The following is a 72,089-nucleotide window of genomic DNA, read 5'->3' as shown; positions in this document are numbered from 1 at the left end:
GATCCACAGCATTTACACAGTGTTTTAAAGTTTGCAAAATGCCTTATCTCATTGGATCCTTACAACCCCAATTTGCAGATGAGGAAATGAGAATGGTTAAATGACTTGCCCGTGGGTTCAGATCGTTAGGGCTAGGGAAAGGAAATCCGATCAAGATTAGTTTAATTCCATGGTCCCACTTCGGAGGCAATTCAGTCAGAAATCCAAGTTATTCAAGTTTCTGAGGCTAAATTCTATATATAAAACTTATGACCCATGGCATACTGACTACTCTCCTTTGAGTCAGTCCGCCATTGGCATTCTGCCTTATGTTGCCTTTTCCCTTACTCTTACCCCATGCCACATGCTATCTCTCTTAACACTTTTAGAATGTTAAATCCATTTCAGGATTTAGCCTGCAAGCTAAGGGAATGCCCCAGCTTCATGGGACATCCTCTTCTACTGGGTAATTGTGAGTTCCCCTGAGGAACTTCATTTTTACCATTCCTGGTGTCTATTGTACCTCTTATTTTACCTGTAATCTTGTCTCCTAAAAAATCTACTTTTTATATTTGTGGCAGCCCTTTTTGCAAGAAACTGGAAACTGAATGGATGCCCACCAATTGGAGAATGGTTGGGTAAATTGTGGTATATGAATGTTATGGAATATTATTTTTCTGTAAGAAATGATCAGGAGGATGATTTCAGAAAGGCCTGGGGAGACTTGCATCAACTGATGCTGAGTGAAGGGAGCTGAACCAAGAGATCATTATACATGGCAACAGGAAGATTATGTGATGATCAATTCTGATGGATGTGGCTCTCTTCAACAACATTTTTCTTATGCAGCAATATAATTGTATAAATATGTATGCATATATTGGATTTAACATATATTTCTACCATGTTTAGCATATATTGTATTACTTGCCATCTACGGGAGGGTGTGGGGGAAGGAGGGGGGAAATTGGAACACAAGGTGTTGCAAGGATTAATGTAGAAGAGATATGTTTTGAAAATAAAAAGCTTTAATAAAGAAAAAATAATTTTTTTAAAAATCTACTTTTTGCTAAAGCAAATGGCCATTGTGAATTCTTCCCATGATGGCACCCCAATATTTGGTGCGTACCATCACCTGATGTCTACATTAGCCACATCCCACAGATTCTCGAGACAATAAATATCTGAGGCAGTTTTTGAACTCAGGTCTTCCTGATTTCTTGTATAGATTCCTATATCACTTAGATGCTTAAATGGAAGGACAAAAAGAAGGAAGGGAGGGAAAGAAGGAAGGAAGGAAGGAAGGAAGGAAGGAAGGAAGGAAGGAAGGAAGGAAGGAAGGAAGGAAGGAAGGAAGGAAGGAAGGAAGGAAGGAAGGAAGGAAGGAAGGAAGGAAGGGGAAGGAAGGAAGGAAAAGGAAGGAAGGAAGGAAGGAAGGAAGGAAGGAAGGAAGGAAGGAAGGAAGGAAGGAAGGAAGGAAGGAAGGAAGGAAGGAAGGAAGGAAGGAAGGAAGGAAGGAAGAAAGGAAGGAAGGAAGGAAGGAAGGAAGGAAGGAAGGAAGGAAAAGGAAGGAAAAGGAAGGAAAAGGAAGAAAGGAAGGAAGGAAGGAAGGAGGAAAAGAAGGAGGGAGGGAGGGAAGGGAAGGAGGGAAGGAGGAAAAGAACGATGGAGGGAGGGAGGGAAGGGAAGGAAGGAAGGAAGGAAGGAAGGAGGAAAAGAAGGAGGGAGGGAGGGAAGGGAAGGAGGGAAGGAGGAAAAGAACGAGGGAGGGAGGGAGGGAAGGGAAGGAAGGAAGGAAGGAAGGAAGAGCAGGGCATTGACAGGAAAAGGATTTTGTTAAATTTAATGGTATTTAAGTGGGCCTTTGTTGCAGCTGAAATCCTTGTCCAATTCCTTGAACTGACAAAATTATCATGACCCCACAATTACCGTATCCAATGAGGAAACCAATATTATGAATGTCAACCCCCAAGATTATTTTTCTCTTATAAAAGAACCCACTAATACCTCACTTCTTCCTAACTCCTTTTAGGAACTTAACCCACTTACAAAGCACCGTAATGGCTAGTTCTTTGGGTAATTAGGCTGCCTTATGGCATCTTCCCCCTTGTTCTGGCCTGTCACCTCTTGTTAATGATGAGTTCTGCTAGGGAACACGGCCCAAGCCTTTCTCCTTGTTAATTGCTACACTCCCTTTTAGAACTCGGCCCACTGCCGGCAGTCTGTAAAATATTTGTCTCTTTATTTGGGGATGGTTTAAGATGGTTTAAGGAGATACCTGACACCACCAGCTCAAAACCCCAATATATTTTGGGGGTTCAACCCCATGCCCCAACATGAAGGGAGAGGGAAAAGAAGAAAGGATTTCAAACCTGAAGATATATGGTGGTAGTGTAAATGCTGATTTTGTTCTGGACAAGTTAAGTCTGAGGGGCAGCTAAGTGGCGCAGTGGAGAGAGCACCAGCCTTGAAGTCAGGAGGACCAGAGTTCAAATCTGGCCTCAGACACTTAATATTTCGTGACTATGTGACAGTGGGCAAGTCACTTAACCCCAGCCTCAGAAAATTAAATAAGTGAATAAATAAAATAAAGAGTAGTTAAAAAAAAAAGGTAGACTAAAGCATCTTAAACTACAGGAGATTTTATAACAATGTGGGGGCTATGAAAAACTTGGCAACAATAAAAAGTTTCTGAATGAACAAGGACCAAAAATTAATTCAAAACCAAACATATAAGTACCCCGAGGTGTTTCTGGCAGCAATTGCCTGTCCTGAATCACATGACTTCACTGCAGTTTTAGTTCTGAACCCTCATGCACACTTTATACTGTGCGTGCCTTCCTGACCTGCAAAGCCGATGAATGTTGCCAGAAACACTTAAGTTTAGATTCAAGACTACTGAACGTTACAAATTGCAGTTTTTACTGTGCATTTGTACTTGCCTGCCTCTTTGGTTTGGGCTTCCTACCCTGGATATTTCACAACAGGCCTGTTCTTCGTGGATCTGAGATCCCCCTCCCTATCTGGGATCAGAAGAACTACACATCTGCGGTTTGCTTCTCTACTTGCCCCTCACTCAGTATATACCCTAGAACCCATAACTAATTCTTGCCTTAGACAGGTCTCCTTTTCAGTCTGCATTAGATTTATGACTCAGCAGGGATTATGAGTGACAGAGCTGACAGCTGGCACAAGTTCCTGCCCCCATCTGACTGATCTAGGACCTCCTCTTGCCCTGGTGCACAAAGGGAAAAGTTTTTCTTAAAGACAAACGTCTTGTATTTGAGGAAGGCAGGTCCTCCTTTAGTCTCCACTACACAATGTACTCCTGACAAGACTCCATGCCCAGTGTCCACAAACCAGCCTCCCTTTGCTGACTAAAGAATAAAAAAAAAAAAAGGCTCCCTGTGATTTTTTTCCTGTTGCATTTTCTGATTAGGACTCAATCTGGTGTGTTTTGTAGATTTTTCTGGAGTTGTTGTGGGGGATAGATTAGCTATACTACCTTCTTCTTCTCTGCCACCTTGATTGGTCCTCTGCATCCTCACTTTAAGGTCGAGAAAACCACGGACTAGAGCAGTTGAGTTACTTGACCACTGTTATATAGCACAGGCAGGATGTAACTGCAGACCCTTACAGGAGATCTATTGATCTTTCCACTGTGCCAAAGTAAACCAACCCATTGGGACTACTCCGTTGCTCTGGCACCCATTCAGTCTAGCAAGCTGTCAACTCTGGAACTCCTCCTTATCCTGTTTTATATCTTACTGACTTCAAGGCCCTGTTATCTGCCCTTTCAAAGTGTTCCGGAACCTAGGGGAGAGATGAGTTGTGAGTGTCTCATTAGGACCACACTGAAATACAAACTCCATTATATTCTCAGGGGAAAAGATAGCATGGCAGAGGAAAGGGAGGATGGGGCATAAGGTATGGAGAAGCCATGGAAGTTTGTATGGAGGCCTAGTTTCCTTACAAGATAAAGTGGGGAAAAAAGGTGAGTCTCATGTAGGAAGAAAGGAGCTAAACAAGAAACCAGAAAAACACAGAGGAAAGTCAAAGTTGGAAATACAAAGTGGTAACCACACCGTGTCCAAGAGGTTGCCTCTTTATTTTCTTTTAATTAATTAATTTATTTTTGGGGGGTAAAGTCCATTATCATGGCCTGGCCTGAAGATCTTTACTCCAGAAAACTTAGCAAAATTCATGGTCATAAGTCCTCTCTAACTTTCTCCTGTCTATTTTAGATATGCCAGCTGCTACTCTATTTAGGGACAGGTGCCCCCACTTGCTTAGCCTAAGTCTCAAACAGATTGTAATACTTGAGTTGTCACTTTATCTCCACACATTATTCAAAGAATGTGGCTTTTATCCCAAGGAAATTCCTTTCTCAACATCAGCCCAGGAATACTTATAATGAAATTTAATGGCTAAGGCACTTTTTCATTCAAAAATGGACATATTGCACTTTTTCATTCAAAAATGGACTTATTACACTTTTTCTAGGGGGAAGAAATTATTTTAAAATATACAAAATGATGGATTTATTTATCTTCATCTTTTATTTCTTTAAGTGTTAAGATAATTTCTATGATGGTGATTCATCCTAAGATTACAGTTAGAAGGCATCTTAGAAGTCTGGGTTATGCCAGTTACTCCCTTTCTGATTACCATTTACTGTTAGGATTACTAGGTGAGAACTCAGGTTGTCTCCAGAGTATGGGCCTGGGATCATACAAGGGCTTCTGGGAAGAACCACTTCAACCAATGAGCTTGCTTCTTCCTATCAAGTCAACCTGAGTTCTCACCTCGTAATTGTCCAGACAACCTGAGTTCTCACCTAGTAATCCTAACAATTTACTGCTTACATTATCTATATATCTAGTTACATACATATATTGTCTATATATCTAGTTACTAGTATAGTATAGATATATGCTAGTCTATATATCTAAGTTACAAGTTCTTAAAGGCAGGAATATTTTCCCTCTCTCTCTATAATCCCAATGCTTAGCATATTAGAATATAAGTAGATATTTCAATTGCCTGGAATAACCATAGTTATTTCTGAATCACCACTATGAGACTAAGCACAAAGTGAGTTAGTGTATGATTTGAGCAATGAATCAATGAGGCAGCATCCAGAGAGCTGGATTTCAAGTCAGAAATCAAGTTTCAAATCTCATCTTTGCCATTAGCTACAACCATGAGCAAATTATTCATGTAACTTCTCAGTCAAAAAGCATTTATTAGGCTCCTACTATATGCCAGATGGACTCCATCCACTGTGCCACCTAGTGGCCCAAAATATATTTATATGAGGTCCTGGGCAAATGAATAAAATGGAAATCATAATAGCACTTATCTTACTTAGAGGGTTATCTTGAGTTAATCAGCAGTAAGAAAATATAAAAGATTTTATAAAACTTTATGTGAATGAAAGTTATTATTATTCCTGTCCTGGCAATTCTTCAATATTAGGATTGTGAGTTGCTTTTTTTTTCATTGTAAGGTTAGATTTGCACTAATCCATCTATAACCTCTATCCATCCCTCTGAAGACTAATGATAGTTATTTGCTAATAGGGTCTATTTGGCAAGAGGACAATCTATGTGTAGACCTAAAATCTAGAGCAATGAACTAGCCCAGGACGGGATACATGTCTGCCGCCTCATTGGTCCTGTGCTCTCAACGACTGAGTAAACCGTCAAGAGTGCATTAGACACTCAATTTCTATTAAAATGCTCATTGCCTAATTTATTGGTTCCACTCTTTGTTTCTCTCCCTTGGGCCCATGATCCCCTCTAATTGCCATTGCATTTGTAAAGTATTTCAATTTAGAGATTAACAGCTGTTTAAGTGTGTGGCTCAAGAGGGCCATTTGCTTCACTCCCCTATTCACAGGCTGTCCTTCTAATCCCTGTCAGTCACCTCAGAAATATGCACTGATCCCAAATCCACCCATGGTACAGACATCCCCTGCTGACAGGGGACTGACAGCAGAGTCCTCACAGAAAGCCTTCGAACCTTGGCAAAGATAAGCAACGAGCGATGGGGAAAATGAGGATGGGGAATGGTGCTAAAAGAATCTTCATGGTTAACAATGATCTTGGACACTCAGTATGTTGTGACAAGAGACTAAAAGGAACTAACAGTGAGTGGTGCCCTGGAAATGGTGCTGGATGTGGAGTTAGGTGTCCCAGGTCTGAATTCTATCCCTGGCACATACTATGAATGTGATCTCAAGAAAGTCATACAAAATAATAATAATAGCTGGTACTTAGTTCTATAAGGTACTTTTTTAGTTTTTTAGGTTATACATGTATATTTGTTTTTTACATATTTCCATGATTCATGTTGGGAGAAATCAAACAAAAGGAAAACATAAGAAATTTTAAAAAGAAAAAAAGTGAAAATACTATACTTCAGTCCACATTCAGTTTCAATAGTTCTCTCTCTAGAGGTAGATGGCATCTCATGTGACAAGAAGTCATGCACCAGCGTTCCCTCTTCCCAAAATCAGGATTTCCATCCATGTCAATCCAAGGCAGCTTCTACCTCTTACTGCCAACCCAAGCTTCCTGCCAGTATTCAGGAATAAAATACTAAGGGAACCTTTCTTTAGCCTCAGGCCTTCTGTCTCCTGTTGTACCTGTTCTTTGAGGGAAAAGGAAAGTTGATAGGAGCTTTTTCTGCAATAAAGGTTCAACTTCCATCTTCTGCTGCTCCCTTTCTTGCTTAATTTCCACCCCTCAGAAGGAAACAAAGTACTAAAACAGGGCCTCCCATCTAATGGTGTATCTTCCATCTCATACTGAAGTCTTCTTGGGGAAATGGAGTGGTACTCTCAACTCAATGAATGTTGAATGTTAAACTCTTCATGTTCCAGTAATTCTGAACGCCAATGGCCCATTATTCCAAATCCCATTCACCAACCTCAATTTCTGGATTCCTCACTTCTCATTCCAAAGTTGCAACCAACCACCCAGTCTTTTCCCTAGACGCTGTGGAATACCAGTTGCATAGTCAATAAATTTCCTTTCATCCTTAAATCTTTTCCTTTCTCACTTCATCCTTTGATTGCTTGTGTTTCCTTGACTCAGTGTCAATTGGTCAATAACAATTATTTCTATTTTGGCCAGAAATCCTGAGTCTTTCCCTCCTAAATTGATTTTTTTTTTTTTTTTTGAGGAGGTAAAAGAGTTTTTGTTTGTTTAGTTGGGGGGTTTTTTTGTTTTTTTGCTTCATTTCTTACCAATACTGAATGAGTACTGCCTCAGACTGGGAAAGATTTTAGCTAAAAAAGACCAAGGTCTCCCACCACATCCAGAGATATCTCCAGTCATTCTGATTATGTCTTGCCATTCAGCCAGACGGCTCGAGAAAACAATGAGGCTGGTGACTGTAAGGAATCCTAGTGGGGAATTGTTTACTGAAAACTTTGGAAGTGCTCCCAGTTATCTCATAGAACTTCAGGAAGTATTAGCAGGATCCTCCTGGGGACTTAATGAATATCCTTTATGGCAGGCTTTTTGTATTTACCCGGAAAAACCTGGCCAGTTTCTGGAGCAAACAATTCTCCTAGAGGATTGAACAAATGTTCTTTTTGGCAGGCCTCTTGAGATGAAAAAATTCTGTACCTGAGGGGATTACTCTATCTCAAGGGTCATTTATTAAATGAGAATATTTAATGTAGTGCCTTCTTTGTTCTCAGCCTATAAAAACCCTTTAGTGGAAAGAGACTTTAAGAATCCAGTTAGGAAGCTTGGAAGCATTTGCCTAACAGCCTCCCACTAGAGCCTGAATAGCTGTGATCTGGGTTCTCCCAGCTAAAGGAATTTGGATGTTGGGGCTTCCTCATAGTAGTGATGATGTTGCATATTATCTGTTTCTGATATTGTCTAGGTGAGCACCGTGTTTGTTAATTGGCATTACTTTTATGTTATAAGTTTCCTCTTGTTTAAATCAAGGTTATGAGCAGTAGCTATATTTCACCTTTTAAGTCTGTGCCTGTTTAATGCAAAATCCTTTGAATCTAAATTATGATGTAGTTAATGTAGACATCCAATGATGGCAGGCACCAAATGTTGGAATTCGATAATGTGGAGAGTCCACGATGGCCATTCTCTTTGGAAAAAGGTAGATTTATTTAGGGGAAGAGATCACAGACAAAATGAAAGGGATACAATAGACACCAGAAAAGGTAAATATGAAATAGAGTTGGGAGCATATGAAAGGCAAGTTCCTCAGGGGGATTCACAATTATCTAGTAGAAAGGAAACGCTCCATGAGGTTGGGGTGTACCCTTAGCTGGCAGGCTAAATCCTGAAAGGGACTCAGCACCTTAAAAGAGTTAGCTACAAGTAGGAGAAGAGGGGTTGGGAAGGATAGTAGAGAAAGGAGAGATATCATGTGACATGGAGGAGGGGTAAAGAGAAAGACATCAGAAGGCGGAGTACTATGGCAGACTGACCCAAAAAAGATAGCAGCCATGGGATGGCCCTTAAGTAATTTTATGGGGGAAATTTAACCTCAGGGACATGACTGGGATTTCTGACAGGATATGGCAAGATGAGAGTGCTGGATACCCTACAGGGGGATAGTCCCTGGAGTTTGACATAATTTGGATTTCAGACTGGACAACTTCCCCAGATGGTGGCATTAAACTGATCTCTTAGCAGTGCCTTCTCCCTGCCTACCTCAGAGATCAATTCTAGTTTTTCTGTCCAACTGCTCCTCCCAGGACCAATCAGTGACTTTGCCTGTAGTCCTGCCTCACTTAAATCTAATTCACCTAAAAGTGGAGATATCATCTATCTGATTTCATTGCAAAACAAAGGACAAATAACCATCTTCGAGTAGTAGTAGCTGCCCCACTGACGAGTAACAGGATGCAGTTGGCAGAAAGGAACTGGAGTACTGATGGAATTGCTCCCTGGGGCAAGAAGGGAAGGGCACTGATGGAGACCAGTTTGGTCCCATAATCCCACCCCCTGTCAAGGTCTTGGGCAGCCCCATTTTGCTGTGTTTGCTCAGAAACCTAAGTCAAACCCCAGAGGTTAAATTTCCCCTATAAATCTGTCTGGATCACGCTATCTTTGCTGAATCCTTTTTGGGTTATATACTGCCATGATAGTTTCATGGCATCTTTTGCCTCATCCCTTCCCCATGCCTCTCCTCTCACCCCACCATGCTTCATGTCTTTCTCCTTTTTATAGTTAACTAACTCATTTAGGGTGCTAAACTCCTCTGTAGATTTAGTCTGTCAGCCAAGAGAATACTTCAGTCTCACAGGGTATTCCATTTCTTTTGGTTAATTCAAAGTTCCACTAAGAATTGTGAATTCTTTCCATCATTAATTGTTAAAACCTCTTTCATTATATTATTGTTCTATAAGAAACAACCAACAGGATGATTTCAAAGAGGTCTGAGAGACTTACATGAACTGATGCTAAGTAAAATGGGCAGAACCAGGAGATCATTATACATGGCAACAACAAGATTATACAACAACCCATTTTGATGGACACAATGGCTCTCAACAATGAGATGACTGATGCCATTTCCAATGATTTATGATGAAGAGAGCCATCTGTACCCAGAGAGAGGACTGTGGGAACTGAGTGTGGATCACAACTAGTATTCTCACCATTTTTGTTGTTTGCTTGCATTTTTTTTCTCATTTTTTTTCCTTTTTGGTCTGATTTTTCTTGGGCAGCACAATAATTATATATATAATATATATATATATATATATATATATATATATATATATATTATATATATATATATATAATTCAATATAATAAAATTCTATACATGTATATAAGAACGTATACATGTATTGAATTATATATATATCCATTTGATATGTTTAACATATATTAAATTACTTGCCATCTAAGGGAGGGAATGGGAGGGAAAAGGGAAATTTGGAACATAAGGTTTTGCAAGGGTCAATGTTGAAAAATTATCCATGCGTATGTTTTGAAAATAAAAAGCTTTAAAAAGAAAAAAAAAACACCCTTTTCCTTGCTAACTATATAGTCTCCCAACTCTATTTCATATTTACCATCCCTAGTGTCTATTGTAGCTTATTTAATCTGTTAATGGCTTCCACTAAATAAACTTACCTTTTGCCAATGGGAATGGCCATTTTGAATTCTTCACATGACCAAACCCCAACACCTGGTACCTGATCACATTATTTGAAACCATCAATTGCTCTCCTAAACCACATCACTACTCCATTCCATCCCTTCTTCTTCCTTTTCGTTCCTTCCTTCTTTTCTTCCTCTTACTCTCTCCTTCCCCATAAGAAATCATACACTTATATGTGGATGTTCTCTCCAAAGAAATAAAAATGCCCATTCAAATTCAAAGGGATCTAATTGATTGTGCCTTACACTTAAATCACTCCAGCTATCACTGATAAACAATACTAAATCCCAGCTCAAGACTGTAGGTTGTTTGGGTTCTAAAGGCCCAGAGTAAGTATAAACAGCAATTGTTTCTGTTCCAGTCAGAAAGCCTATGAATCTTACTCTAATTGATTTTTCTTTTCTTTTTCTTTTTTTTCTTTTTTTTTGAATAGTCAAATGAGGCCATCTTTTGCTTCATTTCTCACCCAACACCTTAAATCATTAAATGGGTGTTACTTCAAACAGATCTGGTAAAGACCTTACAAGAAAGGAATATATAAATTTCTTAAAATAGAGCTCTGGAAAACTAGGCATAGATAAAGTCATGAGAATTCAAAAGGAACTATGAGACTAAATCCAAAGTACTCTAGCTCTCATTATTGATCAACAATGGGCCAAAACTTGTCTCAATTGGTTGTTTCTTGGATTTTGTTAGATCAGAATATGTATAAATAGCAATTTTTCTGTTCTGGTTAAAAACGCTAAGGGTCTTCCCCTCCCAGATGGAATTTTTCTTTTTAAAGTAGATAAAAGAGGCCATTTTTTTGCCTTATTTCTAATCTAATCTTAATCACTGAATGAATGTTGCCTCACATAAACTGATATCCAGGAAAGACCAAGCTTAAAAGGCCAAGGTCTCCAACTGCAGTCAAGTCCATCTCTAATCATACCTTACCAACAGACCCAGATGACACAGAAAAGAATGCCTCACTCACTTGCAAGTCAAGACATCCTGCTATCATTGATCCTCTTCAAAGGACAAACCTTTCATCTATGATTCCAGAAATCTGGCTACCCATGAAGCCTCCTTGATCACCCTTTCTACATGGACTAACCTTTTCCTAAGCTCCCCAGGGCTCCTTCTAGGTTCTCCCCCTACCTCCATCATTTACTAACCTCTCCCCAATATTTACATAAATCAACGGAGAGCTGTAGTCTATGGATCCCTCCAGGTCATTCCCCTTCCTCTTATGTAAACCCTAGAACAGTTTATTCTGGAAAAGTGCTAAAGTGATACTCATGGTCAAATCAGTCACCCTGACTGTCTAGTTAGCATCTTTAAAGACATTCACAGCAGCCTTTTGGGAACTTCCCAGACTATCTAGGTAAACACAGAGTGATGATAAGCTGGAGGTCATCTGGCTTTTTCATTATTACTACTTCAACCTTGATAGGAATTCTTACTTCCCAGATACTCTTTAGAAGTCTCAACATCTCAGTACACATCTGTGTTACTCCCTAAAGCTAAGCCCCAATCCTCCATCTCCCCTGAGCTATGTAAGACTGTGTTCTCCCAAACCAAATTGCTCATTCAGTATGACTGCCTTGCCTGATTGTATTTGAGCCCATGAAGCCATTTTTTTTTACATATAACAAAACAGCAAATCTTTGTGACTTGTGATGGATGTCTTGATTTCTTCAGGTTGACGGAACTGTAACTGCATCTCCATTATACTATTTTTATATAATACTCTCTTACAATTATGCTCTTCTAAATCTATTTACCACTTCTGGTAACAATTTTTACCACTTCACTTCCTCAATTAGTTCATTTTATGGCTCACAAATTGTGCCCTTTTACTAGGAGACTTCAATATATGTACTGACTCTCCTTCAAACCCCAAAACCACTCAGTTCCTCCACTTAATTGATGAGATTCTAGGTCATTGGATGGGCTTGGCAGAGAAAACCTGAAATATTGATAAAATTACTTTAAGAAAAGCATAGAAGGGCACAGATGGGGATCAGTCAACGTTACTGTCCCATCCCTGTGGAGGTGTGTTATGTAACCCACCTTACTGTATCCAATCAGAAATTCAAGTTGTCAAACCCCTAAGGTTAAATTTCTCCTATAAATCTGTTCATGGCTCATGCTATCTTTGCTGAATCTCTCTAGTGATGCCTTTTTTCTCACCCTCCTACCCCATGCCTCATGGTACTTTTTTTTTTCCCCCCCTGAGGCTGGGGTTAAGTGACTTGCCCAGGGTCACACAGCTAGGAAGTGTTGTGTCTGAGACCAGAGTTGAACTCCGGTCCCCCTGAATTCAGGGCTGGTGCTCTATCCACTGCGTCACCTAGCTGCCCCCATGGTACTTTTTTTTTTTTTTTTTTTTTTTTGCTATAGCTAAATAACTCTTTCAAGCAGCTAAACTTCTCTTTGTATTTAGCCTGACAGTTAAGGATATGCTCCCATTTTATGGAGTATTTCCTTTCTCCTCGCTTATTGTAAGTTTCACTGGGGAATGTCTTTTCCATTGTTAATTGATAAAACCACTTTCCTGCCAATTATATGCTCTCCAAATTCTATTTCTTATTTACCACTATTTTACTTTTTTTATTTTACGTAATCTCTCATAAATGTATCTTTTGCCAAAAAGAAAGGCCCTTGGGAATTCTTCATATAACTGAATCCCAATATTTGATACCAATTGCACTCCCCAATCTCATCATTTGGTGCTGAACCTCAAACACATCTTAGTCATTTCCCATAACCTACCTATTCCTCCATCCCATCTCAACTACACAGAAAGGTGTGTATACTGATGTTATCAACTCCATGTTTAAGAATTCCCTAATCACCTTATCTAATCACAATTCATTTATTTATTTTCCCTATCTCCATCACAGACTAACCTCTCCATGATATTCATATAAATCAAAACTCTGGGAGCTGTTGTCTTCAGATCTCCAGGGCACTCTCGTTGCTTCTGATGTAAACCCTAGAATAGCTTATTCTGGAAAATTGCTAAAGTGATCATCATAGTCAGGTCAGTCACCCAGACTGTTTAGTTAGCATTTTCAAAGAGTCACAGCAGCCTTTTCCGGACCGTTTACAAAGTCCTATTCCTAATCTGCACTATAACTTCCAGTCTTTTGCCCCTTGGTTCTCTCCCAGGCAATTTCCCTTGCACTAATAACTAATTTCATTTCTCCATTTTGACCCCTCGGTGAAACAATTAATCTCTGCACTATCCTCCTCTTTTGAATCTCCAGCCCCCTTATCATTTTGCCACTTATGTACTGCTTACAAAGCGCAGTCTTGGATCATTCCTACTATTCCCCACATGTGCTGCTGAACGATGATGCAAAGCATACCATTCTGACTTGGTCTACTCCAGTATTGTTACACGTGTACTGGGCCCTCACTGATACTTGGCAATCTTTCTGACGGGGGCTGAATAAGACCCAAGATCTCTGTAGTATGGAATAGCACCAACAAAGAGCCTGAATCTTACTTCCATGCTACTCCCAGGGGCAAGGAGGCAGGAATACTCAGCTCACTTCTCTAAATGGATCATTTGATTTTAAGCAGGTCTTTTGCTCCTTGTCATATTACCTTGAACTGACAAAATAATAACCCCATAGGTAAGAGTCCAATCAGAAGGCCAAGTTATTTCTCCCCTACAAATGAGCCAACCTGTGCCTTAATCCCCGCTAAACTTTCTTAGGAAGTTAGCCCACCTTGTGATATCAAGGGCTTATTAGGAGTGTGCCATGCCTTAATGGCATCTTACTCTTTGATGGTATCTTCCCCCTTCTTAATTATGAATTTGTTAATTGCTGAATTCCCATATGAAATTTAACTCACTGTTAGCAGCATAATAAAATCTTTCTCTCTTGATTGGGAGATGGTCTAGGCCTACAAATTCTTTTGTGACACAGGCCTAGAATCCCAATATACTTGTGGAATCTAACCTACCCTCACCCCATCATTTGGTGGCAAACCCCACCTCATTACCTTATGCCTAGACCATTGCAAACCAGCAGGTTTAACTGCCCATCTCCAGTCTTTCCCCATTCCTACCTATCCTTTCAGCCACCAAAGTGATTTTCCTAAAGCATGAGTCCCTTTTATCACTCCAACCTCACTCAATAAACTTCGGTGGCTCCTTTGCCTCCACAAATAAATCTCTTAATATTCAAAGCTCTTCTTTGTAGCCTGTGCCTTCACTCCTCTTCAGTTTGCTTCATCACATTCACTTCAATATGTTCTTCCAGGGGCTATGCTGGGTGTTCCACGAATAAGACAAGCGCCATTCCTCCACTCCTGGCATTTTGTCTCCCATGCCTGAAGTGCTCTCCCTCTTCATTTGTTGTTGGCTTCTGTGACTTCAAATCTCAACTAAGATCCCATCTTTCAAAGGAAGACTTCCCCAAACCCTCTTTAATCCCAGTGCCCTTCTCTCATTATTTCCTATTTATTCTATGTAGAGTTCGTATTTGTTTGGTGTCTCATTAGATTGTGAGCTCCTTGGGACAGTAGGCTTTTCTTTTTGTATCCCCAACATTTATTAGTGTGCCTGGTGCATAGGAAGTGCTTACTACTGATTGAGAACTGATCCGACTCCTCCTATAGCCTGCCAACCCAGGACCAATGTCCAAGTTAGAAGAGCTATTCTCAAAAGAACTTTTAGGTTTGTTTTATTGTTGTTAAAAAAAAGAACCTCTGCAAAGGCTAGCAAACCAACCCTATTTATACTTAACAGTATAACAAGTACTGTAACAAGAAGTTCCACGACCTATCTCCCATTCAACCTGGTAGGCAATATCTATCTACAGCCTGAAAAGGCCAATAAGGCCCTTACACTTCTGGGATACTCATGAGTGTAGCTTCCCCAAGGCCTGAAAAATGAAAGGTCACCTTTTGCTTCAAAACTCAGAGCTCATCTATCATCAGCAGCTATTCCATCTCTGCCCTGCCAAAGACCAGTCATTGATCAATTCTTCTCCAGAAATGGCTTAAGCAACTAACTGGGCTTCCTCTTGCTAGGTGGCTACCTCTAGGCTCCAGGAAAAGGGTATCCCTCCCTACGGGGTTTGACTTATAATCCATGCTAATTAAATGCTCAGACACCTCAGGAGATTAACCTGAACCCAGCTGACTACCCTTCCCCATCTGGGCTGGTGCTATGCACAGCCATCTGTCGCCACCCTGTGGTGGCTTGGTGTCGATGCCCCTCAGCAACAATTTTTGGGAAAGCAAAAACAAATAATGCATAGGCACATATACATTAGGGTGAAAGGAGGGGTGGGGAGCTTGCAAGTAATTCAGGCCAAGTCTATATTATCAAAATGATTTAACTACATCATTCCCGAGAAGGGAAAAATAAATGTATTTTTGCTCTCAAACCACTGGATTGTTTTGGAAGTATACTTGAACCAACTAACTTAGGAAACTATCTCCTGCATTATTTCAAACAAGTGAAAATCGGATCTTCAAACTGGGACAGCAACCCAAGTGTGGTGCAGAGGCAGTCAGTGCATTTAATTCAGTTGAAGTCTAAAAACCCAACCAGCAGCTCTCAACAGAAATGGATCACAACCAATGCAGGAGCTCCATCAATAAATCAAGCATCCCTAGTGACATCGTTGGCTTCCCCAGAACAAAGGCCAGAGGATTTTTTTCTCCCTCAATGAGAGGGAGTAGCTTGTTTAAGAACTCAGAGCTCCAGAGTTTTTTCTTCCACCCCTCCCCTGTTGCCCCACGGTGGCAGGAAAGGATTCCATCTTTAAAGCTTTTTCCCCTAAGTCCAGTTTTGATTTCACTGGGACCCACCAAGGCTCTCCACTTCAGCACAGCAGTCTTGGGCAATATAAGTCAATGGACAAAGAAGGGATATGCACAGAAAGATACAAATACAGGAAGTGGAAGTGAGGAAGGGATGGGAAAAACTTTTTTTGAACAAAAACAGTTTTAAAGATAAGCCCCCTTGTCAGGGAAACAGCAGACTCAGATGAGGAAAATGATGTCATCGGAGACCATGACTTGGTTATCGTCCTGCATCTTATTCAATGCAGCCTGGACCTCTGCTGGGGAAAATGGCGATTCATTGTCCTGGTTGATGGATTCTATAAGACGATTCATGCCCACAGACTGGGCGTGGGCTTCCCGGAACACTTCCAGGAGGGCAACTTTGAATGCCTTCAACCTGCCCAAGACAGAATAAACCATTATTAGCAGAATGCAAAAGGGTAGCATGGATGAATATTTAAAGTGGATAGCTAAACCTCCATTCTTTCTTAGCTGAAACGGGAGACAAAGTGTGGAAGATTACATGTACTTTCAGGCTTGGTTAATGTACTGATTATTTTTAAAGAAATGCCTTATTTTTTTCCTCCTGCATTTTTTCTTCTATTACAGGGGAGAAATGGAGTTGGACTTGGCACCAGAATGTCCTGGGTTCCACCTCTGACACTATTAGATGAATATTCTCTTAGTTCTGTAAGCAACTATAAAATGGTAATTTGGAGATAAAAGGCTAGGAATCATAGGTCAATCCCTACCCTTACAAACTTTCAAAGTTGTTGCTATTTGCCATGACCTTAGGGAAGCAAATAAACTGGATGTAAGAGAGGAAGGGCTGTGCAAAGTCACCTGCCTCACTTTTCCCTCCAGAGTTATCTGGGTCTAGTGGCCAGATATAGATCAGGACAATTAGAGATGACCCTGGATGCAATGGGAGACCTTGGCCTTTTTAAGCAGGTCTCAGTTTGCCTGAAGCATTTACTCATTCTGTTATTAAAACTAGTCAAAAAGAAATGAGGCAAAGAATGGTGGTTTTTAACCTACGTTTAAAAAAAAAAAAAAAAAAATCAATCTGGCAGGGAAAGACCCAGGCTATCTGGCCAAAACAGAAAAAACTGCTATTTATATTCACTCTAAGGTAAACAGGGTCCAAACCAAATAAGTAAGGCTGGACCTGGAAGTTTTTGTTGAGAGCCAGAGAGCATGGGAAATAGGAACAAGGCAATAAAAAATCAGCTGAAAAATATTTTAGAAATGAAGGTTATAAAAAGAAATTGAGAATGTATTTTTTAAGTGCGGAGCAGAGGCTCCTTTCATTAGACTTGTTCAACTATGGATACAGATTATTGCATAATCTGCTGGCCATAATCATCAATAGATTGGTTTTGCTTAATTATTTTTCTTTTTTAATCAAAAGTGGGCTCATCAAGGAGGTAAGAGAGGGGCTCATCATATCTATAAACGACTAATTATACATATTTATATACAAATGAAAAGAACTGATTAAAAAAAGAAAAAAAGATGTAACAATACAACTGTTCTAGTATAGTTTTCAACTCTGTCATCAAAGTCAGACGTAGATCTGAGGGCATGAAGTCTGTCTGTCTGTCTCTCTCGCCACACACACACACAGGGTTGCCCCTAATAAGTACTTCCCTAGCCAGCTTCCTCTTTTAGGGAAGTTAACTATTTTGCTCTACAGTGAGGTTGTTTTTGTCACCCAATTGAGCCAGCCCTGGCAAATCATTGGTTGCTTCCAGCAGAGAGGGAGTTCTGACCCTAAGCAAGATCTTCTCCCCACAGGATGTCCCATTATCTCACGGTTAGCACGTTTAACCTTCCAAGGGATACCAATAAATTGGGGGATCCCTGCTTTGAGTCTTTAATGATTATATATCCCCACCTCAGGATCTTTCTTGGGGCACATGAGAATTCTTCTACAGCTTACAAAGTATCCAAGGACTCAAAGTTGGAAGAGACCTTAGGGAACATCTAGACCAATTCTCATTTTACAGATGAGGAAATGGGAGGCTCAAGAGTGATCTATGCAACGTCACACTTATAATAAATGTACCTGGAAGCTCTAACACTTATCACTTAACCTTGGAAAAATTCCTTCCCCTTGATTTTATTAAATGCAAAAAGAGAGAATTGTTTCCAGCTATATAACCTTGAGCAAGCACTTAACCTTCCCATCTTCAGTAACATAACCTGAGGGTTGCTGCCTATGGTCCCCAAGGTCCCTATTCCAATTCTATGATCCTTACTATAGGATGTGTCACCTTCCTTCCAGGTATGACTTTCCAACAATCCATGATTCCAGGAAAAAAATCATCAACTCAGTGAAATAAGTAACAAGAGAATAAACAATTGATTTATTCATTGACTTATTCATAGACAACTTGGGAAGAAACAGATATGATTCCCTACAATCTCTCTCACCTGGATTCAGTTAACTCTGTCTTCTGGCCCTCTTTGGATTCTTGTGGTTCAGGCATCTTTGGAGTATGCACTGCAGGGGATCCATAATGGGGGGTGGGGGGAAGGGGTGCAGGAAAGATAATAAAGATAATAAATTGAAGCCAAATTTATAATCAATAATAAAAAAAACATTCTACAAACCCCCATTCAGTATAGAGGTTCTGCTGAATGGGCAAGAGGTCACAATACATTAGCTATTTCCATGATACAAGGTAGAACACAAAAAAGGACCAAAGGAAATTCTGCTTAAAATTAAGACAACTCTGAGACACCACTACACACTGTCAGATTGGCTAAGATGACAGGAACAAAGAATGATGAATGTTGGAGGGGCTGTGGGAAAACTGGGACACTGATACATTGTTGGTGGAGTTGTGAAAGAATCCAACCATTCTGGAGAGCAATCTGGAATTATGCCCCAAAAGTTATCAAAATGTGCATACCCTTTGACCCAGCCATACTACCACTGGGCTTCTTTCCCAAGGAAGTACTAAAGAAGGGAAAGGGACCTGTATGTACCAAAATGTTTGTGGCAGCCTTTTTTGTAGTGGCTAGAAACTAGAAAATGAATGGATGTCCATCAATTGGAGAATGGTTGGGTAAATTATGGTATATGAATGTTATGGAATATTATTGTTCTGTAAGAAATGACCAACAGGATGAATACAGAGAGGCTTGGAGAGACTTACATCAACTGATGCTGAGTGAAACGAGCAGAACTAGGAGATCATTATACACTTCAACAATGATACTGTATGAGGATGTATTCTGATGGAAGTGGATTTCTTCAACATAGAGAAGAGCTAATCCAATTCCAATTGATCAATGATGGACAGAATCAGCTACACCCAGAGAAGGAACACTGGGAAATGAGTGTAAACTGCATTTTTTTCTTCCCAGGTTATTTTTACCTTCTGAATCCAATTCTTCCTTTGCAGCAGAAACAACAACAACAAATTCAGTTCTGCACACATATTTAATATGTTTGGGAATGCCTGTCATCTAGGGGAGGGGGTGGAGGGAAGAGGGGAAAATTCGGAACAGAAGGGAGTACAAGGGATAATGTTGTAAAAAATTACCTATGCATATGTACTGTCAAAAAAAATGTTATAATTGTAAATTTAATAAAAAAAAAAAAGAAAGAAAGAAAAAGGAAATTTGCGCTTAAAGGATAAAGCAATGTTCAACATGGGAAGTGGGAAAAATTTCTGCAAGAGGAAATCAAGGTTTTTGTTTTAGACTATTTAAAACAACTAGACAGTATAAAGTTGGAATATTGCTGTGATGTAGAGAAATGAGCTGATGGATTTAAAAATATGGAAAAGGGGCAACTAGGTGGCGCAGTGGATAGAGCACTAGCCCTGAATTCAGAAGGACCCAAGTTCAAATCTGGTCTCAGACACTTAATACTTCCTAGCTGTGTGACCCTGGGCAAGTCACTTAACCCCAGCCTCAGAAAAAGAAGAAAAAAAAAAATGGAAAAACTTAGACTTATGAAGAAAGATGACATCCATCTTCAGAGAAACAGAAGATAGGAGGAAATAAGCACAATACACTCTTACATATATGCATATGAATGTATATGAGCATATGTGAATGATTACAGATATTTATGTATATGTGTGTATATATATATATATATATATATATATATATATATATATATATATACACACACACACACACACATATATATATATATGTATATATAGATGTGTATTGTAGTTGCTTTAGGGAAGAGGAGAGAGGAAGGTAAAGTAAAAAGTGCAAAGCAGAAAACAAAAGAAAACCTACAAGGAAGCAAACATAAGCTGGAGAATTCTGAACACAACATGTGGTATTATATAGACTTTTTTTTGTTAATATAGAACAGCTTTTTATTTTTCTTTTTTTTTCTTAATTTTATAATTATAATTTTTTTTGACAGTATATATGCATGGATAATTTTTTTTTTTTTTTACATTATCCTTTGTATTCACTTTTCCAAATTTTCCCCTCCCTCCCTCTACTCCCTTCCCTAGATAACAGGCAATCCCATGCATATTAAATGTGTTACAGTATATCCTAGATACAATATATGTCTATAAAACCGAATTTCTTGTTGCATGTTAAGAATTGGATTCTGAAGATATAAGTAACCTGGGTAGGAAGACAATAGTGCTAACATTTTACATTCACTTCCCAGTGTTCCTTCTCTGGCTGTAGCTGTTTCTGTCCATCATTGATCAACTGGAACTGAATTAGATCTTCTTTATGTGAAGATATCCTCTTCCATCAGAATACATCCTCATACAGTATCATTGTTGAAGCGTATAATGATCTCCTGGTTCTGCTCATTTCACTCAGCATCAGTTGATCTAAGTCTCTCCAAGCCTCTCTGTATTCCTCCTGCTGGTCGTTTCTTACAGAGTAATATAACATTCATATACCATAATTTACCCAACCATTCTCCAATTGATGGGCATCCATTCATTTTCCAGTTTCTAGCCACTACAAAAAGAGCTGCCACAAACATTTTGGCACATACAGGTCCCTTTCCCCTCTTTAGTATTTCCTTGGGATATAAGCCCAATAACAGCACTGCTGGATCAAAGGGTATGCACAGTTTGATAACTTTTGGGGCATAATTCCAGATTGCTCTCCAGAATGGTTGGATTCTTTCACAACTCCACCAACAATCCATCAGTGTCCCAGTTTTCCCACATCCTCTCCAACATTCATCGTTATTTGTTCCTGTCATCTTAGCCAATCTGACAGGTGGGTAATGATATCTCAGAGTTGTCTTAATTTGCATTTCTCTGATCAATAGTGATTTGGAACACTCTTCCATATGAGTGGAAATGGTTTCAATTTCATCATCTGAGAATTGTCACATCATATCCTTTGACCATTTATCAATTGGAAAATGGCTTAATTTCTTATACATTAGAGTCAATTCTCTGTATATTTTCGAGATGAGCCTTTATCAGAACCTTTAACTGTAAAAATGTTTTCCCAATTTGTTACTTCCCTTCTAATCTTGTTTGCATTAGTTTTGTTTGTACAAAAGCTTTTTAATTTGATGAAATCAAAACTTTCTATTTTGTGATCGATAATGATCTCTAGCTCTCCTCTGGTCATAAATTCCTTCCTCCTCCAAAAGTCTGAGAGGTAGACTATCCTCTGTTCCTCTAGTCTATTTATCATCTCATTCTTTATGCCTAAATCAGTGACCCATTTTGATCTTATCTTGGTATATGGTGTTAAGTGTGGGTCCATATCTAATTTCTGCCATACTAATTTCCAGTTTTCCCAACAGTTTTTTTCAAATAATGAATTCTTATCCAAAAGTTGATAGCTTTGGATTTGTCAAACACTAGATTGCTATAGATGTACCCTTTTTTGTCCTTTGTACCTAATCTGTTCCACTGATCGACTAGTCTATTTCTTAGCCAATACCAAATGGTTTTGGTGACTGCTGCTTTATAATATAGCTTTAGATCAGGTACACTTAGACCACCTTCCTCTGAGTTTTTTTTCATTAGTTCCCTTGCAATTCTCGACTTTTTGTTCTTCCATATGAATTTTGTTGTTATTTTTTCTAGGTCATTAAAATAGTTTCTTGGGAGTTTGATGAGTATAGCACTAAATAAATAGATTAATTTAAAGAGTATTGTCATCTTTATTATATTCGCTCGGCCTATCCAAGAGCAATTAATGTCTTTCTAATTATTTAAATCTGATTTTATTTTTGTGGCAAGTGTTTTATAGTTTTGCTCATATAATTCCTGACGTTTCTTTGGTAGATGGATTCCCAAATATTTTATACTCTCGGCAGTTGTTTTGAATGGGATTTCTCTTTGTATCTCTTGCTGTTGCATTTTGTTGGTAATATATTAAAATGCTGAGGATTTATGTGGATTTATTTTGTATCCTGCAACTTTTTCTAATAACTTTTTATTAGAATCTCTGGGGTTCTCTAAGTATACCATCATGTCATCTGCAAAGAGTGATAGTTTGATTTCCTCATTTCCTACTCTAATTCCTTGAATCTCTTTCTCGGCTCTTATTGCCAAGGCTAGCATTTCTAGTACTATATTGAATAGTAATGGTGATAGTGGGCAACCTTGTTTCACTCCTGATCTTACTGGGAAACGTTCCAGTTTATCTCCATTACATATTATGCTTACTGACGGTCGTAAATATATGCTCCTGACTATTTTAAGGAATAGTCCATTTGTTCCTATACTCTCAAGCGTTTTTAGTAGGAATGGATGTTGGATTTTATCAAATGATTTTTTTCTGCATCTATTGAGATGATATGGTTTTTGTTAATTTGATTAGTAATATGGTCAATTATACTGATAGTTTTCCTAATATTAAACCAGCCCTGCATTCCTGGAATAAATGCTACTTGATCATAATGAAGTCTTTTTGCTAATATCTTCTTTAAGATTTTAGCATCAATATTCATTAAGGAGATTGGTCTATAGTTTTCTTTCTCAGTTTTCAACCTACTTGGTTTAGGTATCAGTACCATGTCTGTGTCATAAAAGGAGTTTGGTAGGATTCCTTCATCCCCTATTTTTTCAAATAGTCTATATAACATTGGGGCTAATTGTTCTTTAAATGTTTGGTAGAATTCACATGTAAATCCATTTGGTCCTGGGGATTTTTTCTTGGGGAGTTGATTAATAGCTTGTTCTATTTCTTTTTCTGAAATGGGACTATTTAAGCAATTTATCTCCTCCTCTATTAATCTAAGAAGCCTATATTTTTGGAGGTAGTCATCCATTTCACTTAAGTTATCAAATTTATTGGCATAAAGTTGGGCAAAGTAACTCCTTATTACTGCTCTAATTTCCTCTTCATTGGTGGAAAGATCCCCCTTTTCATTTTTAAGACTAACAATTTGATTTTCCTCTTTATTTTTTCTGATCAGATTTACCAAAGGTTTATTTATTTTATTGGCTTTTTCATAAAACCAACTCTTAGTTTTATTTATCAATTCAATAGTTTTTTTACTTTCAATATTATTGATTTCTCCTTTTAATTTTAGAATTCCAAGTTTAGTATTTGGTTGGGGGGGTTTTAATTTGGTCTTTTTTCTAGCTTTTTAAATTGCAGGTCCAATTCATGATCTTCTCTTTCTCTATGTTATTCAAGTAAGCCTCTAAAGATATAAAATTTCCCCTTATTACCGTTTTAGCTGCATCCCACAAATTTTGGTATGATGTCATTATCTGGGGTGAAATTTTTAATTGTTTCTATAATTTGCTATTTCACCCAATCATTCTTTAAGATGAGATTATTTAGTTTCCAATTACTTTTTGGTCTATTTACCCCTAACTTCTTGTTAAATGTAGTTTTTATTGCATTGTGATTTGAGAAGAAAGCATTTACTATTTCTGCCTTCCTGCATTTAATTTTTTGAGATCTTTATGTCCCAATATATGGTCAATTTTTGTATAGGTTCCATGAACTGCTGAGAAGAAAGTATATTCCTTTCTGTCACCATTCAGTTTTCTCCAAAGGTCTATCATACCTAGTTTTTCTAATATTCTATTTACCTCTTTAATTTCTTTCTTATTTGTTTTGTGGTTTGATTTATCTAATTCTGAGAGTGGAAGGTTGAGATTTCCCACTATTATAGTTTTGTTGTCTATTTCTTCTTGCAACTCTCAACTTCTCCTTTAGGAAGTTAGATGCTATACCACTTAGTGCATATATGTTTAGTATTGATATGGCTTCATTATCTATGGTGCCCTTTAGCAGGATAGTTTCCTTCCTTATCTCTTTTAATTAGATCAATTTTTGATTTTGCTTGATTTGAGATAAGGATGGCCATCCCTGCTTTTTTGACTTCACTTGAAGCATAATAGATTCTGCTCCAGCCTTTTACCTTTACTCTGTATGTATCTCCCTGCTTTAAGTGTGCTTCCTGTAAACAACATATTGTAGGATTCTGACTTTTGATCCAGTCTGCTATCCGCCTCCGTTTAATGGGAGAGTTCATCCCATTCACATTTACAGTTAAAATTACTAATTCTGTATTTCCTGCCATCATATTATCCCCAGATTATGCTTTTTTTTCCTCTAGTTCCCCCTGAACCCCTTCCCCAGTTTTAAACTTATGGGCCCCACTTGTGTGACGCAGCCCTCCCTTTTTAGTATCCCTCCCCTCCCTCCTATTAAATCCCTTCCCCTTTCTTGTACTCTTCCCTTATTACTCTCTTCCTTTTACCTTTTCCTCTCCCCACTTTTAATGAGGTGAGAGAGAATTCTCTTAAAAACAAATATGCCAATTATTAACTCTTTGAGCCTACTCTGATGAGAGTAAGATTCACACAATGTTCTTCCCCCTCTCTAAATACCCTCAGATATGGTGAATTTTCTTTGCCTCTTCCTGGGATATAGTTTTCCTCTTTTTATCTCTCCTTTCCCGTTTTCTGATACTATTCCCTTTCCCTCTCTACTTCCCCCCTTTTTTTTAATGTTATATCAGTAAAATCAAATTATACATGTGGACTTTCTCTATATCCACAACAGAAATACAGTTCTCAAGAGTTCCTTTTACCTCTTTCTGCTTCTCTTGAGTCTTGTGGTTGGAGATCAAATTTTTTGTTTAGATCTGCTTTTTTCTTAGAAACAAATGGAAGTACTCTGTTTCATTAAATGTCCATCTTCTTCCATGGAAGAAAATGCTAAACTTAGCTGGGTAGTTTATTCTTGGCTGCATTCCAAGTTCTTTTGCCTTTCGGAATATCAGATTCCAGGCCCTTCAATCTTTTAATGTGGATGCAGCCAGATCTTGAGTGACGCTTATTGTGGCACCCTGATATTTGAATTATTTTTTCCTGGCTGCTTGCAATATTTTTTCCTTAGTCTGATAGTTCTGCAGCTTAGCCACAATACTCTGTGCAGTTTGTTTTTTAGGGTCTTTTTCAGAAGGGGTTCTATGAATTCTTTCAATGCCTATTTTCCCTTCTGTTTCTATTATCTCTGGACAGTTCTCTTTGATGATTTCCTGTAAAATAGAATCTAGGCTCTTTTTTTCATCATAGTTTTGGGGAAGTCCAATGATCCTCAGATTATCTCTCCTAGATCTATTTTCCAGGTCTATAGATTTTCCCAGTAAATATTTGACATTATTCTCCAGCTTTTCATTTTTTTTATTTTGTTTGACTGATTCTTGGTGTCTCAATGAATCATTCATTTCTATTTGTTCAGTCCTGATTTTTAATGAGTTATTTTCTTCATTCACATTTTGTAGTTCTTTTTGTATGTGTCCAATTGAGTTTTTAAATGAATTATTTTGCTCTGTGGAATTTTTTTCCATTTCACTATTTTTTTTTTAAGTGAGTTATTTTCTTTTTCCAATTCACAAATCTTATTTTCTTGGGAATTCTTTATCTTTTCCAATTCAGAAATGCTACTTTCCTGTGATTTTTTTTAACCTTTTCCAATTCAAATTTCAGGACGTTTTTATTCTTTATCATAGATTCTCTTTCCTTTCCCCATTTTTCTTCTAATTCTCTTAACTTTTTAATAGTTTCTTCTAGGAGAGAGTTATGTGATGGGGGGCAGGTATCATTCCCCTTTAGGATGTTATTTGGGGACTGTCTGCTGTTAGCCTCCTTGGGGTTGGATACCCACATTGAAGGTGTCAATCATTCTCTTCAGTTTTTTTACTCATTTTTAAAACCTGGGGGGTCTGCCCTTTGGGTAAGAAATTTACCAGCTTCCTCACAGAAGGGGATAAGATGGAATGCAGCAGTCTTGTGAACAGGCTAAGAGAGAGCTCTGGGAGAGAGTTGTCCCCCCCACCGGAAATGAATCAGAGGTGGTTAGCATGGCTGCACCGTGGGGGTGTGCCCAGTGAAGGACCCCCGCTGTGTGGCCTAGTGCCTGCCCTGAGGCTAGATGCTGAACAGTGAAAGTGTCACAAATCCCAGGCAAAGCCTCGGGTGGGGCCTTGGATATGAGTTTAGCTGCTGGGAATTCCACTGCCTCAGGCCGAGCCCCCCACTGTGTGGATTAGAGCCTGTCCTGTGCTGTGTCCCATACTGTGCAGGTTCTTAACTGCCCCAAGGAAAAGCCCAGGACAGCAGAAGGCAGTTGCACAGCCCTTTGGGTAGTTATAGGTTCTGGCGGGGGGGGGGGGGGGGGGGGGGTGTTTTGTTTTGTTTTTTAAAGTGGCTTTGATTTCTCTCCTGGTCTGCTGTTTTACAAGTAGAGTAGAGCTATCAGCCTATGCCAGATTCCTCTGTCTCAGTAGCTTTTCTAACCCCAGAGGCCTCCTCAGCCCATTTGGCACAATATGCTAGCCTTTAGTCTATCACTATCTGCTGCTGGTCTTTTTCTCCACCCCTCTGGACCGACCTTTTCTGACAAAATTCCAGATTCTCTTCAGCTGGTAAATTGTGCTTCTAATCTTTGTGGTTTTTACCAGTCCAGCGTTATTTTTGAGGCTGAATTAAATAGTTGGTATTGAGGGTAAAAGGGAACTTAGAAATTTGTGTGTATCTTCTCTGCCATCTTGGCTCTGCTCCAGCTTTTTATTTTTCAAAATACATACAATGATAATTTTCAACATTCACCCTCACAAAAACCTGTGTTCCAAATTTTTCTCCCTACCTCCCCCCTCTCCTAGACAGCAAATAATCCAATATAGGTTAAACATGTACAATTCTTCTAAACATATTTCCACATTTTTATATAGGCTTTCTTGAAATGGAAATTCACTGCTTTATATTTTGAATCCTTTCTTATGTTCTGCTATGCATGTGGCATTTTTTTCCCCTCTTATTTTGCATTTAAGTTTAAAATTAATTAAAAAAAAAAAAAAAAAAAGAAATCAAGGAAGATCAGCATATATCTAGGGATATTAAAAACAAAACTGGAACGTCAGAGCACACCCTGAGGTGAAAGATAGCAAAGGATTTGTCCTCCAGATGCAAGCACCTTGGTAACAAGGCCACAGCTTGACAGCCTGGCCTCCAAACTATAGGAAGGGGGATACTCACCCTGTGGCATTTCCTCTTCTGTATCACTGAAGTCATAGGGATCATAAGAGTCCCCTCCTTCTTTCCCTTCTGAGGCATCAACCTTCCTCCTAGAGTATTGACACAATTTTGTTAAAAGCATCAACCTCACTTTCCTAAATTTCCTAAATCTCCTTTTGAATTTACAGGTTTGGATCATATATTTACTCCTTGAAGCTTTTATCTTTTCAGAGAATAACAGATTCCAAAAATTCACCATTCTACTAGTACAAAAACACAGGCAGTAGGATCCTAACCTGGCCTGAGGTTGCTCCATCAAAGGAAGTCCTCCTTTTTCTTCCTTCTCTGGTAACCTCAGCCTGAAATCCTGCTAAGATCAGCTTTCTCCAAGGAAGGAGAAGGAACCAAGCACTCCTTAGCAAATAGGCATGGGAACACTCCCATTCCCCCACCCTGAGGGAAAGAAAAAAAAAAATATTTTTCTCCTCCCAAGTCCTCTGCTCCACTCACTTCTTCTTTCTCTGCTCATGGCCATCCTGCATTTGGTCCTCCTCATCCTCTGTCTCCGATTCATCCTCACTTCGTTTTTTTCGTTTCTTCTCTTTCTCTAAGACCTAGGGTCAAACCCAGGAATTAAAAAATAGATAAGATGCATGGATCCTACTTGGAGATAATGTTATTCTGATCCTTAAAAGCCAATCACTCAATCTCTCTGTTTCCCAGTATCTTTCTCCAAATATTTATAACAAGATAAAGTATACTTATGTGGCATCTAACTCAAAGCATTATTGTAAGCAAACAAAATAATGTATATAAAATGCTTGAAAGTCAGCATGGCACAGTGGATAGATATTAAGCTTTAGTGTAAAGAAGCCCTGACTTCTGGTTCACTTATAATATTTAGTGATTCTTAAACAAGAAACTTCTTACACTGATAAAATATTCCAAGAATTAATGTTTTATTTACACACACACACACGCGCGCACACACACACACACACACACACACACACACACACACAATGTATGTATAATTATAATATACATGATAGTATTTCAGGACAGCTAGGATAAAACACTGGACCTTGGATCCAGGAGACTTGAGTTCAAATCCATCCTTAGTCACTTCCTAACTATGTAACCCTGAACAAGTCACTTTGTTTGCTTCAGTAACCTTATCAAGAAAAATTGGAATAATAACACCACCTATCTCCTGAGGAGTTTGCTAGGAGGATCAAATGAGATAGAGATAGTACATACAGCACATAAGTGTTACATATTTATTGTTGTTGCTATATGCATATATATGTAATATACATACATGCATATGTATATTACACATATACACATCCATACTTGTATACACATTAGGTTTGCAAAGCACTTTACAAATATTTCATTTGATCCTCACAACTCTAGGCTATTTATTATCTCCAATTTACAGATAAGAAAACTGAAGTAACTAGAGATTAAGTGACTTGCTCAGATCACACAGCTAGTAAGTACTCCAGCTTGAACTAGAAATTCAGGTCTTAACTCTGGGTCTAAGAGGTCACAGAGGCTCTGAACTAGTGTACAAACTAGTTATTCACACATATGTACAAATGTCTACACACATATAAAAATGCATTTATGCAAATATAATGTATTTTCACATGTTTAGCATAATATGATATAAATTTGTTTGCATATGTTTGTGTATATACCTTCCAACATGTTATACATGTGTATATTATTATATATTACATGTTATGTTATGTAATATAGTTTATATACATATACATGTATGTGCACATATTTTATGTTATGTTGTATGTAATACTAGATTTCTTAGAGGTTATAAAGAATTAACCATGTGTCTGTGTATTATATATGTACTTGTGTGTGTGCGTATATATATATATAGATAGATAGATAGACATACACATATATGTGTATATATGTATTTAATATATATATACAAATATGTGTATATGCTACCAGAGATTTTTCTTGAGGCTATAAAGGATTAATTATTATAAATTATCATTACAGCAATCATTTCATAATGATCAACTTCTGATCTTTTGAGGCTGATATCATGGAGAGCACCCAGGGTCTCCCACACACTGTCCCTTCATGGTCAGAGAGAGACTATTATCCTACATGGAATCTCCATACAGAAGAAAATGAGATTTCTGTCCTGGCTTATGGTAGAAATTGAGGACTGAGAGAAAAGGGTAGACAGTCTCCCTACTAATAATAACCACATTTCCATGAACATGTTTCTTTAAGGTTTACAAAGTTCTTTCTTTCCCACCACCCTCTGAGTTTAAAGTATTGCTAATGATTGCCACCTTACAGATGAGAAACCAGATGATCAATGAGATTAAATAACTTGCTCTTGGTCACATTGTTAATGCTGGAGCTAAGATGCAAACCCAGACTTCTCACCAGTAGGTCTGAGCGTGCTCTTCCTCACAAACTAGATGTCTGACCTTGACCAAAGGACCCAATTCCTTAACTATAAAATGAAGGAAGGCTGGCTCAAGTGATCAGAGAATCAAAAACATCAGAGTCAGCAGGTCATGAAAGGAAAAAGATCAATAATCAATACCTTCCATGTTTTGCTTTGTATTGCCTGGTTGATCTTTGATCAGCTATAATTATTAAGATAATAAGTAACTGTATAACTTAAAAAAAAAAAAAAGAAAAAAAAAAGAAAAAAAGGAAAAGAAATAACTGATTTACACTAAGAACATATGGCCAGTTAAAAAAGTCCTGGGTGTTAACTAAATTACAATGCAGTTCCAGGAAACTGGATTTGTCCTCTAATTACAGATAGTATGTATCAGTTAATATATATCTTAAGTATGTGACCATAACAATCATATCTATATATTAATGTTAAAATGATAAAAGTAATGGCAGAACCTAGGCATGGACCCACATTTAACAGCACATACTAAGATAAGATCAAAATGGGTCCAAGGCATAAAGAACGAAATCATAAATAAATTGGAGGAACATGGGATGGTTTACCTCTCGGACTTGTGGAGGAGGAAGGAGTTTGTGTCCAAGGGAGAACTAGAGATCATTATTGATCACAAAATAGGAAATTTTCATTACACCAAATTAAAAAGTTTCTGCACAAACAAAACTAATGCAAACAAGATTAGAAGGGAAGTAACAAATGGGGAAAACATTTTTACAGGTAAAGGTTCTGATAAAGGCCTCATCTCCAAAATATACAGAGAATTGACTTTAATTTATAAGAAATCAAGCCATTCTCCAATTGATAAATGGTCAAAGGATATGAATAGACAATTTTCAGATGATGAAATTAAAACTATTTCCACTCATATGAAAGAGTGTTCCAAATCACTATTGATCAGAGAAATGCAAATTAAGACAACTCTGAGATACCACTACACACCTGTCAGATTGGCTAAGATGACAGGAACAAAGAATGATGAATGTTGGAGAGGCTGTGGGAAAACTGGGACACTGATACATTGTTGGTGGAGTTGTGAAAGAATCCAACCATTCTGGAGAGCAATTTGGAACTATGCCCAAAAAGTTATCAAAATGTGCATACCCTTTGACCCAGCATTGCTACTATTGGGCTTATAAATCCTAAGGAAATACTAAAGAAGGGAAAGGGACCTGTATGTGCCAAAATGTTTGTGGCAGCCCTTTTCATAGTGGCTAGAAGCTGGAAGATGAATGGATGTCCATCAATTGGAGAATGGTTGGGTAAATTATGGTATATGAATGTTATGGAATATTATTGTTCTGTAAGAAATGACCAACAGGAGAAATACAGAGAGGCTTGGAGTCAACTGATGCTGAGTGAAATGAGCAGAACTAGGAGAACATTATACACTTCAACAATGATACTGTATGAGGATGTATTCTGATGGAAGTGGATATCTTCAACATAGAGAAGAGCTAATCCAATTCCAATTGATCAATGATGGACAGAATCAGCTACGTCCAGAAAAGGAACACTGGGAATGAGTGTAAACTGTGAGCATTTTTTTGTTTGTTTGTTTGTTTTTATGTTTTTCTTCCCAGATTATTTTTACCTTCCGAATACAATTCTTCCTTTGCAACAACAACAACAACAACAAAATTTGGTTCTGCACATATATATTGTACCTAGGATATACTATAAGATATTTAATATGTATGGGAATGCCTGCCATCTAGGGGAGGGGATGGAGGGAAGGAGGGGAAAAATTCGGAACAGAAGGGAGTACAAGGGATAATGTAAAAAAAAAAAAAAAAAAAATTACCTATGCATATGTACTGTCAAAAAAATATTATAATTATAAAAATTAATAAATAAAAAAAAGAAAGAAAGAAAAAGAAAAAGTATAAAAAAAAATGATAAAAGTAAGAAAATCCTGTAAAGGACTAATTGAGACATCATGGAAAGAATAAAATTAGAATCTCAAAAAAAATTAGAATGTGATGACCTGCAAAATGTAATATTATAGGAGTCAGCATAATTGTGAATTTTTTAACTCAGCGGCCCCAGAACATACCAGGCAGACTGGAGCCCCTATTTTTGTTTTTCTTAATACAGGTCAGTTTTTTTGGCCAAAAAAGCTTCCTGATTGCTTTTTTTTCATTTTTTTTTTTTTAAACAAAATGGTACCTCATATGGAACAGAAAAGGACCCCAGCTTAGAATTCAGCTTCAAGGACCCTCCAGTGAATATTCCAGAAACTGCAGATCTGGTTCCTTCTCCAGGGGATCCTGAACAAGACTCCTCTCCCTCACTGATCCCCTATTCCCTGAACTCAGTTCAGCCTCCAATCTTAGGAATATCCAGTTTCTCTTTTCTGTTTCTCTTGATAAAATTTTCACTTTAATCTCTCTCTGGTTTCCATTTAAAGAGAAAGTTAAGTCTGGGAAAGGATTCTGTAGCATCAGAAACTAGGTAACCTCTGCAACTTCTCTTTTTTTTTTCACCAGAAATTATTCACAGAGTATGTCAATATCTGTCCCATGCTATGTTTTATGCAAACCCATAACCAAACAGGTGTTTTTCACATCTGCCTTTTCTTTTCGCTTGATCAAACAAAAAGAAACAGGCTGTAAAAAAATCTTTTTCAAAAAATCTTCATAAAAGATAAGTCTCTCTTTTCTCTATTTCCAATGCTGGCCAAATCAGAGGGTGCAGAGACAAAAAACAAATAACAAATAATGTGAGACTAAAATTTGTGATGGAAGATTCTAAAACTGTGATTTTTAAAAATTCTGTATTTTGATTTACTTATATACTTATACCTTTCTTTTGCTTTTCAAAAGGGAAAAGAAAAATTTAAAGATGAGAAACTAAAATAGAAAATGATTAGAAAGTAAATTAAAAACAACAACAACAACAATGTTTCATGCATGGTTCTGTTTATCTATGTTTCATTTGATTGTTATCAGATTTCCAGATTTCTATTTTTCAGATGAGAATTTAGATTAGGATTCCTGAATTAAAGTAGAGAAGTAAATGTGACTATGCATAAAGGGACAGATGTGGGATATACCACATTCACATAGATTGCTGAGGGCAGCTGAAGCCCAAGAAACAAGCCAATAGAATCCATATTTACAACTATAAACTTCCTGGCCACAATGCTGGTTAGACTAGCTAGTATCTTGTTACACCAAGTGTAACTTAAGTGCAACTGAGTGAAAGGGTGTAGTTAGGACTCTCTTTGCTATAGATCACAGGTGTAACAAGGAGATTAGCTTTAGCAACTAGACACTAAGTTACAGTAATAGCCAGTAATGTTGTAGCTTAAAAAGCAGTTATGATTCCACGTAAAGCAGATATTAAGGAGAAGATCCAAAGGAATAAAACTGCTAAGCATGTACTGCAGTTAGTATAGAATAAGGAACTCACTTATTCAATTTAGGTAGACAACAGCTTAGTTAGGGTATTATTTAAATAAGATTTTTTAAATGGAATTTACTTTCCCCCCTCATCCCCCCACTTAATATTCTATTTTTCCCAATTACATGTAAATATAATTTTCAACATTTGTTTTTCTTTTTCTTTATTCTTCAATATTCCTTTTTCTTTCCTCCTTCCCTCCATTTCCTTTCCCTCCCTCTCTTACTAATTATTCTGCATTTCAAATTCAGTTAGTCACAAACTAAAAGCAGTTTTGCTTTTGTTGTCTGCTGTAAATCAGTAAAAGGCAAAAAAGATTTCACATTAGGACCTCACAGATTAATTTTTTTAGACTAGGTAAGCTATAAATAGATTAGAAATAATTAATTTTTTCTTCTCAAAAAGATTTAGGTTATTCTATTTTCTTACCTCCTCAGGTGCTTTTTGATCACAACAGCCAACTCTCTGTTGTGGTATAGTCTCAGGATGTAGGATGAAACTGAACTTATCCTCTGTTTCTTTGGCTTGCATGTTAGAGAACTACTTAGACTACCCATGCAACATGAGTTACTAAAACTACTTGGAAATTTTTCTTCTCAAGGCACTGAAAGATTAAATTAGCTCTCCTTCACACCCTGAAACCACAAAACTAAGACAGGAAACAGTAAATGAAGAATAACAGCCAAATTTGGGAGGGGGAAGAAAAAGGGAGGAGAATAGGGGAGGGGAAGTACCCATAACCTTTTTTTGAATGCAATCTGACATAAACCCCTAATAAGAGGGAAATCTGGATTCCTAATCTTCCTATAGATGAGGATAGACTGCTTCAAGCAAAGGAGTATCTGAAGAGAATTTCAGCAAGTTTCAGGAAATAGACAAGAAAAAAAAAAGAAACTGAATCAGTTCTGCAAAGAAGTTAAGTTATGTGGGATTTGACCCTATTAACTCCAAGGATGTAGTGCCATTTAATAAAGCTTTAATAAATCAGCCATCCTCAGAAATCAAAAGTTTTCCACCTCTGAGTAGAATGAGAAGAATATTAGTGAACTCAAAGTCATACTTCTGTGCATTTTGAAAGGGATAAGAACAAGAAAGAAAAGAAATTAAGTAACTAGGACCCTAAGATTTTTATAACATCTGCATCTGAATCCAAGCAGACAAAAGCAAACTTTTAGATTATTTTTACTGTGGGGGAAAAGGGTCACTGTGTTAGAAACTGAAGAAAGAAATCTTAGGGAGCCAGAGCCAAAATGGTGGAGTAAAGACAAGGAACTCCCCAACCTCTCCCCCAAAGTGCTCCAAATTCCTTTAAATAATGACTCTAAACAAAGTTTAGAACATAAGAACACTCAAAAACATAGAGTGGAACATTTTCCAGCCAAAAGCAACTTAGGAACTCAACAGAAAAGGTCTGTGTCACCTCCAGTGTGCAGGCCCAGCACAGCCTGGCCCCAGCCCTGGCCTGACCTGTGAATCAGCAGCAGTACTGTGGTTTTCAGACCTCTCAGCACCGAGACACCAAAGAGGACCTGGAAGGTCAGCAGAAAAGTCTGTGGGACCAGAGTGGGGGTCTACCCTGCAATTCCAGCACAGGCTCAATCCCAGCTCCAACCCAGACCCCAGTGTCAGCAAGGTGGGATTTTTGAATGAGCAGCAGTACTGGAAGCTTCTGGATCTCTTAAGTCTGGGGACATCAGGGAGGACTAGGAAGGTTAGTGAGAGGGTCTGCAGCAATGGGGTGGGACCTGATGTGCAGTCCTAGCACAGCCTGGGTCAATGGAGCTCCAGCCCCAGCCAGGCCAGTACAGTTACAGTGGAGTGGGGACACACCTGACAATTTTAGGGCAGAAAAGTGCTTGTGGTCAGATTCTTAGAAGGATTTCTGAAAACAGCTGCACAAAAGCCTTGAAGCCTGGGCTGGTGCATCCTCCACCCTGGAAACAGAGCCCTACTCTAAAAAAGAGTTAAAAGCTGAAAAACAGGATAGGAAAATGAGCAAAAAACAAAACAGTTTCTAACTATTCAAAGTTATTATGGTAACAAGGAGGTTCAAAACATACTCTCAGAAGATAACAAAGTTGAAGATCCTACATCCAAAGCCTCCAAGAAAAAAAAGAATTGGGCTCTAGGCTATGGAAGGGGTCAAACTGGACTTCAAAAATGAAGTAACAGAGTTAGAGGAAAAATTAAGAGGTACAAAAGGAAATGCAAAAAGCTAATGAGGAAAAGAATGTCTTAAAAAAGTAAAATTACCAATTAGGAAAGAAGGTACAAAAGCTCATCAAGGAGAATAATTCCTTAACACATAGAATTGAGCAAGTGGAAGCTAATGACTTCATGAGAAATCAAGATACAATAAAGCAAAACCAAAAAAAAAAAAAAAAAAAAAAAAAGTTCTACTGGAAAAACAATTGATCTGGAAAATAGATCCAGGAGAGATCATTTAAAAATTATGGTCTACTCGAAAGTCATGAAAGTTAAATGAGCAAAGAACTGTTCATTGGGACCATGTATCATTGGTATAAGAACTCTTAAAACAGCTATGTCAGTCTCTGATGACAATCTATTTTTCTTTTGTAAGGTCTCTGTGCTATTTAATTCCTATATCATTTCTAGGTACCTATTCTGGACATCACTATCTCCATCCTTCCTAATATAGCTAAAAATTACTTTACTCTTACTAAACTATGCTCATCCTTTTTTCAGTTTTCCAGTCAATGTATGTGTCCAGTAGCTGTTCAAATTTACCTGGAAGGGATCTTAATACAGCCTGAACGAAGACAAGGAAATAATTCCACATCATACTTGGAGCCCTTCAAATTACCATGAACAGAATATTCCACCCTTTGACAAGTTGGCATAAGAAATAATAAAAGGGATAGTTTCAGAGAAACTGGGAAGAGTTAAGCAGAACCAGAAGTACAGTTTATACACTAACAACATCACTGTAAAAAGAACCTGGAAAGACATAACTTTCAGCAACAGAATGATCTATCCCAATTCCAGGGCACTAATAATGAAGCTTTCCCACCACCTGATAAGAGAGGTAACAAACAGAATAAGATATAAACTGACCACAGTCATCTTGGAAATTTGTTTTGCTTAACTGTGCTTATTTGTTAAAAGACTTGGGTTGTTTTTTTTTCCCCCTTTTTTTCAATGTAGTTTGGGAAGAAGAGAAAATAAAATTCTTGTTCATTGAAAACAAAAATATAATTTAAAGAAGAGTTCCTATAACTATATATTCAAATTCAGGTAGAGTTTTAAACCCTGAGAACTGTGCTCTTTGTTCAATTTATCTTCATCTTATCCCTGGTACTCACCTTCTTGAAATAAGCATACTGGACCAGCTCCACAGCATCTTCTGCATCCTGCAGCTCAATGGTCTTGCTCATCCGGGCCTTGGCATGAGCAGTGGCCAAACGGATGAGAGTCTCCAGTGTCCGGGCTGTGACTGGAGATGTCTGGGGGGGAAAAAGGGGAAAGGAGTCAGTTTTGGTCATTACGTTCCTAAGCTCTGGGCAGGTAGTCATCATTCCCATGTACAAATATAATAACAAAGTTAATGAATGTTTCCTTGAAATCTCATGGGAAGCCAGTAGCACATTTCAGCAGAGAATTCAGAATTTTGGATGTCTCAAAAAAGGGCACCAACACAAGAAAAAGAAAAGAATAGGAAATTGAAGTGATTCCCATCAATTTCAGAATGACGAACAAGTTGTAATATACAATTGTGATGGAATACTATTGTGCTATAAGAAATGATGAAGGAGCTGGTTTCAGAAAAACCTAAAAAGATTTTTATGATTTGATGCAAACTGAAGTGAACAAAACCAGGAGAACATTGTACACAGTAACAGTAATACTGTAACAATGATCAACTGTGAAAAATTTAGCTACTCTCATCAAGACAATGATCCAAAACAATTTTAAAGGATTTATGCTACCCACCTTCAAAGAGACAATTGGTATAAATTGAAGGGCATTTTTTTTTCTCTTTATTTATCTTACTTTTTTTTTTTTTTAACAACATGGCTAAAATGTTTTTCATGATTTCACATGCATAACTGGTACCATATTATTTTCCTTCTTAATGGTGGAGGATAGGAGAAAGAATTTGTAACTCAAAAAATTTTTATGAATGTTAAAATTAATAATAAAATTCTAGAAATAGTAATTTATTCCAATTCTATGATTTATGTCACAAAATAAAAATGTTGAGCTAGCCAGCCCTAAGTTGCTTTGGAGCTCAAAAAATCCTGGCTAGAACAGGATAAGTTCATAAAAGAAGCAAAGTATGTTTGGGAATTATCTCTAGCCTATCACAATATGTCACGGGTAACATCCCTAACCCACTCACATCCTCACATAGTTCTACCCACTACACACACCCCCCTCCAAGTAGGCTCACTCACCCTAGCAACATCAGAGCTCATGCTGTCCTGGCTGCGCAGGCGTGAATACTCATCAGCAATGTGGCTGGCTGCCTCCTGTGTCAGGACAGGCTTGATGATTTTGGCCACGTGAATGTACTTCTTCATGAATGCTGCACTCACTGTCTTCTCCCTGGAACCCCACAAAAACACCAGTGAGACAACCCTCACCCTTATTCATGGAGGCCAGGGGTTTCTTAACCAGGGATCCAAGAACCTTTAAGGGAGTACATGAATAGATTTCAGAGAGGATACTGAATGGGATGGAGGGGAGGAATACTTACAACTTTATTTATTAACCTGTGGTTTCCTTTGCCATTCCCTGTACTTTATTTTATGCATTTACAGACATTATTTGGGTTAAGAATGAACCCTAATCTAAGATTTGCCTACAAACAATCCTGTGCCTATTATTCCTTACAAGTGCCTTTAAAAAACTGTGTTGGTGGCAGGCTTACCATACTCATAGAGACAAAAAAAAAAGATCTAACCAATTAGAATCACAGATAACAGTATCAAGATTTAAGATGATAGATGTCTTAGTTTGGAAAGCACTGTGTATCCTCTTCTACCTCAAACGGACTTATGAACAAGACAGGCAATGAGTTCTACCCGCCAACCTTTGAGCAAGGATTTGATTTATAAATGTTCTACAAGGGTCCTCAAATGATCTGAGATCAGTCTGAAAGTTCAGATAAACCAGAATTCAAAGAATCAATTTCCATTTGAAAGGAGGCCTCTAATGGAATACCCCAAGATTCTGTGCTTAGCTCTGTAATATAGGTAACCCTAGAACAGTGGAGCCTTGGGGGTCCACATGATCAACAGACCTCAAATATCTGTTGCTAGTTTTCCATAGACTATACACAACAAATTCAGCACGTGGAAGAATGAGCCCAGAACAGTTATATTTGGGTGTCAAGTCTCACATCTCACACAAAGCCGTTTGACCACAAAAGGTAGTAGCCACAAAAGTTGGCCAAACAAACCAAAAAGTATAGTAGGCAAGAAAAATTTTAATGTGAACCCCAGAGAACATGCCATGTTTATGTTCCTACCAGTACCACACAATATCCATATAAATACACAATCCCAAATGGTTTCTGCCTTAGGTGATAATGTCAAAGGACTAGGGGAATACTTATTTACTTTCCAGATTATGAGAAAATATGTGTTCTCTGAAAGAAGAGAAGGACTTCGAGGAATAAATCAGCAGGAAAAAGGCAGAGGAAAGATAACACCTATGGCAGGAAGGGGAAGAGGGTATAAAAGGGAATAGAAAGAAGAAAGATGACTGATGTAGACCAATTCGAATTAGGAGGCTCTTCCTGTAGAGCAGATTCTTAACCGTTTTTGTAATGGGTCAGAAACCTAAGGGAAAAACGAGATAAAAGGGATTATGAATGAGGATTAACTTGGGTAGGATGAAAAGAGTGGTAGGGATATATTAGAAATCAAAAGAGGAATTAGATGAAGGGTTTTCACAAATATGGTTTGGAAATATGATATAAGGATTGAGATCTCATTAATATAGAGATCATCCAGGTGGGGAAACCACTTCTTCCAATGCACTTGGGCAATCGTTCTGAAACTTAGTTTAGGACACACACCCAGAGACACTCAAATAATGCATGTAAAGGCTCTTCAACCCAGGTCTTGGCTTTAAGGTTAGCTCTCTATTCCTTGAGCAAGTTTATTATTATTATTATTATTGTTACTATTATTCACCATGCTGTGCTGCCTCTGTTGATGATGATGAGGGCTTCAATCACATAGACAGACACCTGATGACATTCTCTGCCAAAAGCAGATTGGATGATAAATGTGATTTCTCTTAATGATGACTACACCTTTCAAAAAACAGAGGCAGGAGCTAGACTTCTATCCTTACCTTAGATTATGAACAAAATAAAAGAGGAAACTGGCTGATGAAGTAGAAATGACAACTTTGTAAACCTATACTTCTTGATAGCAAGGATCATTCCTAGCACCTGGCACACAGAAAACACTTTCCCATCATCAAGACCACAATACTGAAGGAGAGGAAAGTCATCTTCAAAGTCATCTTCAATATAGTATTCAATCTAGTATTCAATCCAGCACAACAGTTTTCATCAGAGCAAATGTTAAAGGTTTGGTAGGATGAATATTCTGAGGGAACATTCAGCCTAAAAAAATTCTCAAGAATGAAATTCTAAAGAGACCAAAGTTGAAATGATAAAGATGAGAAGAATAAAAGACTGATGCTGCGCTTATTAACAAATTCCTATCTAGAACGATAGAGAAAATGAATACAAAAGAATGATATGACCCTGGAAGAATCCTGTTAGAAGCTCTAAGTTGAGAGAGAGCAGAGGCAGAAAGTATGTGCTATGGGCAACAAAGGAATTCCTTTATTTTAAGCTCTCGGGGTTAAAGAGAATCTTGGAAGGGAAAAGAAAGTAACCCTGGAGCAAGGATTGATGATAAAAGACAAGAGTGAGTACAAACACTCAACAATTATTTTGTACTTTTCTCAGGAAAATGATCTTTGGACTAGGAATGATAGAACAAAAATGAATATTTATTTAACCTTTGGATGGCAGAGTCTGGAGGCAAAAAGATCTATCTCAACAGGAAAGAATGATGATCAGAGATGAAATTTAAGATGGATAAATATAAACATGGATAACACAAGGTAGAAGTACCACTTGGATTACACCCTTTTATCTCCCCCACAACACACACACACAAATACAAGATAGAGGAATAATGGCTAGATGAAAGAGTTTTTATGTAAAATATTTTGGGGTTTTAGTCAACTGAAAGCTCCATGGGCCGACTATGAGACATGGTAGTGCAAAAAATTAAGCCATAGGGGGCAGCTAGGTGGCGCAGTGGATAGAACACAGCCTTGAATTCAGGAGAACCTGAGCTTAAATCTGGTCTCAGACACTTAACACTTCCTAGCTGTGTGACCCTGGGCAAGTCATTTAACCCCAGCCTCAAAAAAAAAAAATAAAAAAAATAAAAAAATTTAATGCCATTTTAAACTTCATTAAAGGATGCATAGTATCTAGAAGGAAGAAACAAAATATCCGACATGCTTTGCCTTAGTCAAGCTATACCTTAGGGTTACTTATGCTTTGACTGTCATATTTTAGGTAAGATATAAACAAACTGAAATATGTACAGTAGAGGAAGCCCAAGTTGGTGAAAGGACAGGAGATGCATATGAGGATCAATTAAAAGAACTGGAGTTGGTTAGTCTGAAGAATTTAAATATGAAACTCCTAAAATATATTTATATGTGTGTTACATGCTTATATATTATATATTTATTAAATTGTTACAAATTTTAAGTGTTTTATATATTTATATATAACTTAATTATATTTAAATATTTGACAAGCTATTATGTAGAAAAGTTTGGACCTAGAAAGCAAAACTAGGTACATGGTACAAAGTCACATTAGGATAAGTTAAAAAATCAATTAATTAATATAAGCAATAGCTAATTAATTAGATAATGATATACTAACAATCAGAGCTATCAGAAAATAGAATGACCTATTATGTTAGGTAGCTTCCCCCTCCCCTGAGATCTTCAAACAAAAGCTAGAACAGAGGTCTTTAACAAACAAAAGAGGGTTTGACAAACAAGTAAAACCAATGGACTCCTTAGAGGAATGCTTTTAAATGCATAAAATAAGACATACAGAATTACAAAGAAAGTCAATTATATTGAAATACAGTTATCCATTTTTAAAAACAAGTTCAGGAACCTCCAATTAATAACAATAATAATAGCTAGGATTCACGTAGCACTTTAAAGGTTTGCAAAGCCTTACAACTAATCATTTCACTATATCTTTACAACAACTCTGGGAAATAGACTTTATTATTATTTCCATTTTACAGATGAGGAAACTAAAGCAGATGGGGAACTATCTTGTGCAAGGACACACAACTAATTAAATGTCTGAGGTTAAATTTGAATTTGGAAACTCTTATTTAGATACGTTTGAGTAACTCATTTTACTGAAGTACCTTCTAGGTCTGAGACTGTCTTATATTCTGTCCTCCACAAAGGAAGACCATCAGGAAGCAAATACTGTTATATTTTTAGCAAAAGGAATGCTTTCATCTTGAGCCACCCCACATTTTCCCCCAATTCTTTTTTTTTTTTTTTTAAATCAAAGGCACATTATCTCTGAAAAATGACCAGAAGGAAATTATAATCTGTAAGCTTAAAAAAAAAAAGCAAAGCAAACCAGCCTATAACCATACCCTCATGAAAATGATGTCCTAACCTGATGATGTCGCCAGCAACATGCTAGTACCCTATTAACAATGCAAATATCTCTATCTCAGGGAATATAACTAAAATGAGGCAACAAGGTACCTCAGTGAATATAGAGCTGGGCTCAGAGTCAAGAACACTTAGTACTAAAGTACTAATCATAGTGCCCAGCACATAGGTGGTACTATTTAATGCTATTATTGTTATTGCAACTATTATTAATCTAGGAAGCAAAGATTAATTATAGTGCTCACTTTTTCCTCTTGGTTCCATGAAGGAGGTTGTCATGCTTTTCATAAATTGGTGTCTCCTGCTGGTCCTCCAGGACAAAGTTGGGATCATCTGTTGCAAGGATATCCACAGCGCTACCCAAAGGCATGGCTGAAAAACCCAGAAAATGAACTTAATAATTAGGAAATTATGTCCATAAAGTCTAACTAACCCACGTGGGCCCTCTGACCTAGCAAACCTAATCCAAGTTAAAAAGAAAATCACTACAAGAGGGAAAAAACCCTTATGCACAAAATTATTTAAAGCAGCAGTGCTTTTTTGCTGTTGTTATGACAAAAAGCTAGAAACAAAGAAAGTGGTTGTCTATTGGGGAATGACTGGATAAATTAGGAAGGCTCATTCAGACAGCTGGGGTGGAAGGATGGCTATCTTCCCTTTTTATTCAAACTCCAAACTGCTCACTGACTGCTCCTGGTCTCTGTCTTGTTCTGATATAACATATCAGAAATAAGACAGGGCCCTTCTCACTCACCATCACCATCCTGCTCCCCAGCTGCCCGATATCGGTGCATCCTGAGAACATGGTCTGAGATCTCCCGATCCTGTTCAGGATCCATCTGATCCAGCATGATGAAAAGCAAGTCAAATCGGGACAGTAAAGAATCCTGCAGTCCAATGTTCTCCATGGGTGTCTTGTATTGGTCGTACTGAAAAAAAGAAAAACAAGAGAAAATGTGTCATTGAGAAGATAACAGGTTCAGATGAAGGAGCTAGAAGGGACCTGAGAGTCACATCTCATTCAACCCTCTTGTTTATATATGAAGTGGTAGAAATCCTGAATTTCAGGGACTTGTTCAAGTTCAGATTCTCTGAGTTCAAATTGAGCATATTTTCCACTCTTATGATGTTATTTCTCAGGGCAATAGGCTCAGATTTCTTTCTCATTTCTATATATGTTAACTCCTCCAACTGTAATATTATGTAAGATGTGATGATAATATTTATTATATTAATATATGATTTGATATATGATATGATGCATAAGCTTCCTGAAGCAGGCACTGTTTTATTTTTTTTTTTTGTATCCTCAGGCACATGAGAAAGGTTTTCTAAATGATTTTTCATTGATTTTTTTTTCATTCGTTCTATAATGGATTATCTTAGTGATTCTCACTTTATTTTTAATAGTATTTTATTTTTCCAAATACATGCAAATATAACTCAACATTCATCTTTACAAAACCTTGTGTTTCAAATTTTTTCTCCCTTCCCTCTCTCTCCTCCTCAAGATAGCAAGCAATCCAATATAGGTTAAACATGTGCAATTCTTCTAAATATTTCCATATTCACTATGCTGCACAACAAAAATCAGACCAACAGGAAAAACAACACAAGGAGAAAAAAAAGCAAACAAACAACAACCAAAAAAAGGTGAAAATTCTATGCTTCAACCCACATTCAGTCTCCATTGTTCTCTCTCTGGATATGGATGGAACTTTCCATCATAAATCTTTGAAATTGCTTTACTGATTCTCACTTTATAAGGGGAATACAAAAGGGTATGGAAGTGGGAGGTGGATGGCTTAGGATAAAAACAAGAAAAATTTCACAAATATTTATTAAACGCAGTATGTGCTAGAATGGAGGCAGCTAGGGGATTCAGTGGAAAGAGTGGTGGGCCTGGAGTCAGGAAATCCTAAGTTCAAATTAAGCCTCAGATATTTATTGGCTAGGTGACACTGAGCAAGCCATTTAACTTTTTTTTTTTTTTTTAAATAGGTGATTGTATTTTATTTTATTTTATTTTTATTAAAGCTTTTAAATTTCAAAACATATGCAAGGATAATTTTTCAACATTGACCCTTGCAAAACCTTGTGTTCCAAATTTTCCCTCCATCCCCTTCCTTCCCCTCCCCTAGATGCAAGTCATTTAATTTTGCCTGGAAAAAAACAACAACAAAAAAAAAGGTCAGCCATTGCATCACCTTTGCCAAGGAAACCCGCTGCACAATACCAGCATGCTATGGGCCATAGAGTCATGAAAAGTCAGACCTAACTAAGCAATTAAACTAAATGTACTAAGCTGCATACTAAACTCTGACATAAAGACAGAGGAAAATTTAAAAAACAAAAAACAAACCAAAAAAAAAAAAAACAAAACGGCTTCAAGGAGCTTATACTCTAACAGAACTTACAACATGCAAACAACTACATTCACTTCACTGAAATGTTCACTCCACACCTCAAGCTATCACCTAAACACGGCTAAGTCACTAGCATAGTCAGACCAAGCAGGGCCTGAAGACTGCTCCCTTTTCCAAGCTTTATTTCATCTGCCTTTTTTTTTTTTTTTTTTTTTTTTTTTTTTTTTTTTTGCGCCAAGACAAAACTAATTCTGAGGGATAAATTTGTGTCTCAATTTCTCTCATTTGTCATCAATATGGTAGAAAGCTGGGGGCTGAGCCGGATTAAGTATCTTAAAATTCAGAAGCCCTTAGGAATTCTGAAATCCTTCATGATAATAACAAATTAGTGAGTAAAATTTTAACTAAACTTGTTAAAATGGTCATACTTAATGTTACTAGCTGCTGGGGGTGGTTGATGATGGTGATGATAAATCATAGCCTTTTAAGATTTACAAAGGGCTTTACAGACAATCTCATGGGTTATCATCATCACAACCCTGTGAAGCTGGCAATACAGGCACTAATACAAATGACAAGATTCATTAGATTATAAGATCCTTGAGGGCAGGAACTGTCCCTTGCTTTCTTTTGTCTTAGCTCTTAAAAAAGCTTAGCATGTAGCACATAAAAGCCATTTAATAAATGTTTATTGCCTGACTGATTGACTGAAGAGGAGCCTACCAAAATGGTGGCCACCAGCAGTAGAAATAACACTAGCCTTGGTTTACTTCTGTATAAAACAGAGGTGATATCATTTCTACTACCTCTGTCATAGCATTAATGTGAAGGACTGTAATAAAGCTTCCAAAAGCTTTATAAATATGAACTCTGATTATTTATTGTTACACATTAAAATGGGAAAACTAATTTCTTTGGGTTCAGGGCTCCCAATCCATTCTATCCTTTTGACTTGGTTAATAACAATAATATTAGTTAGCAACTAGCATTTATAAGGTTTAAAAAGCACTGTATAAAAGTTATCTCATTTGATTGTTACAACTCCTAAGATGCAGATGTTATTATTATCCCCACTTTATGGATAAGAAAACTGAGGTAGGCAGAGGTTAAGTGACCTGATTCACCATCAGCTAGTAAGTAAATGAGGCAGGATTTGAATTCAGCTTTCCCTCAAAGCTCTATTCACTACACTGCTTAGTCAAAAGGGAGGTTATCACAGATTTCAGAAAGAAGATGATGTTAAGGCAGTCATGTTAATAATTACTAATAATTATGATGACTATGTAATAATTAAGAGGCTGTGTGACATATTGGAGTCTTAGGTACCAGTCCTGACTCTAACATACACTAACATTGTGACCCTGGGCAAATTACTTAACCTCTCCGTGCTTAAGGCAATGCTCTGACATTTTAAGTTATGGAGTAATTAATGGCTGATCTACATTGTAGAAAGGAATTTCCATATTTGAAGTTTCCCACACTGACAAAAATAGAGGTCTTATCAAAAATAAATTATTTTTGAATCACAAAGTATCTCACCCTGCTTCCTTCTCATCCTTATATATAAAATATACCATTGTCCCTTTTCCCAAATAAGCACACATTCCTATTTATGAAGTAAACTAAAAATAACAGGAGACAAAGAACTTACTAGAGCTTATGATATGGGTCTCATTTCTCATAATGTTCCTCCATTGGGACCCGCAACAATGAACAAATAGATACAAAGCTCTCCAAAGCCAGTTAAAATGTAAACTCTTTGCAAGAAGGGATTATTCATTCATTATTTAGGTTCCTATGGCCTAGCATCTGGTTTCTTATACTGGCAATGTGTAACCCCATGTGGGGTTTCATAACTGTGTGTATGGGGGGTGGGGGGTTTCATGAAATGATGATTATCAGTAAATGTTTGATTTGTATACATATTTTATATGCCTAAATGCTTGAGGTCACATATAAATTTCTTGGGCAAAAAGGAGCTGAGGGTGGAAAAAATTTAAGAAGTCCTGATCCAGCACATAGTGGATGCTTAATAGACACTTATTGTGTCTATTAAGATGACTAAGAAATTCCTTGTCCTATTTTGAGGCAGTTATATGGCAAATAGGCCTAGAATCAGGAAAACTTCAATTCAAATCCAGCCTCAGGCAATTACTAGCTCCATAAACCAGGTAGTAAGTACTTAGCTTTATTTGGCTCAGTATCTTCAACTGTAAAATGAGTATATTGGCACCTCTCTCCAGTGAGGACCAAATGAGAAGTATTTGTAAGCAAATAACATAGTGCCTGGCTCATGGTAGACCCTTAATGCTTGTTTCCTTCCTTCTAACCTAAGATGGCCCAAGACCTTCCTACTCACCCTGCCATAGACGGGGTTAGCAGCTGCCAGCACACTGCAGCGAGCATTCAGGCGAGCATGGATGCCGGCCTTGGAGATTGTGACCCTACCCTGCTCCATCACCTCATGGATGGCTGTACGGTCAATGTCAGACATCTTGTCAAATTCATCAATGCAGACAACCCCTCGGTCAGCCAGCACCATGGCCCCTGCTTCCAGGCGGCGTTCCCCTGGACAGTGGGAAAAAGGGAGGAAATAAAGCAAACGCCAAGCTTTAAGGCATGGAAGAAAGTAACAACCAGGAAACAAGAGGGGGAAAAACTTCTTCTTTAGAATATACTAGACACTTAACCACCAAACTGTTTAGGGAACAATTAAGAAAATCCTCCAGTAACTTAAAGGTTCTCACCAAAAGTCTAACCCTTCCTTGCTTGCTTGCTATCTTAACATTATCCTACTTATCCTACTTGGGAAAAACCCTGGTTATGTATCATGCCTACATTTGTATAACCTGTATCAAATTACTGCTTAGTTTCTCAATGAGAAGGGGAGAGAGAGAATGAATTTAGAATTCAAAATGTTAAAAACAAAAGTTAAAAATTGTTTTTGCAATTAATTGGGGAACAAAGAAAATATTAACTAATTTTTTTTTTTTAAAGACTGGTTCCAAGACTTCCTGAGATTTTTCACTCTTCCATCATCATTATCACTGATCTAAAGGTATCTTTCAAAATCAGAAAAATGGGGAGAAGGTAAAAGGAATTAGGGAAAAAACTATCTTTTTCTTATCAGTTAAGTATCCTACTTATAAAGAAGAGAAAAAATTGTCCAAGAAATGGAAAATTATTGGGCCAAATTTAAGATCTGATCACATAAAAACCAAAGAATTTTGCAGAAAAAAAAAATATACATATATCTAAACGAAATAGAAAAGGAGAAACCATTTGAGAACAAAATCTTCTGTAGTTTTTTTTGTTTTTTGCTGAAGCAAAAATCTAACTTTGGTAGAGTATATTAATGATATCACAAGTCCAATTCAAATCTTCTCCTTCAATTTTCTTAGCTTGTTCTTTGTCTAACAAGCTTCTTCCAAACGCTACTCAAAATCTTTATTCCAAGAGTGGTCCAGGCCAGCAAATACTCCATTCTGAAGGCAAAACTAATTCATTTATTGCAACTGATCAATCACAAGACTTGGTCTACTATGAGTGGATCCAAACTTCTCTACCAGTCACTCTTCCCAGACAAACTTTCTGCATAAGAGATCGACCCACAATCCCCCATGAGCTCCTACCCTACATCCCATTTTTTGGACATCTACTAAGCACTCTGTCGAGTCCTCACCTGTCTCTTGGTCTGTGGTAACAGCAGCTGTCAGACCAACCCCAGAAGATCCCCGACCAGTAGTGGGGATTGCCCGGGGAGCTGTGCAGAGTACATAACGCAGAAGCTGAGATTTGGCAACTGATGGGTCTCCTGAAAAAAGAATAGGGCAGGTGGTGAATTCCAGGAGATTATTAAAATATACATAGCAAAGAAAAGGAAACAGACTAGAGGCTCATCAATTAAGTAATGACTAAACAAAAGATGACACATGAATGAATATTACTGAGTTGTAAGTAATAACAAATACATTCATAGATGGATGGAAAGAAGCAGACTCATGATCTGATGCAAAATTCAAGCAATTAGGAAAGTATATACACAATGACTATAACAATATAAATAGAAATGATCAAAAATGAATACTGTGACCAAATAAACAGAAGAAGTAAATTGGTTAAACAGTCCCATTTCAGAAAAAGAAATAGAACAAGTTATTAATCAACTCCCCAAGAAAAAATCCCCAGGACCAGATGGATTTACATGTGAATTCTACCAAATATTTAAAGAACAATTAACTACAATGCTGTATAAACGATTTGAAAAAATAGGGATTGAAGGAGTCCTACCAAATTCCTTTTATGACACAGACATGGTACTGATACCTAAATCACGTACGTTGAAAACTGAGAAAGAAAATTATAGACCAATCTGCCTAATGAATATTGATGCAAAAATCTTAAAATAAAATATTAGCAAAAAGATTTATAGTTAAAGGTTCTGATAAAGGCCTCATCTCCAAAATATACAGAGAATTGATTCTAATTTATAAGAAATCAAGCCATTCTTCAACTGATAAATGATCAAAAGATATGAACAATTTTCAGATGATGAAATTGAAACTATTTTTACTCATATTAAAAGGTGTCCCAAATCACTATTGATCAGAGAAATGCATATTAAGACAACTCTGAGATACCACCACACACCTGTCAGATTGGCTAAGATGACAGGAAAAAATAATAATGAATATTGGAGGGGCTGTGGGAAAACTGGGACACTGATGCATTGTTGGTGGAGTTGTGAAAGAATCCAACCATTCTGGAGAGCAATCTGGAATTCTGCCCAAAAAGTTATCAAAATGTGCATACCCTTTGACCCAGTAGTGCTACTACTGGGCTTATATCCCAAAGAGATATTAAGGAAGGGAAAGGTATGTGCCAAAATGTTTGTGGCAGCTCTTTTCGTAGTGGCTAGAAACTGGAAAACGAATGGATGTCCATCAATTGGAGAATGGTTGGGTAAATTATGGTATATGAATGTTATGGAATATTATTTTTCTGTAAGAAATGACCAGCAGGAGGAATACAGAGAGGCTTGGAGAGACTTACATAAATTGATGCTGAGTGAAATGAGCAGAACCAGGAGATCATTATACACTTCAACAACAATATTGTATGAAGATGTATTCTGATGGAAGTGTAAATCTTCGACAAAGAGAAGATCTAAATTCAGTTTCAAATGATCAATGACGGACAGAATCAACTACATCCAGAGAATGAATGTGGACTACTTGCATTTCTGTTTTTCTTCCCAGGTTATTTTCTATAATCTTTTTGCTAATATTTTATTTTAAGATTTTTGCATCAATATTCATTAGGCAGATTGGTCTATAATTTTCTTTCTCAGTTTTCAACCTACGTGATTTAGATATCAGTACCATGTCTGTGTCATAAAAGGAATTTGGTAGGACTCCTTCAATCCCTATTTTTACCTTCTGAATCCATTTTTTCTTGTGCAACAAGAGAACTGTACGGTTCTACATGCTTTTATTGTATCTTTAACATGTTTAACATGTATGAGACTGTCTGCCATCTAGGGGAGGGAGTAGAAGGAGGGAAGGGAAAAGTCAGAACAGAAGTAGGTGCAAGGGACAATGCTGTAAAAATTACCCATTATTCTATCAATAAAAAGCTATAATTTTTAAAAAAAGGAATGCTGTGAAACTGTAAAGAACAAGATAGGCCCCAAAAAAGAGATATAAAAAGATACCTCCTTTTTCTTTTTTGTAATGAGATTGACAGTTTTGAACACTAGATATACAGTAAAATTATTTGGGGATGTGTTCATTAGTTTTTGCTTTATTTTTTCTTTTCCTCTTAAAATTTCTATTATAAAGAATGGCTGGGGGACGGAGGAGTGGAGAAAATATAGGTGATACAAAAATAAGATATCAATAAAAACCTACTTTTAAAAAAATATAACCCATTTCCCAACAATTTTCCTTTTCTTCTATCTGTTCTTATAATCCTAGGATTGCCAAGAGTCCCCTGAATACCAAGTATCCTCCAAGAGTCATATTTTTTATGTCATCATTTTATATGGATAGAACCTCTCAGAGCCAAGCTGACCTAATCTCAGCTCTACAAGCAAATAGAAGTTAAGAGTTGGCTGCCATAAACCTTATTCCTGTAATTCCTATCTCCATGGCATGGACAGGGCACTGGATTGACAAAGAGCCATTAAGTCCTAGATTCATAGTCTACTTCAGAACTTCACTAGTTATATGGTCCAGGCAAGTCATCATTAACCTTTTGTGTTTCAGTATTCTCATCTGAAGAATGAGTTGGCTAGACTCAAGGAGTTAGAGATCAGCTTTTCTTGTCACTAACATCGCACACTCTGCACTCTATATTTTACTGCCGAGTTATTTCATTTCTTAAATCACAAAATCTTGGCTCTGAAAAGGACTCACACTGGCCAAGATCGCCATGGGGCAGCCTCATTGTTCTAGATGTTCTTTCTGGTCTCACAGTCCGGGACAAGTCTATTTATTAAAGTTCAGTTTGGGAACTGCAGAGAAACCCAAGGAAAGGGCTGAGAGTTAAATAAGCCCAGGTCTGGGTTCAGATTGTTATACCAACTCCCCAAATGCCCAAAGACCACCATACCCACAGAGAACAAGGTAGACCCAGAGACAACTCCATCCGCATTCTTTTCCTGTCTCTCCCCACCCACCCCTGCTCTTTATTTACTTATTGCATATATTATATATTAAATAACTTCCCTACAGTTTACTACCAAAGGTGAGAACCAAGATCTCCCTGGTTCCCTAATCCAGGCCTCTCCTCTCTATATTATGTTGCCTCTTGAAAACCTTACCATTCAGATGATAAGTCAACAGATATTACCACTAGGGAAGTCCACATATACTCTCCTACACCCACAGCCAAGACTTAACTGTTCTGGCTTTTTGACTTTTCACTTTTTTCTTCCATCATCATTCACTGCTGTTTTAGGGGCCAAGATAAAGGGGATGCATCAGACCTAAAATACTACAATGGCCATCCTGACAGAGCAGGAATGAAGGGTTTAAATCAGACCTCTGCTATGACCCAAGGAAGAGCTAACTAGATGGCACAATGGATAAAGAATCGAAACTGGAGTCAGGGAGCCTCAAGTTCAAATCTGGCCTTAAACACTTACATTGGCCAAGTCACTTTATTTTTGTCTGCCTCGGTTTCCTCATCTGTAAAATGGGTATAAAATAAGGAACTCCCTCCCAAAGTTTATATGGGGATCAAATGAGAAATGATCTATAAAGAACTCTGCAAATCTTAAAATGCTATGCAAATACTTTTATTATTATTGCTATTACTACCTGTATGACTTTGAACTTTGCACTCTATCCTCTCTAGGATCTCCATTTCCTCACCTATAAAATGACAGGGTTAGACTAGATGTTAAGGACCTTCCAGATGTTTCTTCTAAACCTGAGAATAAAGAAATACCCACTGAGAAAAGTAAAAAACTAATCACTTGGAGTAGGGGTAAAAATTTTAGGCTCATATAAAGTAGCTCTCACATGAATCTATGAATTGCAAAAGTTCCCAATCTGGGAACTGAGAATATTGTACTTGGAGAATTGCTCTTGTAAGATAATTCCTCACCTATCAGAAGAACATTGATGTCCCCTCGGATGCGACTCCCATTCTCTAGGACCTTCTCAACTCCTCCAAGAAGCATGCACAGGATTGCTTTCTTGATGTACTCATGTCCGTGGATGCTAGGAGCCAATGACCGAGACAACTGATCAAAGATATCCTGGGAAGAGAGACATAGGGAACGGGGAAAAATAAAAGGAATATTTACCAAAAGAATGTAAGTTAGGTGAGGGTAGGAACGTTGTCATTTTCACTTATGTATTATCATCACTAAATAAGTAGGCACTTAATAAATGCTTTACTGACTGATGATAGATTTAATTGGGTAGCTTTTGGTTCCTTGATGTTGAGTTATGCTTAAAATTGAGATTATGAAATGATTCCTGACCTCACAGTATTCTAATCTAAAATTAAATGCACAGACAGACCCCTCACACACACACACACACATCTATGTATAGTAAAAGACTCTCCATGCTCTAACTCATCTCCAAAAAATTAACTTAAAATTCAAGAAAAACACATTATTTACAAGAGTAATTCTGAATATAATCTGAATAAAAGAAGCCACTTACAGGGCTTAACTAATTTCATTTATCTCCCTACCTTCAGATAAAAATCCTACCTAATACCACTAAAAATCTTCCATATTCTCCCTTAGCTACTCATCTCAAGAAAAAATTCACCAAAAATATGTCATTCTCCAACACAACGACATTAAAGATAACTGAAATTGCCTTTTAGAGGTGGATGCAGCACAAATAGAAGATAAAATGCATCCTTTCTTCCTTAAAATGAAAGGACAAACAAAAATTCTGGCCAATAACAAATGTAAATTATTAAAAAGATTTAAAATATAACAAATTAATATTTATCAAAATACCAGTGAGCTACTTTATAAGCTTCAATAAGACCATAATAAAATTAATGTGGAAAAAACCCCAGATAATTAAGAAAAACTTATTTCTTTTTCTATATGAGAAACCAAAAACAAAGATTCTGAAAAGAAGGCTTTTTGTTGGTCATGAAAAAAAGATGGTTACTATCAAAATGTCTCTAGCTTCAAATTAAAGGAACATGGCAGTGTCCCTTCTTCTTATGAGGATGAACCAACAACTGGTAGTGACTATGTGAGCAAGAGCTATGTGAATAACAGAGATGTCTTGTCCTGCAGAGACCAGTAATAGCAGTATAAAGGCAATATCAGAAAAGCAGCAGTTCTGCAACATCAGTAATATATGAGTTGCCTTTCAACTTTGGAAGGGTTGGCCATCCATGTTTCATGCTTGATTTGTGTATTTGTGACAGTATGGCCCAGATTGATATGGCAATGCTATAAGGTTATTTTTCTTAATGTACCATTTCATCAAATCCTAAGCTTTAAATTATTTCTAAACAGAACTGTTTTCTTAATTGAAGAAGGTCTCGTCTCAGCCAAGTTCAAAATATTCAAAATTTAAAAATGTCTTACTAGCCAAAACACATACAACAAAAACCAGATCCTTATAATGGAATAGAGAATCCAAAAATTGAAACTAGTGTAAATAAAAGACTTGCAAGTGATAAAGTTAAGACTTAAAAATATTAGGGAAAGAAATCATTATTCCATTAAAATTAATGATAAAACTGGAAAACAAAAATGGCAAAAGAAAAAAGAGAAACAGAGATTAGAAATATAACACGCTATTATAATAAAACCAATCTGATTCATTGGTCTACAAACTTGGAAGAAAAAGGAATATGTATGTCTCTTCCAAAGTCAGTGAGGAAAAAATATTTTCACTGTTAGAAAAGGTCCTAGTCATGTATACATATATTGTATTTAACTTATACTTTAACATATTTAACATGTATTAGTCAACCTGCCATCTGGGGGAAGCAGTGGGGGGAAGGAGGGGAAAAGTTGGAACAAAAGATTTCGCAATTGTCAATGCTGAAAAATTACCTATGCATTAAAAAAGAAAAGAAAAGGTCCTAGTTAGGAAGGGATGTTTCATTCTTTGGACCTTTATCTCTAATGCCCAGAATAGTTTGTACCTAACACATATCAGGTGATTAATAAATTTTTGTTGATTGGCTAACTGAAACAAAATTGATGGAGTTGAATACACCAAAATAAAAGAATCTATACAATAAATAAGGGATATTTCCAAAATAAAGAGAAGCAGATGAGAGAACAAGAACATTTAAGACAACATTTGGCATTCAAAATCTAATCCACTTAGGCAGCTAGATGGTGCAGTGGACAGAGGACCAGCCCTCAAGTTAAAAGGACCTGAGTTCAAGTCCAGCCTTGGGTAAGTCACATAACCTCAACTGCCTCACCAAAAAAAAAAAAAAAAAATCTAATCTACTTGATTGACCCACAAAAAGTCTCAGACCAAGACCACCACTATTTTCTGATCTGGATTGGCTCAGAATAAATGTAAATAGCAATTTCTGCAGTTTTGGCCAGAAACCCTGAAAGAATTAATCCTCCCGGATTGATTCTTTATTTTTTTTTTTCTGACTAGGTAATAAAAGCCATTCTTTGCCTCATTTTTTTCTTACCTAACCTTAATCACTGAATGGACAATTGCTTCAGTCAAACTAAGACTTGTTAAAAATATTAGCTTAAAAAGGCCAAGGTCTTTCATTGCATCCAGGGTCATCTCCAGTTGTCCTGTTCTACATCTACATTGCCTCAAATACTATGTGACTTCACCTCTCTAAGGCCTCAGTCCCTTCATTTATAAAATGAGACAGTTGGACTCAGTGACCTCTAAGATCTCATCTAGATCTAAATCAAAGATCCAGCAAAATGTTCAAAAGGCATGACTAATTCAATTATACAATAATGTAATTATGTGACTATTCAACAATTCAAAGAGGAAAGCAAAATTGTTAATAACCATGAGAAAAGTGATCCAAATTCTCTAAGGATTAGAAATGTAATTAAAGTAACTTGGATATAACCTTCTATCAAGCACAAACTGGCAAAAGCAACTGAAAAATTATAAAATGTTAATATTGGCAGCCCTCCCAGGAAACAGGGACTTTCACATTGTCAGGAGGACTATAAATTGATACAAAGTTTTTGGAGAGCAATCTAGCATCATACAATGAGAATTACTATATAGATGCTATAGTTGGACCTCAAAATGCCACATTGCTGAAATTAAATCCCAAGAATTTTAATCAAATTTAAAAAGGATTTATCTGTACAAAAATATTTAAACCCATTTCACTGTGGTGGCAAAAAAAAAAAAAAAAAAAAAAAAAGCCAAACTGGAGAATAACTGAATTATAGTCCATCAATGATACAATGGAATGATACCGAATTACAAAAATGTCAAAATTCAGAATACAAAGGAATATTAATAGAGTCACAAGAGGTGATATAAAGTAGGGAGTATAAAATGTACAAGGAAACTAATTATAAGAGGAAAATAACAAAGGGCAACAAAATGGACGGAAAAAAAAGAAATTATTAAGGGGCAAAGATCAAATAATTTGTTAGTATTATTTTATAGATATCTGGACTGAGACACATTGGCAGTATAACCCTAGGAAAGTCAAATACCTTCTCAGAGTCCCACTTTCTAAGATAATTGCAAAGAAGGTGGAGACCCATCTAGTAAATAACATAATACCTAGCATTTACATAGCACTTTAGGTGTACAAAGAACAGTAAATGTTAACTCATTTCATCCTCAATACAACTCAAAAAAGGGGCAACTAGGTGGCGCAGTGGATAGAGCAGCAACCTTGAATTCAGGAGGACCCCAGTTCAAATCTGATCTTCCTAGCTGTGTGACCCTGGGCAAGTCACTTAACCCCAGCCTCATAAACAAAACAAAACCAAAAAAAAAAAAAAAAAAAAAAAAAAAAAAAAAAAAAAACTCAAAAAGATGCTATTTATCATTTTCATTTGACAGATAGAAAGATAAGTGACTTTGTCCTGTGCCACATAGATCTACAGGATCAACCTCCACACACCAAGCTGTCTTAGAAACTATGAACTCACCATACCAATGAAATAACAGGTTTAGCCCTCCAAAAAAGAAACTTTAAGTTGAATTGCACATGTTTAACCTTTATCGAATTCCTTGATGTATTAGGGAGGAGGGGTGGAGGAGAAAGACAGAAAAATTTGGAACACAAAATTTGGCAAAGGTGAATATTAAAAACTATCTTTGCATATATTTAGAAAAATAAAATACTATTAAAATGTGAAAAAATAAATATTTCCTATTTTCAATTCCATATTGTTTACTTGTATTCAATGAATTTATAATTATAAGAATGTCTTTTAAAAAATAGTAAGGATTCCTTTATACCTGCCATTTAAAAATTTTTAAAAATTTACAAAAAAACCCTCTACCTTTTCTAGACTTCCTCAGAATTTCTTTAACTAACACCTACTTATCTTACATTCCTTGGCCTCCTCCAAATCCAACAAATAGCAATATTTCCATAAAGGGACTGCAAAGTCTACTACTCAAAGGAAAAGTATTGGAACTAAGTCAAAGGATCCAGAGACAAATGGAGCTAGTTTTCCCCCAACTTCCAAGGAAAGTCACTACCTAAAACTTTTTTCTTACCTGAAATTCTCTTACTTCTTTCCCCCCCAAAACACTTATGATGGAAGTCAATCTCAAAGCTATTTCCTACCTTAGAGCGAGATTTGCTGAACTTCTTAATCTTGGCTACATCTTCAGCAGAAAACAAAGGCTGAACCTCCTTGCTCATAAGTTTTACATGGCAGGCAATCAGAATAGTCCTAGGGAGAAGAGAATGGTTGAAAGAAAGATAATAATTATGAGTACAGAGCATAGCATTAGAACAGCATCTTCTACTCACATCTGCTGGCCAGTCAGTTCAACAAACAGTATTCCTCAAGAAAAAAATAGCCATCTTCATGTCTTGACCTAGCAAACTGACTGGGACCATCCTGATTTCAGAGAGTTCTGGATCTGCACTGGACTTGGAGCCAAAAAGACCTAGGTTCAAATCCAGCCTTAGACATGAACTGTGTGGCTCTGGGAAAATCATTTGACCCCTCTGAGTCCTGTAAAATGAGGGGATTGGCTATCTTGGATTACTTGCTATCTAGGAAAGAAAGGAGAGAAGGAGGGAGAAAATTTTGGAACAAAAGGTTTTTCAAGGATGGATGTTGAAAACTATCTCTGCATGTATTTTGAAAAATAAAAAGCTATATTAAAAAAAATGAGAAGGGTGGACTCAAAATTCCTTCCAATTCTAAATCACTAATCCTTTGATTTCTGGATTCAGAAATTGATCTCTTTCAATGCCTGCCTTCCTTAGGCTAATTTCCCATAGCATGTCAAGCAAGACATCTTTCCTTTTGCTGATGATGATTATTATTAAAGCTAGTAATAACCATAATTTATATAGGCTTTAAAGGTTTACAAACTATTTTACATATAGATTTTCTTTGTAAAGTAAGCTTTAATATGGATGAAGGAAGCACCTGGAAGTGGGCAAACCATTTCACAACCCCTCTTAATTCCAGTGCCTTTCCCCTGCTAATTATATGCTATTTTTCCTTTATGTAGTTTGCTTTATATCTACCTCTTAACATGTTGTCTCTGTCATTAGAGTATAAACTCCTTTAGGGCCTTTTTTTGTATCCCTTGGCACACAGGAGACATTCAATAAAAGTTTATTAATTGATTGACAGGAAGGATGAATATACATCAATCAAATGCTATAAGCTAGGTTTTCTCTGACTGGTGGGGAAAATTAGTTCTTTGAACTCAAGAAGGCTCCCTTACAAGCCAGAGATGGAACCAAGAGCTGAGAAAAAGTTAGCTCTCCTGACCAGATTAATTCAGTTTTCTACCTATGAGATATTATCACAGGATTTGCTTTTCCAAATGACAAAGGATGACAAAAGAATGACAAAAAGCAGAGGACCATTAACTCAAATATTTCCAAATCCTCTGAATCTCCAAGGTTGCTTTACCTGAATGTGCCTGAAGTGTATCCTCCTTTCTTTCCTGGAAGACAACGGTAAGTCCCCACCACTTGAATCCTGTCACCTGGCTTCACTTTATCTACTAGATCATCATCCAGAATAACATCCACAGAGCGAGGCAGCTGACCAGCGGGGGCCTTCTCAGGCATTTCCTGGATAGTGATGGTCTGGTGGTCTTTATACACTGAAAGACCATACTCCGTCTCCAGAGGATTATTCTCTTCATCCTGGGAAACAGAGGCAAATGGCACACTTAGTCATGACCCCTTATATTCTGGATCTATCTGCCCTTAGAGAATAAAGTTTGTAAATGATTGGGTCATCATAACTGCTCCATGCAAATTCTAGTGTTTTTCACCCTTACCCATGTGCTTATGATTGTAAAATTATTATCAGGAAGCACCAGAAGCCTGATAGAAGTAGAATACCAATGTTACTACTTGAGACAATTAAATAGGTTCAGTAAAGTTGTGGTTACAAAAGAAACCTACAAAATGCCATAGCATTTCCAGTAGGTGATAATAGGAAATCCCACTATTGTGCTACAAATGACACCTGGATACTTTTTTAAAAAGCCTGGAAAGATATACATGAATTCTTGCAAACTAAAGTGAACAGAACCAGAACACTATACACAATAACAACAGTAATGCGACTGTGAATTACTATTCTCAGCTAACAAAAGTTATTCTCTGAAATACAATGATCTAAAACAATTCCAAAGGACTCACGGGAAAAAAATGCTATTTCTAGAGAAAGAACTGATGGAGTCTAAGTATAAGTCATACTTTTTAAACTTTTATTTTTCTTGGTGTTTTTTGTTTAATGTTTTGTTATGTTGTTTGTTTGGGTTTTTTGGGGGGGGAAGGTGTTTTATTTTCTTTCAACATTACTAATCTTGCATAACTTCACATGAATCAAATTGCTTGCCTTCTCAATGAGAGGAGAGGGTAGAAAAAGAATTTAGAACTCAAAAAAACTATTTTTATAGGTTACTATAAAAAATAAAAGCTTTTTTTAAAATTAAAAACTACATTACATAAAGCAATTACTATCAAAATCATTTAGTACTGATTAAAAAATAAAGTAAAAAGACCAATAAGATGAGGGAAAATCAGAAATAATGGAACTCAATGATTCAGTATTCAGTAAGTCAGAAAACAGGAAAAAATTTCCTGTTTGATAAGAAATACTGGGTAACAGCTATCCAGATTAAAGGCTCAAGGTGTGTCCAACAGTCCATTTTCCTCTGGATTAAGTCCAATCAATTTCTAGAAATACAACCTTAAATCTTTTTTTTTCTCTTTTCTTCTCTCTCTCTCTCCCCTTCCCTCCTTCTCTCGTTAACTGCAATTTCTTGAGGAAAAGAGGCTCTCACAGAGAAACTCTTGACTTAATACAACACACATCACCACCTGTTCTACAATTTATAATTTTCAAGAATTGCCTGATGACACTGAGAGGCTAACTGCCTTGCCCAGAGTCACCCAACCAGGGCGGGTTCAGAAGAACTTGAAGCCAGGCAAGCATTCCTGATTCATAGGCTAGCTTTCTCTATGGGCCTCTTTTGATACTTCTAACACATTAGGTTAAAAGACATCTCTGACTTCCACTATCCAGAAGAATCTGTCAACTCACTTCCCTTACCTTAGTGGGATAGACAGAGCTAGAAGGAAAGGGTACAAGTGTGGTGAGGTCAGTGTAGTTTCTCTCCAGGGTCTTCTTGGTAGCAGGACAATAGTGGACACTGCGGACAACCTTGGGACGAATCAGGGAACCTGAAAGGAGAGAAGCTATATAAAGATCGGAGGTGGCCTCTGCCCTCTGATATCCTAGATGATATGGAAGGGAAATTCCTTTTCTTCTAGCGTGACTTCCTCTTCCCAACACAACCTCATCAGTTCTTCATCTTTACCCCCTAACATGTCAACCAGCTCCTGAAAAGATAGGGGGAAATAGACCAAAAGAGGTAGATATCACACTCACTAGCAGTCTAAATTCAAGTTAGCCAGTTCTTATCAACTTCATATTCTCCAAAATTCTATGAAAGGATGATGGCTTTCACACATATAAAGTCCCCTAATAATTTTCTAAATTTCTCATACAGTAAGGAAGCTACCGTCTGATTCAAGAATACAGTCACAAGAAAGGACTGGGAGTTCCCCAATTCCTCTTACTTCCAGTCCTTTCCTTTGGTTAATTATTTCCTATATTTGTTTGCATGTGCTCTCTCCCATTAGAGTAAGCTCTCTGAAGACAGGGACTTTCTTCTGCTTCCTTTTGCATCATCAGCATTTGGCATAGTGCTTGACACATAGTGAACACTTAATGTTTACTGATTGAAATAGCAAAAACAGCAGCTAACAAATGCAAAATATTTTAGGATTTGCAAAAGTTTGTATTCTACTGACGTCTCAACCTCACAATAACTCTGCAAGGGAGATCCATTATTATTCTTGTTTTCCAGATGAAGAAACTGAAGTTGCTTTAGGAGGGTAAGTCACTCACCAAGCTCACAGATCTATTAAGGGTCTGAGTCAGAATTCAACTCAGGTTTTCTTGATTCCTAATGCAAGGAAGCTAATTAATTTGCCAAAAATTTTAAAGGTAGGAAATATCAGAGATAAGATCTGAATCCAGGTCCGCTGAATCACCTAGCTGAATCACTCTATGAAAAATTATTAATAATACTAGAAAAAAATTAATAAATTTATTATTGTATAAATTGTATTTATACAATGCTTGCTATATGCTAGGCATTACATTAAGCCCATTTTCACAGGAATTGGCTGAACTGTGTAAGTGGAATGGATATCCACAGTGAGAATTCCCTGTACTGGTTCAATCTAGATCAAAACAAATTTTTTTTGCCTTGAAAATGATAGTGATCTGATCATCTATAGGCCATTTATTGGGTATTACAGGGATGCTGGGTGTTTCAGTAGCAAAAGTGCCAGGCATGGACTCAGGAAGTCCCCAAATAATACTGTTTGGCCCCCTCACATTTGGTAACGATGCCCTCCACACAGACAATGCAACTGAGGAAGCAGGAGGTAAGGGTCCGAGGAGAAACGTGCTTGGAACCAAAGCTCCCCTCCAAACCAATGTAGAATTCCTCATACTGCTTAGCATAAGTAGCATCAATGGAGGCCACAAAATCCTTCAGGGCACGCTGGAAGGCGAAGAGTTCCTCAAAAGCATTATTAAGAAGCCTACAGATGGGACAAGAAAAAAAAAAAAATTGAAAAGGGAGAAACAAACTCTCCAGTAAAAATACCTATCCAAATCCCTAGAAAAATACTGACCCAAACATAACCCAAAAGGATCAAAACAAAATCAAAGATTTATAGATAAAAAGAACATTAGAGATCACCCACTCCAAGCTCACTCATAAAATAATTGAGCAAATCAAAGCCTAGAGAGATTAAGTCCCTCATCCAGAGCCATACAGTTAAGAGGCTTGAAATAGGATTTGAATCCCTGGCACTAAAGGCAATGTTTCATATCCATCCACACACTCTGCTGCCTCCAATCCTACTCATCTCAACTAGAAAGAAAGAGTCAGGTCAAGAAAAATGAAGCACAAATGAAGAAGGCCTCCTCTGAATTCCAGTGCTCAAAGGTTCTCTAAGTGCTTTATACCTACGAGAAACTTATTACCAAAAGCTTTTTAATATGTTTACTGAAAACCATAAGAACTTCAACCCTTTCCATCCAACAGATTTTATTTTTCTTATTTATTAAGCACTTGTGTACCAAGCACTGAATAAGATGGTGGGGACATAAGAAAAAGGGAGAAGAAAGAGAAGAGAAAAAAAGAAAAGGTGAGAAAAGATAAAAAGATATAACAGATGAGAAGGGAGAAAAGAAAACAAAGGAAAAGAAAAAAGGATGAGAAGAAAAAAAAGGAGAAAAGAAAAAAGAAAAGAAAAAAAGAGAGAGAGAGAGAGGAGAGGATTTGCCCACAATCACAGAGTTGGTAAATTGCAGGGACGGATTTGAACTCAGGTCCTGACTCCAGAACTAAGACTATATATGTTGTCTTTACTTATGTATCAATCCAACTCCCTTTCTGGGAAAGTGTGACTCTATCCTAATGAAAAGAAAGGGAATAGGAAGGCTTCCATTTTATTTCTCCCCCAGGGACCCCAATACTTACCGGATAGCTCTTTTCTCATTCTTTCGACGTAGATCATTCACATTGACAATCAGACGATGCTGGTTATCACTAATCAGCTCTCGAACTTTGCTCTGATAAATTCCCTGGTCTTCCTACAAAGTAGCCAAAACCTACTAATTAGCTCAGCCAAATAGTTTATGTTTTTAAAATTATTCTAAATGAAAAAATAGAAATAACTACTCTCCCTTTACAGGAGAGGTGAGTGACTAAATGTAAAAAATATGTAAAATGTAAAAATATGTAAAATGTAAAAAAACTGTCATATTAAGTTTGATGCATTGTTTAGTTTTAATAACGAGTAAATGTTAACAACAAGATTCCCAAGGGGGAAAAAAAAATCCCCATGACATCCTCCTTTTCCATCCGAAATCTTTCCTTTATAACAAAGAACAAAAAGGCAGCAATAAATTAACAATGATCAACTATGAAAGATTTAGCTTCTCCAATTAAGACAACAATCCAAGATAATTCCAAAGGACCTAAAATGAAAAATTCTATCCACTCTAGGGAGAGAAGTGATGAATTCCAAGTACAAATTAAAACATATTTTCTCAACTTTATTTTTCTTGAGGCTTTTTGTGTTTTCTTTTGCAACATGGCTAATGTAGAAAATGTTTTATATGACTTCATATGTATAAATAATATATTGCTTGTCTTCTCAAAGAATGAGAGAAGGGAGGGAGAAAATTTGAAACTCAAAATTTTAAGAAATGAATGTTTAAAATGTTTTCTGATGTAACTGGGAAATATTTAATAAAATAAATAAAATATATATTAAAAAAAAAAAGAATTGAAAAAATGGAAAAACTGACCCACACACCAACCAAGTATGATTGCATAGGTGATGTTCCACTCGCAGTTCCCCATCTTTATGAAGAACAGTGGCAATATATTTTTAATCTACAGTCTAGGGCTAACTTTAATCTTTATGGTTTGTAGCGCTCAATTTTTTAAAAAATTATGATTCTTCCCATTTACAATGCCATAAGTCTGTATGTATATATAGATATAGATATTATTTCACTAACTAGTTCTCCTTTATTTCACTCTCAAATTTTAACCTTCCCATTCTTTACATCCCATTTCTTACACATCTACAATATTTTAATACATTACTGATAAGGCTTTTCCCCAAACATACTGTTTCCCTTTTAATCTGAGTTACACTGATTTCCTTTGTGCAAAAAGTTTTGTTTATTTTATGTTATGTGATCATCTATATATGCCTTCCATGTTTGAGGAAGGACAACTCTCATCTTAGTCAAAGAAGTGAAAAATATCTAATGTCATCTACATTTTTAATAGTATTCCCTCTCATTTGCATTTTATAGTATCACCTTTCGATTCAAGTTGCACATTCACTTTTACCTTATTATTGTATAAGATGTTGATCTAAATTTAATTTCTGCCAATCTGTTTTCCAGTTTTCCAGCAAATTTTGTCAAATATGGAATTCTCTGTCAAGTAATTTATCTCTTCAGGAATGTAGATTACTGGGTTGTTAATTTCACCAGTACCAAATGGTTTCAATGATTAATGCTTATAGTAAAACCAGAAATCTAGAAGTAATATTCCTCATTTTTTTTCCCCACTAGTTTCCTAGAGATTCTAGATCTTTCCTCCAAATGATTTTTATTATTTTTTTGTCTACTTCTGTCAAGTATTGCCTTGGCAAGGTGTTTTGACATAATACTAAATCTGCAAATTAATTTAGATAACTATTTTTTATTATACTTTTCAGACCTAACATGCACTAATGAAAAAATATTTTACTCCTTTATTACTGATAAAGTTTCTGATGCTTTTCCATTGCAAATGATTTTAGACATACTTTCATCATTAAAAATTACCCTTCTAGATCTATGATCTGTAAAATTTTCAGTATATATCAATGTTACACAAGAAAGGCTTTTCCTGTCTAATCATACAATCCTCTGGTTCGGTGGTTTATTTTAGTACGAATGATTGTTAATTACTTCCCTAGCTCAGTACCATTCTTGATTGCAGTGAATAACATTTCTTATATATTGCCAATAACTTATTGAGAAATAAATAGACCCCATTACTCACAGAAAAACAGTTTAACTGTTGTTTATTAAGCACTTACTATGTGCAGAGCACTGGGCTAAGTGCTGGAGCCATCACAATATGACAAACTTGACAGATACATTCTCTGCTCTTATTTATCTGGACTAAGTAAAGAAAAGGGATCAGCCAATGACAGGCATCTTTCCCTCAACCCTGCCTCCCTGCAAAAAAAAAAAAACAAACAAACAAACAAACCCACAACCTCGCAATTAACACCAGCATCCTAGAAGTCCATACTTCCTTTCTTACATCCAAATGATGACATTCACAATTGTCTATACCAAAAAAAAAAAAAAACCTTGCAATTAACACCAGCATCCTAGAAGTCCATACTTCCTTTCTTACATCCAAATGATGATATTCACAATTGTCTATGCCAAAAAAAAAAAAAAAAAAAAAAAACACAATCTTGCAAATAACACCAGCATCCACACTTCCTTTCTTACATCCAAATGATGATATTCACAACTGTCTATACCAAAAAAGAAAAAAAAAAAAAAAAAAGCCACTTGGATTTAACTCTGCCACTCAACAAGTTATTAAACATTTATTATGCTTTACTGCTTTAGTAAAGATTAAAAGAAAGTGCTTTTACTTTTGCCACAAAAAAATTTTAATAAAACTTTTCCAAAGTTGCCCTACTTTGTCCCCCCTTTTTAGCCCCCACCCCCAAGAAAACAAAGAAAACTAAAGTATCTTGACAGCCCTGAAACAATATAAGTTCAAGGATTAAGCTCCAATTTATGCTAGTTCGATTAGCAATTTTTAAGAGTGACATGATGTAGGTGAGTTGCATGATACTAACTTACTGAGGAAACCTCCACCACCCGGGAACTCCAACAAGCCCTCCCCACCCCTGCCTGGGCTCAGCCCGACCCCACTCCCATAAACCAAGGCGGCCAACTCAGAGGGATCAATCCTTATCCTCCCCCTCCTTCCCTCCCAAGCACACACCTCAGCCGGAACCAACTGGTCCCCTGGCTTTCCTCTACCCCTCATCCAGAGCTCCGGGAGGAGGAAGCTAGTACCCTCACCTCATCGTCCAGGAAGTCCAAGTAATCTCTTTGAGCCTCCCGGAGCTCAACATCGTCAATCACGGTGGTAGCAGCCATGCTTCCAAGCGGCAGAATGGAGTCTAGTTCTTCGATCACCCCGCGCTGACTCCTCCCCTGGCGCGAAAACGGCTTCACTTTTCCCGCCACTAAGTTACCTCCAAAGGGGCTCCCGGAAGCAATTTTAGATTATGATTGGCTGTGACTTACAAGACCAAAAGCAGACATCCAATGGGAAGTTTCTTCCTCCTTTGGAGTTCTGATACGTCTCCACGGCGGGAAATTTACCGATGCTTCGCTACTTTCCCCGCCCCTCCAGAGCACCCTGGCCAATCAAGAAGGTGCGATGAGCGGAGCGCCTAGTGTAATCTCCGAAGTAATCTCCGGAGATTACTTCTCCTTGCCTTCTGGGTATTGTAGTCCATAGGCTAGACAGCTAACAATCTGGAGCGTCTCATGCTCCCTGAGGCTGGATGTTTTGGTCTGATTACTAAAAAGCTGTTTTCCTTCTGGGGAATATACAAAAATAGTATTCGTGTCGCGTCGTCCTGTCTCTCTTATACTCACTTTGTGGTGGGAAAATTAGTCCCTTATTCTGTGCCTTTCGTTTATAATAGGCAATGGTGTTATATTACATAGCAGAGGAAGTAACGGATGACAAAAACCGTGACCATTGGTTCATTTTGGTTTTGTTGCTTGTGTTTTTTTTCTTTTCCTTTTCTCTTCTTTTCTTCTTTTTTCTTTCTTTTCTTTTCTCTTCTCTTCCCTTTTCTCTTTCTTTCCTTTTCTCTTCTTTTCTTTTTTCTTTCTTTTCTTTTCTCTTTTCTTTTTCTTTCCTTTTCTTTTCTCTTTTCTTTCTTTTCTTTTCTTATCTCTTTCCTTTTTCTTTCCTTTTCTCTTCTCTCTTTTCTTTCTTTTCTTTTCTCTTCTCCTTTTCTTTCCTTTTTTCTTTTCTTCTCTTCTCTTCCTTCTCTTCTTTTCTCTTTTCTTTTCTTTTGACAGGACCAAAGGATGTGCTGGAGTGAACTCCTTACCTGAAGAGCCGGTGATTATATTTTCACTGTGAACATTTATAACTTGAAAATCGGCAAATGCTCCAAATCAGAATTTGATTTGTTTTGTCTATTGTTTTTGCCTCTGATTTATTAAGAAAGTAATGGAGGAAACGATAACAATGGCTATTTAAATTAAAAGTGCATAATGTGTGCATTACACATACATTGTTAAACATTTATCAATACCTCCTGTTTCACCTGGGATTCGTGTTTTAGGAACTCCCTTTACTTGATAATTCGCCAACATTTCTATAATTTGCACTCTTAGAGAATTACTTGGGCACTGGGAGTTGAAGTGATCTGCCCATAGTACGGTAGCGGGTAAGAAAGGCAGAAATTCTTCTCTGTGTCACTAGATTCTGATTAAATAAAAAGATCAATGCAAAACAAGTATCTTTTAACGTTTATCAGCAGCTTCTCTCTGCAGTGCCTGGGATAGGGAGCTGGACTGGGAGTAAGGAAGCAAGGTTCAAATTCTGCCTCTGACACTTCAATTCTCCAAACCTGAATTTGTAATATAAAGAGATTGGATCAAATCCTCTCCAAGGTCTTCCCCAAACAGAAGCAGCTAGGTGGCGCATTTGGATAGGGTCAAGTAAAATCTGGTTTCAAATCCATTGCCCAAAACTTACTATCTATCTATGTGACCCAAGACAAATCACTTAACTACTGACTACTTCAGCTTCATTTTTTGGAAAACGAAATTAAGAATAGAACCTACCTCTGAGAGTTGTTGTGAGATTCAAATGAAATGATATTTTTAAGCCCCTTACAAACCTTTAAAGGCACTATACTACTATTAAAGCACTTACTCAAACTAGAACTTAGTGTACAAAGGCCAAACTTTCCCATTGCATCCCAGGGCCATGTCCAATCTTCACTAAGTCACAAAGAATCAGACATGATTGAATAACGAGATAATATTTATAAGTATTTAGCAGAGTTCCTGAAATTATAAGCTATTAGCAATTAATTATTAGCAATAATGATAATAATGACGTTGCAAGCTATTGTTTTGTATATCTAGATTCACCGATATGTATTCTATTAGCTTCTTGTTATTTGTCTCTATAAATTGAGGAGATTAAGATTTATACTGGATCATTCTCTTATTGGTACTATTTACAATTAATCGATTTTATCCTATAATTATTTATATCATAGTTCTTTGTCTCTGAACTTAGTTCAGTGTTCAACTGGTCCATAATAGATTGAGTTTAGAAATCTGGCTCTCCTGGCTCAAGGAATCTAACTGATATTGGTGAATGTTTGGGAACATAAGGAAGTTTGGGCCTAATACCTTTACTCCACCAAGCCATCCTTCAGGGATGCTTTTGCTGTCCAAAAGTCTGGGCCACTATCTCACACCTGTACTCAGACAATGAATACTTCTTAGTTTCTTTTTTTTTTTTAATTAATTTTATAATTATAACTTTTTTGACAGTATATATGCATAGGTAATTTTTTATAACATTATCCCTTGTGTTCCAAATCACTATTGATCAGAGAAATGCAAATTAAGACAACTCTGAGATACCACTACATACCTGTCAGATTGGCTAATGATCAATGTTGGAGGGGATGTGGAAAAACTGGGACACTGATGCATTATTGGTGGAGTTGTGAAAGAAGCCAACCATTCTGGAGAGCAATCTGGAATTATGCCCCAAAAGTTATCAAACTGTGCATACCCTTTGACCCAGCAGTGCTACTACTGGGCTTATATCCCAAGGAAATACTAAAGAAGGGAAAGGGACCTGTATGTGCCAAAATGTTTGTGGCAGCCCTTTTTGTAAAGTGGCTAGAAACTGGAAAATGAATGGATGCCCATCAATTGGAGAATGGTTGGGTAAATTGTGGTATATGAAGGTTATGGAATATTATTGCTCTGTAAGAAATGACCAGCAGGAGGAATACAGAGAGGCTTGGAGAGACTTACATCAACTGATGCTGAGTGAAATGAACAGAACCAGAAGATCGCTGTACACTTCAATGCTGTATGAAGATGTATTCTGATGGAAGTGGAAATCTTCAACATAAAGAAGATCCAACTCACTTCCAGTTGATCAATGATGGGCAGAAATAACTATACCCAGAGAAGGAACACTGGGAAGCGAATGTAAATTGTTAGCACTACTGTCTATCTACCCAGGTTACTTATACCTTCGGAAGCTAATACTTAATGTGCAACAAGAAAATGGTATTTACACACATATATTGTATCTAGGTTATATTGTAACACATGTAAAATGTATGGGATTACCTGTCTTCGGAGGGAAGGAGTAGAGGGAGGGAGGGGATAATTTGGAAAAATGAATACAAGGGATAATATTATTTAAAAAATAATAAAATAAAATAAAATATAAAAAAAAACATTATCCCTTGTATTCCCTTCTGTTCCGAATTTTCCCCTCCTTTCCTTCACCCCCTCCCCTAGATGGCAGGCATTCCCATACATATTAAATATGTTATAGTATATCCTAGGTACAATATATATGTGCAGAGCCAAATTTTGTTGTTGTTGTTGCAAAGGAAGAATTGGATTCCAAAGGTAAAAATAACCTGGGGAGAAAAACAAAAAATGCTCACAGTTTACACTCATTTCCCAGTGTTCCTTTTCTGAGTGTAGCTGATTCTGTCCATCATTAATCAATTGGAATTGGATTAGCTCTTCTCTTTGTTGAAGATATCCACTTCCATCAGAATACATTCTCATACAGCATCATTGTTGAAGTGTATAATGATCCCCTAGTTCTGCTCATTTCACTCAGCATCAGTTCATGTAAGTCTCTCCAAGCCTCTCTGTATTCCTCCTGTTGCTCATTTCTTACAGAACAATAATATTCCATAACATTCATATACTATAATTTACCCAACCACTCTCCAATTGATGGGCATCCATTCATTTTCCAGTTTCTAGCCACTACAAAAAGGGCTGCCACAAACATTTTGGCACATACAGGTCCCTTTCCCTTCTTTAGTATTTCCTTGGGATATAAGCCCAGTAATACTTCTTAGTTTCATGAGAGAGGATGAGGAGGACCATTGCCAGCCCCCATTACCAAACTTTCAACTCATCATGTTCGTTGCATCTCAAATCTGTGACCAATCATGTTGCCCTTAATCCCATGATTTGTTCTTTGTTCTGTACTCCCCTATATAAAGAGAACTGTCCTCTTGCTCCAGGTCTTTGGTATTAATGGAGGCAATCTGTTGATCTGTTTATTGACAGGTAACACCCTGTTAACAAATATTTTCTTGCTCTGGAGATCTATCTCAGTTTTACCTTTTCATTAAAATTCAGTTTTGATGAATTTATATATTGATAAATACCTTTGACCTTCAAAGTTCAAACATAAAGGATACCAGAATCAAGTCCTTGCTCTGTTACTCACTACGGATTGCTTCTTAAGTAACCTCTAAGAAGAGCTTGCTTATGTAGGTGGGGTTAATAGCTGTGTAATCTGTGGCTCAAAGGGTATTTGCATAAAACTACTAAATGGCCTTTGAGCAGCAGATTATATCTATTATACCTCGTAGAGATATAAGGATCCTATGAACTAATTCCTATAAAATATGTAAAAACTTGGCTATATGCGCACATATTTGAAATCTTATTGATTTGCTATTTGACTATGGTTTGAAAGTCTAAAATTTAACCAGTCTGGTTTCCTGATTTGTAATCTGAAAAACAAAAACAATTCATGAATCAAGATCCTATTTACACTTTTATACAAGGTAAGACTGAATGAATGAAAAATCATAAGTCATTACCATGGGCCAGAAACAAGAATAAGCACTAGGGATACAAATACATGAGAGAAAAAGCTTCTGATCTCAAGGAATTTATATTTGAATAGAGCACATAATCTTAACCTGAGTTCTACAAACTCCTATAGAATCTATGAATAGATTTCAGGGGATCTGATAATTTAGATGAAAAAAAAATGATATTTTCTTCAATATCATTGGTTTGCTTTATAATCCCATGCATTTTAATATATTAAAAACATTTTGAGAAAAGTTCAATAAAGTTCACCAATCTGTCAAAGGGGTCTGTGACACAAAAAAAGTCAAGAATCCCTGTAATATCATGAAAAAAACCACATAGGGCAATGATGGCCTAGGGACATTTTAGTCAGGAAAATGATCTCAGGGACAGTGGGTTCATCTGTAGGGCAACTAACTAGCCCATTCTTTACAGAAGCAATGTTGTTGCCATTGCTACTTATTTATAGATCACTTTAAGGTTTGCAAAGTGTTTTGAAAATATTATCTTATTTTATTTTTATAACAACTCGAAGTACTATTATTATCCCCATCTTACAGATAAGGAAACAGGCTGGCAGAAATGGATTTTATTTACTCTTGATTTGATTATTATATCCAGAGGAAAGGGAAGGGACAGGAAAATGTATTGTTAAGTGTCCCAATTTCCATTTTTATGATTTCTTATCATCTGCTTTATTTTAAGGCCAACCAATTTCAGGCTTACAATATTAAGTAGGAAGAAGATCTTGAAGATAATGTAACCCTGTTTTTCAGGGTTCCCAGGGAAGGAGAAAGCATGGGTGTAGGGACTGGTATAGCTTCCCAAATAAGGAAAATACCTCTTAGGTACTTTATCTTCAACTTAGTCTTACAGAGTTGCCTAAAAGAAGTATCTCTCCTATCTAAGAGATGGGAACTAGACCTGTTTAGTGCTCTGAATTGCCCAGGGTCACACAGTCTGTGTCTATTTTGCTTTTTAAAAGTTAGGACAATTTATTTTTTGTTTTGTCAAGTTTTAATTTATAATTTCTTGAAATATAGCTCTGAAAAATCAAACTTTAAAAAAATCTGTATCAAACGAAGATGACCTCGAGTCATACCTGAATTCAAATTCAGCCTCAAATACTCACTGTGTGATTTTGGGCAAGTCACTTAAACTGTTTGCCTCAGTTTCCTCATCTGTAAAAAGGGAATAATAATAGCACCTACTTCCCCTGGCTATTGTGAGGTTAAAAAGAGATAGCAATTATAAAGCATTTAAACACAGTGCTTGGCATATATAGTAAGCATATATAAATATTGGCTGTTATTCCACATGATAGCCCTTCAGAACTTGAACATAGCAATCATCTGTATCCTAAGTCTCCTAAGTCTCTTCTCCAAGATAAACACCCCCAGTTCCTTCAATCAGTCCTCGGATAGTATGATCACCTTCCTCTTCTGGACAGTTCCTAGGTCACCAGTGTCTTTCTCAAAATGATGCATTGAGAAGTAAAGACAATGATCCAGAACGATCTGCATAGGGTGATACATACTAAGATTATCATACCCACCCACCCCACTCTTGGACACTAACCTAAGACCCCACTAGCATTTTTGGTGGTCACATCCCCTTGGTGATTCATGTTTGTGTGCCTAGAATGCACTTCTCCCCATCTCTACCCTTCCTTTGGTAGTTAAGGACTCAGTTCATGAAACTTCTCCTGATCCCCTAGTGCTTCCTTAATTGATCTCATTCCCTGCCCCATCATGTGGCTACAAAAGCTATTAGTGGACAGGGACAATCCCTTGTGTCTGATAAGTGCATCTATGAGTTTTCTTTTACTTAAGGTCTCATGGATTACAACTTCTAAGAGATGTTCAGACAGGGGTCACAATTTTCAAACCCTGACAGGGATGTACAAATCCCTTGTCAAATGTAAGTGATTAACAAATGTTTGTTGAATGATTGATCTTTGGTGCACTAAAAAGCCTCATGTCTATTCTGAAAAAACTGCCATA

The 72,089-nt window shown here is 37.0% G+C and overlaps 1 protein-coding gene across 2 annotated transcripts; it reads right to left on the bottom strand.

Annotated features, from left to right (window-relative positions):
• Positions 1-15,637: 15,637 nt before the first annotated feature.
• MCM3 (minichromosome maintenance complex component 3) lies at positions 15,638-65,394 on the bottom strand. 2 transcript variants are annotated; one of them, XM_074310663.1, is made up of 17 exons: positions 65,245-65,394; positions 62,102-62,214; positions 60,946-61,154; positions 59,590-59,720; positions 57,931-58,169; positions 56,616-56,724; positions 51,969-52,122; positions 48,040-48,171; positions 46,717-46,925; positions 42,746-42,920; positions 42,237-42,363; positions 37,683-37,833; positions 36,591-36,731; positions 27,900-28,003; positions 27,411-27,499; positions 18,367-18,436; positions 15,638-16,327 (listed from the first exon to the last, which is right to left on the bottom strand). In XM_074310663.1, the coding sequence occupies exons 1-17, from the start codon at positions 65,320-65,322 to the stop codon at positions 16,129-16,131; spliced, it is 2,430 nt and encodes an 809-aa protein (XP_074166764.1). In that variant the 5' UTR covers positions 65,323-65,394; the 3' UTR covers positions 15,638-16,128. The 2 variants fall into 2 exon arrangements, with proteins under 2 accessions (XP_074166764.1, XP_074166765.1); XM_074310664.1 differs by lacking the exon at positions 62,102-62,214 and having other exon boundaries at positions 65,245-65,377.
• Positions 65,395-72,089: the final 6,695 nt, after the last annotated feature.

This window comes from Sminthopsis crassicaudata, chromosome 4 (genome assembly GCF_048593235.1).
Source record: "Sminthopsis crassicaudata isolate SCR6 chromosome 4, ASM4859323v1, whole genome shotgun sequence".
Lineage (NCBI taxonomy): Eukaryota > Metazoa > Chordata > Mammalia > Dasyuromorphia > Dasyuridae > Sminthopsis > Sminthopsis crassicaudata.
This window is presented reverse-complemented; position numbering and strand designations above follow the sequence as displayed.

What these genes read in the sequence shown, in the direction of transcription:
- MCM3 (XM_074310663.1), bottom strand. Translation starts at nt 65,322, where the DNA reads ATGGCTGCTACCACCGTGATTGACGATGTTGAGCTCCGGGAGGCTCAA. An exon ending in TACCACAGACCAAGAGACAG is followed by an intron (nt 46,926 to 48,039) that starts GTGAGGACTCGA and finishes CCCACTGTCCAG; the next exon opens with GGGAACGCCGCCTGGAAGCA. An exon ending in AGAAGAGGAAATGCCACAGG is followed by an intron (nt 18,437 to 27,410) that starts GTGAGTATCCCC and finishes GATCCCCTGCAG; the next exon opens with TGCATACTCCAAAGATGCCT.